Source organism: Triturus cristatus, chromosome 5_1 (genome assembly GCF_964204655.1).
Source record: "Triturus cristatus chromosome 5_1, aTriCri1.1, whole genome shotgun sequence".
Lineage (NCBI taxonomy): Eukaryota > Metazoa > Chordata > Amphibia > Caudata > Salamandridae > Triturus > Triturus cristatus.
This window is the reverse complement of record NC_140587.1, coordinates 93,085,752-93,157,840: the sequence shown is the minus strand read 5'-3', so window position 1 is coordinate 93,157,840 and position 72,089 is coordinate 93,085,752.

The following is a 72,089-nucleotide window of genomic DNA, read 5'->3' as shown; positions in this document are numbered from 1 at the left end:
TGAGACTGACCTCTGAAGGCATCAAATTAGACCTAAGAAGACAGAAGAGAAAAGGAGTGAAGTTGCACCATATGATGACAACACAAGAACTACAAAAAGGGGAAGAGCAAACGTTTCAATGTTCTCTTTAAGGATGTTAGTCCTTTCTAGTCCCATGCGCACACTACCCTCAAACTTGAGTGGGGGTTGTGGGGCCGTCAGCTGCCTTGGGTTTCCTGATGGACTCTGTGCAATGAAAAGGGATTACACTTAGTCCTGATCAACTGGCTTATTTTTTAAGTGACTCCAAAACTGAAATTCTGCCAAAAAATGAAGGAAATTCCGCTTCCCTAATGGAAGTATCAAGGATGCTGGAACTCTGGGCCTGGCCAGATCTAGGATAAAGCTCTGGCCTGTACTTTTGACACCACATTAAACCATATAACTGAGATTACACAAACTAGCAGCTATTACCTGGGGCCCTTCCTGTGCCAGCAACTTTGATGAGACCCATCTGGCAACAACAGCCAGAGCAATTGCAGAAGCAAACTTGAATTATTGCGCCAGTATGTTCACCATTAATCGGTTGCGTGAAGTCTGGAATCCCGCGGCGTATAAGTAACATATGTTATTGCACCGCTCCATGGTTGGAAACATTACTCCGGTTCCTACTGAATTCATCCGTAACTTTTAAATTGCTGCTACTCCCACAGAAAACAATACATAGAAGCAGAAATCTCTATCCGTTATAATCCACGCCACAGGCAGCGGGCAAACATTCACATCATTATAGTTAGTAATAAAAACATTATTAAAAAAATAAGTAATATTAGAAAGGAAATAAAGTCAAAAAGAATACATTTGTGTCCCTAATCAAGGAGAAATCCAAAATTAGAAATTGCCCCAAATTTAGACTGGAAATTTGATCCTATAGGGATATCCATAAAGCAACTCCTAACAATTTTAAAAAGCTAGTTATTATGGAACAAAACGTCTTTAATTTAAGAAAGTCGCCCTCTGTTTTTCTATGTTTTGAGTTATTCCTCCTTCACAAGCAGCTTTTAACATTTTTGTCGAGAAAATTCCAGATACAAGCTAAAACAAATAGAACACTCATTTATGAGTCAAGTCAGGTCAAGAAACACTTTATTCGATTAAATAAAAATCATGAAAGTATACTATACAGTTAAAAAGTTTAAAATTTCCAGAACATTTTATGCAGGTAAAAAAAATTTTGAATATTAAAATACATTAGCAATAAATCCACACAAGCTAGAATTTGATAACAAAATATAACAAGGTGCATAATCCCAGTATTTCATGTGTTATAGGCTGGTTAAATAAAATTATCTCATTTATGAAGAAGTCACGCCGTGCAGCGCAGCTAGTCACCTCTGCAGCTGGATGGTGTTAGTAACACAACAGTGCATTAAAAATAAGAATTCTGATTGACTTTCCTCGTATTCAGACAAAGAGATCTGAAATATGCATGCTTCTCAATTTAATTCATTTAACTTTTGGAAAAAAACATTTGGACCTACAAACATCACATGAATTGTCTTGCTTCTGTGAAGTTTGTTTTACTACTGCACTCTGACTTGACACATGGATAATATTGCCTCATCGTTATGCTTGGAATGCTTCATGGCTCCCTTTCTCTGGAGCTGCGGGGAGTCTTGGGCCTAAAGTTCTTCGACCAGGCTGGGGGCAAGGGGGAGAGGCAATGGGCTGCAGCAGCAGGTGGCAATAATAGGCTTTGTCCGAGTTCACAGTTATGCAACCCTCTCCTGGCTCCAGGGTGTCTTACTTTGTCTGGCAGGGGGCAGGGGCGTTAAATAGTTAAATGCTTTGTGCAAATAACCCTCATTGCATTACTTTTAAGAACCATTGCTAAACAATACAGGGCGGTATTCTATGGCCTCACATGGTGACAAGAGACCACCATGATTCTGTAAATGAGAAGCAAGAAACCTCGGGAAAGTAAGGCCCACATTTTGGAAGTGCTATGACACCATTCAACACGCTATGCAAATGTTTATCGCATAACTTAATATCAATAAGGTCACTCAAGCATAAAAAGTTTCAAACTGCCCATCTTCTTATACATTAAGTACATGGAAAAACTAGTAAAAAAATACCTTCCCTCTGGATAACCACATGTGATGTAGGTTGGGGTGTGGTGTCAGGGCAAGGAGAGCGCACACATGGCCAGACAGCCTTAAGGGGCCTAATGAAAGCTTCTAGCTAGTGCTTGCTGACATTATAAGATTGACACCCCCCATTAGAAATCTGAAGCTGGAAGGAAGGTACATGGTGGGGCGGGATTTAGTTTTTTAACCTTTAAGTGGGGTTGTTTTGATTTTATGTTGGGCACTTTTCTCCTGCGGGCGTTGCTAAGGGTTATTTCTAGATTTCTGAGCCTTTCTTGAACATCGACTTATATTTTATCAGAGACTTCAGGTTAGGGAGGTTGGGCAAAATGCGTCACAGATTGCTGCCCTTCTGTCCATTTAGCTATGTTTATGGTTTCATACCGATATGGCATTAGATTACCTTCTTGGTGCTTGAAAGCACCACTTTACCTCTGATCCATATATCTTCCGAAGTTCTTCAAGGGGGTTCTCACTAGGCCTGGGCAGTAAATTCCGTTCCGCTTGTGGAATTTGCGTAATTTCACGTTCCGCGGAGATCGCGGAATTGCCCAAAATTCTGCGTTCCGTGGCTTTGCGGAATTTTATTCTTGTACGTGTTCTCAAAATGCGTGTTCGCAAGATATTTCCCCCTGAGCACGCAATCGGCGTTCGCAAACAGGAAAAAAGCATCGCGAACAAGCAATTCCGCGTGTTCGCGGAATTTCTGCGTGCTCGCGGAGATTTTTTACTGTTTCGCATTAGCTACGCGAATTCCACCCACCCCCTAGTTCTCACCAGAGACTACTGGAAACATACCCGGATGCACAAGTAGCAGCCCCGCCTGTGCTGGAAGATCCAGCAGCTCCACGTGTGTCTCAGAGGCCGGGCAGGTGGGGTCGACAGAGGGAGCACAATTTTCTTTTGGGCGCGGGGAAGAGACAGTGTATTCCGTGTGCAATGTCACCATAACAACAAGTCCTCCAGAACGACCAGCAGGCTAAAATGCTTCGCAGTTAGAGCTGCAGTGCAATAGTTAGGTGCTGTACAAGAAGCTGTTTATTGGAGTGCCTCGTGATCCCTAAAGCGTGTCAAGGAGCTACATATGCCTGACCAATGCATTTTAAGTCAGTGTTGTAGACACCAGCATTAAAATGCGTTAGTCTAATCCCTGATGCGTGGCACCTGGTAGAGCCGAATTAAATGTCGCTCCCCCCGTTGCAAACAAGGCAGCCATCAGGGATCGCAGAACAAAAGAACAAAGATTCGAGTAGACGTCAGGATGCCAAAAGGGGAACCCTCAAGGCCGGCGGCCACGTGTTGCTGCGCATCTGTCAGGGAGGAGGGACAAAAACCGACGTCTGGCCCCTAGCCTTGGTATGTCTCCAAAGACAAAGGAACTATATTCACTGTGGTTGAAAAGAAGATAGCATTACCCGAAACATCTCGCACTTCAAAAGTGTCTCTGCGCATGCGGCGCAGCGGGCTGCCAGCCCCCCGACACGAAGAGACATTGCCTGTGCCTCCCTTTGACGAGGAAGTCAGTCCCACGAGTGGACTCGAGACGAGGATCCCACCTCAGTGGAAATATAGTTGTTTCATCTAAATGTTGGGAAGGATGTAGTGTCTGTTTGGCCAGGAGTTACAATCCCCCACACTACGGACAGAGTTGGTTTGCCCCAAGGGTGCCATCATGCAGATTTATAAATAAGGAGCGCACGCCTGCGCAGTGCAGTGCGTACCTGAGCGATGCCAGTCTGTTGAGCCCACCTCTACCTAGGACTAGGCTTCCACCCCACCGGCTTTCTACCGGCACCGCCAGTATTTTAATGTCGCGGCCTGGACACAAATAAAGCAAAATCACCTAACGCTGGTATTTTTAGCCGCTATCTGTACATACTTTGAACAGCAACTATGAACAGAAATCACTTTTAAATATGTTCTGGAGCTTCGTCAATCATCTCGGACTGAAAATTAAAGTAAACAAAGACAGGAAAGTCAGGTTACAAATGAATACATAAGCTTTTTATTACAGTCTGATTTAGTATCACCTCCAGGCCTTTGCAGACTTTTCAAAGAATACCAAATGGCAGATATTTTTCTCTTGCTAAGATGGCAGTCCTAATTAGGACCAGGGTAGGGCTAGGCCATTGGGTCAGTCCTCTACTCAACAAGTACACACTGCTATGATCTTCAAATAAACACTTTCTAGACCCTTCCCTCTTCTATCCCTCCACATACAACTAACAGACTCAGATGTCCACTGCTCGAATTAATTTAATATTTCCCTATACTAATTCACCACTAATACTTTTGGGGTTCTAGAATAGAGTGCTACTCGCCGCAAAGTGCTTTGACACCTCGTCTGGGTTAGGAAGCGCTATTTAAATGCAATTTGGCGCAGAGTACCCGCCATTGCATACGCAATTCACCCTCTGGGTGTTTCGGAGCAGAGGCCTAGAGGATCCACCAATCTGGCACCACCTAGTGGTGAAGCTGCGACACTGCACACCACTGAGGGCAACAGGGTGTGCAGAAGCTCATAATGTACTTTGCTGTGTGGAGACATTTTGGCACTGGGGAACATCCATGCATAACAGAGGATGGTGCAACAATTACTAAAAACTCTGAATATGAGAAAACAAAGATAATGGGAACTTGGAGAAGAAAGAATGGGGAGGAAAAAATATATACCCAGGAAGAACTAAAAGAACCTGAATTAATTGCTTTGCTCCAAAAATACAAAGCAGGGTTGACAAGGAGGTCAGTGTCTGTGTATGTTTAGAGAGTGCAATGAGTATTTTTAAAGAGGAGTGCAGACATCTTGCGATATTGAGAGTGAGAAATCTCACCAAAGACACGAAGCAGTACTGAAGAACACAACATGGCGGCAATGAGCAGTGAGATGACAATGGGCAAGGAGTGGTCCCCACCGAAGCAATAATGACAATGGGATGCAGGTAGCAGCTTGTGGACCTCAACCCGTCCCAGGCTGGATCATTGGTCCACCAGAGCACATCACTGCTGTTTCCAGTCCTCTACTGCCTTCTACCTTTTTTACAGCACCAGCGACAGCAGCTCCCAGACGGAAAGCCAGGATGACAGGCTTGGACAGGTGTGTCAAGGCCACCAGAGAAACAGATGGAGTCTTCAGAAGCTCCCTCTTAGTGCATTATGGCAGTAGTTGTTATTGAGGCACACTTGTCCTCCAATTAAACCCTGACTGCAAGCTTTTCATATTCAGACCAACACAGCAGAAGAGGGTGTTACATGGGTTGAACTGGTTCAATACACATAGTCAGACGGTTGTCAGTTTAATGAAAAATAGTTTTCGTTCAAACTCAAGCAGTCAGTATATGTAAGTGTTCTTTTTTGTGTGAAATTCTTTTTTTTGCAGGAAAAGAGCAATAATGCATGAACATTAATTCGCAACCATTGTAGCATCACAGCACAATCAGGAATCAGTGGAAGTACATTAAGTCCCGTTACTCTGCCCTTCCCTCCACCCTGTCCCTGCAGCAAGACATCAGGCCATATCGCCAATAGGTTGTACCAAGCGAAGAACATCAGATATGGTGGGAGCGGTCAGAGTGCAAATTCCACTTCGGAAGTCATTCCGCTTTCCCTATATTTTGGCCCATTCTTTTTGCCAGCCCCTTCCTTCATAAACTGCCCTCTCTTCCAATATGAACCAATTTATGTCTTGTCTCCAGTCACTCAGACGGGGCACCTGGGTGGCTCTCCATTTATGCGCATTATTGCGCTTCGCCATTTTCAACCCACTATCATGTAAATCTGATCCATGCGGGGGAGGTTCATGGCCTCCCAGACATTAAGTAGGCACCACTTTGCTGAGGCCTCCATATTGCCCCCGCACACCTCATTCAGGCATGCAACCACAGAGTTCCAATAGTGCTGAATGGCAAGGCAACCCCAGATCATGTGGAAAAACGTCCTCTCTTGCTTACAGACACATTGACACAGTGGGGTGACACACTACCCATCTTTGCCATGGTAGTACATGCCAAATAGCTCCGGTATAGGATTTTTAATTGTAAGAGACAAAACCTGGCTCTAACAGCCACTTCTCGTGGGGACGCCAGAGACTCCAACCATTCATCGTCTTCTATCCCCTTTAATCTCTGTTCCACTACTCTCGTAGCCTCACTAGGGTGTCAGGCAAATTGTTGACCAATTTACGGTATATGAGGGAACCTACTTTTTTGGTCATATGATCGTCAAGGAGCTGATCATCCAACGGAGAGGAGTCTGGGAGCTCCTCCCCCTTTGGCAACACCGTCTGGAGTGCGTGATGGATATGCAGGCACCTATATGTCTCTGTGGGTGCCATTTGATAGTCTTGTTGTAGCTCTGCAAATGGGATGACTCCCCGTCTCCACAGGTCACCCACTTTGGAGAGACCAATGAGGTCCCATTTGTCAAATCTCTGCTGCTTTCCCAGCATCCCTAGCTGCACATTGTGTCAGAGGGGAGTAGCCAATGTATGTTTACCTCGCCAGCCTAAAGCATAGAGTGCCATGTGCCAAAGAGTGAGTGTGACTGCTGTGGGGATCGGAAAGGACTTAGGGCGTGTAATACCATATATAGCCCTGAGGTATCCCCCTAGATGCATGGCCTGCCTGTCCAAACGATAAGCTGGTTCACCTTTTGGGGGATGGGCCCACTGACTAATTGCAATGAGCTGCGCTGCCCAGTAGTACTTTTGTATGTCGGTGAGGGCGATGCCATCATCGTACCATCCCCTTGTCAGATTTTTTAGGGCAATGCGTGCAGGTCCCCCGTCCCAAAGTAGCATGTGGATTTCCTTATCAACCGCCTGGAAGCAGGGTGTCGGGACCGGGTAAGGTGTGCTATGGAGTGCATACTAGAAAGCGGGGCAGTGCCACCATTTTAAATAGGGCTGCCTTCTCTAAAAGTGACAAAGACAGGGTCCTCCAATGTTGTATATCTCCTCGGACGTGTGCCAGAGGTTACGTGCAGAAAAAAACTCTGGATCCGCTGTAATGTAGGTCCCTAGGTAACGGAAACCCACATCCGTTATTTTGGCGGCGCAATCTCGGGGCAGACATGGGGCTTTGCCATGAAGGAGATAACTGTGAGATTTTTCCCAATTGATAGTATATCCCGAGTAGTAGTGGAACAGGGTAAGGATGTGCATTATTCTGTAAAGGGTAGAGACCGGGTCAGATATATACAGCAGGATGTCATCTCCGTAAAGGGAGATTCGGTCCTACCAGTCCTCCTTCCATTTTAGTCCTCGAATCGAGGGGGCCGTGCCTGATTCAAGCCGCTGAAAGCTCCAGAACTAGGGCAAATATGAGAGGGGAGAGTGGACAGCCCTGTCGTGTGCTGTACCATAGATGGAATATCAAAGATGCACCACCGTTGACTGTCACCTAAGTCAGAGTAGTAGTGTATAAAAGTAGTATCCATTCCAAAAAGCGCGGGCCGAAGCCCAGCTTGGTCAAGGCTTCCAACATGTATGGCCACTCAACTGTGTCGAAGGCCATACTCTGCATCAAGCTATGCAAGTATTCTTAACCAGTGTAATTTGTATCTTTATTTCTATTATCCACTCCACTGCCCAGTTCCTAGGAATAGGAAAGACAAGTATAAGTAAAATAAAACCTCTCCTAAAAATGCACTGGACAAAGCTTTCTACTCTTCTGTCCGTATGGTGTTCTTGTTTTTATGTTACGTATCCCCTGCTTGTTCTCACTGTCTCTACCTGGTGTTATGACCTTTTCTACCAGGCGTCTCCAACACCTCCATCACGAGCTACTAGTAGCTCGCAGACTGTGTGAGAATAGCTCGATGCCTGGAGTTTCAAACTACTCAACTTCATGCCTATCTGCTAATGCTGCACTTAAAAACACCATGAGACCAGACCAGGTCTGGGATGCCAGGCTCAGGAAGGAGCAGGATTCATCACACTCTCTTGGTAAACAAGCAAGTGTGCTGCTGCTTCCTCTCATGAAGCCTAAAAATAAATAAATGCCCAGTGGCCTGGCTATATGTTTTTTGCTCAGTAAGCACAGGATATAGGCTCCTTATCTAAATACTTCAGGAGCCCTGTACCGCTTTTTCTGCGCCCAAAATGATCCAAAAATGTGAACCCCCCCATTCTAAATTAAAATCCCAACATTAGAGACATACCCTGTCCGTCTCCACACACCTGTGATTGCCACGGGCCTTCCTTGGAGCCAAGTGGAACCTGAAGCATCAAGGATGGAGAGCTGGTTTCCAAAAGTATGGGGTCTCCAGCATGTCCTCCTTGCCTGGCGCAGTCTTGGTATGCTTGGCATCCTCTGCTGTCTGGTGCAGCTCACTTCCAGGGATCCGACGTCATCCCATGAAGTAGAACTAAAATCTGCAGCTCCTCAGCTTCTCTTAATATGTCCCTGGCAATGTTCTCCTGGGCAGCGTGTCCTCTGTGGTTCCTCTTCCGGATTCTGGACTTTCTGTTATGTAGTGAACCTGGGAAGCGAGTGACACAACCCTGGTAGTCCTTTTATACCTTCTTCTTTCTGTCTTCAAGTCTGTCTTCTCTTTCTTCATATACTATATCCTTTTTCTCTATCTTCCCTTCTCTTTCCTCCTTAGTCTGCCTTTCCCTTTCTTCTTTTCACTCTGGTAGCCCTTCTTCCTTGTCTTATCTACTTTTTTTTCCAAGGTGACTTCTTCTGTCCCAATGCTTCCTGGAGATGTCATGAGAGCATTGCATTATTACCCAATCAGTACCCATCGCAGAAAGAGAATACATTGACACCTTTTATGCTCACCTACAAACACCTACCAGCACATGCGCATATGGTAACCCTGTCAAAGAGGTGAGGGCACAAGGTTGTCATTCGTCAGTATTGCAATGCCTAATCCTCTAAGAGCCACACATAATGCTTGACACTATCCTCACCCCACAAAAATCGTGTGAACTTTCAAATGTAAGGGCAGAGCATATTGAGTGTTCCCAAACTGAGCCCAGAACCATCAAAGCAGAAAGCTTCTTAATACAGTAACAGTAACAACGAAAAGAGAAAAATATGTGGCTACTGAGGAGGAGGACGTCAAGCAACGAGAGTAATTCTGGCACAAGTCAAAGACTTCTCAAATTGCGGCTCACAAAATCATTTGCAAGAGTTTGCCTGGGTAAAACAAGGGACACAGCTGCACGGAGGAGAGGGATGCATGTTGAGAACCCCACAAATGCTCTTGCATGCACAGGATAAATGAGCATGCAGGTTTGATGGTTAAGCATCCATGGTAGACCCCAAAGAGGACAAAACATTCCTTATCTTATTTGTAGATAGATAATTTGAGAACAGACACCCTCAAACCAAATTACATAGTAACACCAGTTAAGGCAAATGAGTTCTTATAATAGGCAACAGCCAGCATTCAAGGAGACAAGTGGAAGGCCCTTTTCCAGCAAAGTTACTCTGTTGACACTCTGGAGAATCGGACATGAGCTAAGTATAACAGCAGAGGGTCTACTCCAGAGGGGAAACAATCTTGTTACCATTGAAGTGCTGTGGGCTAAAATTGTCTACCTGGAGCTCCAGGGTCACCAAAGGATTGCCGAAAGGAGAGCATGTTGTAGCGTCCTACCAGCCCAGGTACTAACCAATAATCATGCCACACACTGAGGGTATTTTTACAAGTCTTTATTCTGCTTTGTGTAAGACGGAACTCAACATTCTAGGCCTGCCTTCAACTCATCCCTGAAATGCTTACGTCACAGGCCAACGGTGGACAGTGGGAACCAATAGAGTTCCCACATTCTTTTATCTACAAAACAATACATCTCCTGCATTGTTACATATAAAGTTATAACTTTTTCAAAATGGATAAATAAATACAGGAATAACTACATGCATAAACACACAGGTAATTATAGATATGTAGACAATTATAATTCTTCAATGAATCGTCATGGCGCCTGAATCACACGTCCTGATCGGGTCACTGGAAACCAGAAACTGGAAGTCGAAGTGTCTGTGATGTGCACAGGTGAGGTGAAATCATCCGCAGACACAAAGTTATCAACAGTCTGTCTGGACCCAGTCTCTACAATGACATTGATGTTTGAAGAGTGATGGGCCACATGTAAAAAATGAGAGGAATCTCTCATAAGTGACTTACCCGGACGCTGGGCAGTTATCATGTGTCCTTTGGTGTTAGTGATGGTAAATGGTTTAGCCTCAAAAGGAGCATCAGACATTCTTTTTCTAGATTGTCTGACAAGCAGTCGATCTACTCTTGTAAAACTAGCATCTTTCACATGACGTCGTCTGTCAGCATATAGTCTCATTTTCTGTTTGTGACCAAAGTCCATAGTACGAATAACTTCCTCATTCTTGGATCTGAGATTGGTCTATTGGGGTTGCTTAGTCATCATGTCTCTTCCCAACTTATTTTTTTTACAAACTTTATTGACTTTTACAAATTCTATCAAAAAGTGAGTGAGAATAGATGCAGTTTCAGGATACATAGAAATTGATGGACTACGACACCAACGCGGGCGGAACGAGTATAAAATTAAATCCCCAGTTAAAAACTCTTCCACCGTCCTCCCACGAAATATAGCAGAGAATCAACATCTGTATAAGCTTAATAAGCCTGTTAAAACAATAAAAATCCCCAAATAACTCCCCCCCCCCCCCCGCCCACCAAACATGTCACATCGTCTTTGTCATTGCAAGCTATAATATAGCACATGTGCAGTTCAGATGCATAAATGTATCAAGGCTCACGTTAGAACATCTAGTCCCTAATGGAAGTGCTGTAATTGTGCATATCATACCTAGGCCCTTCAGAACTCCTTGAGCATAGGGGTAGGCAGTTTAATCAGCTGATACAGGAGTTGCAACCCTGGGCAATTCGTCCCCCCACCATCGTCTGGAATCTTTAAAAGCACCACTAACGTCTCCCATGCCTTTGCCGCTTCTAGCGCCCTTTCACCGCCCACTTTCTTTGCCAATTGCATTCTAACTGTTCCCTCACATTCCGCCCACTTAATAAGTTCCCTCTTCCATCCAGATACATCAGGACCTTTCCGCATCTTCCAATGCATAGTAATCTCTCGCTTAGCCAGCAGGAGACCCAGATCTAAACATTAGCTTGTTACCTTGTTTTTAGCTGTGTGGGGAAACCAATGTAGTAAGCAGGGACCGATAGCTGGTTCTAATTCTCTGTCAGTAATCTCAGTCAGTAAGGCCTTCACTGCAATCCAGTAGGTATCTAATTGCGGTCAATCCCAGAACATATGGCGGATCACGTCTCTTCCAAACTTGATAGTCGCAGGACTTTCCCCTGTCATTGAGTGAGGGGTCGAAAGGTAAGCTCGAAGAGCAGTGTTTAAAACAACTTTGAGGTCAATCTTCTTCAATGCAGCATGCTCAACAGCTTTCTTTAGAGTACTCATGAACCGTTCTACTAGGCCATTGGCCTGACGCCAACCAGGAGTGGTTTTTGATGCTTTATATTGAGGTGATTTAGAAAGACTTTGAATTCTCAACTATTAAAAGGCGGGCCGTTATCAGATTTAAGATTGCAGGCACACCCTATGTTTCAAAGATGCCATCTTTAAATAACCTTTTTCCTGTGCGGTGGACGATAGGTCTTCTACTAAAGGAAACTGTGAATAACCATTTGTGTACTTCACAGGATGAGACTGTCTTGAGTCACTGAAAGTTCATCTCTTAATTTTTGAACTTCAAATATTCACTGCCACTAATGAGAGGTCTAACGTGCTGGTTCCATGATTGATGAGTAATAATGTCTTTTAACTTTAACATCTCACTATCTTGGCTCATGGCATTGACAATTTGTTCTAAAGACATGGCATCTGGTGTGTTTGATTTCACAATAAAATTGATGTAGGCCTCCGCATTGCAATGGCACTCTTGAAAAATTATCAGCAAGATTCTGATCATTCCCTGGACGATGAAGAATTGTATAGTTGTATTCTTGTTACCTCTATCCCCAATATTCAATTTGAGGAGGCATTTTGGCAGTGGGATTGCCAAATATCACCAACAGTGCTTGATGACCACAGTACAAGAACACATGGAAATATTTGCAAGCCCAATTCACTGGCAAACTTTTTTTCCCAGGTTACGAGTAAGCACTTTTCGTTTGTGACAAGCTGTTACTGGCGTATGCTATGATACGTCTCCGAGCATATGGCTGTTCATTGTGCTGTGCAAAATTGTGCCTAACCTTACAGGGCTAGTGCCAACTACAAAGTCTTTATGAAGATTGGGATCAGATTAGGCCATTTAGTGACATTCTCGATAGCTTGCTTGATTTTTTGGAAGCTCTTCTCACAGTTACTTGACCATTGAAAAGACACATTCATTATCATCAGTTCTAATGGTACCCTGACCATAGCAAAGTCTCGTATGTATCTAGAACAGTAACTGGCCATTCCAAAAAATTATCGTAACATAGAAAATTCTTATGGGGGATTAGCAGTAGACAGTGCTTGCACTTCAGCTGGCTCAGGGTTCATACCACCACCAGAAAAGAGATGACCAAAGAATGTTAAGCTTTTCTTGTGGAATTCACATTTGTCAGCATTCAGAGTTAAGCCTGCATCATTCAGCAAACAACATTCTTGCATGAGAGCTTTGCCATTATCCAATCCAATCCAAACAAGCTTTATTCGACAATTTAGTCATAAAAGCATGACCAAAATGTCTCATTATACACACTGTCAGGCTGAATTATAAAACTTGCTTATGGAAATTACATCAGAACATCATAAAAACTGTGATTCAATAAAACTCTAAATACATTACTATATGCTTAAATAGCAGAAACATTTGTAAAAAAAATGTTATCAAAAGAATACAATAGAATATCCATAGAGCTTATATCTGGTAAAAAGGAGTATATTCATAAATCCCCATGTACATGTGCAAAACGTGCAATAGGGGGTACCCCCCATATTATCTAGATAGAAAATTAGATCTTATGGTCCATGACCACCCTAAGAATTTTGCTACTGCCACAGTAATGGGGGAAGTCGTATCAGTACGTAGAATTCCCTCGGCTTCTTCACTCCTTCTAGTGCCCAACCTTTTAGAAATGGGTACTAGCCATGCACGTCGTGGGGCATCATATGCTGGACAAGCGAACAGTAGGTGCGCCACCGACTCTACATGTATCTGGCATATTGGGCACTTGTTATCCCCTTGAGTCATCCATCTGGCAGTGAATGCTCTTAGAGGCAATGAGCCCACCCTAAGCTGAAAATAATGCTTTCTATCGTATGACTTAGATATTGTGTCCCAGTATTGTTCTAATCTCGGGATGTACTTTATTTCTAAAAAAGTTCCTGTAAGCGATGCTGACTCGCTGATTCACATGGTTTTGTGCATTATCATCTCCCAATAGATTTCTTTGAAAACTTTTTTTGAGGGGAAGCGAGCAGTGCCTGGGTCATCCCATAATGTTGTCAGGCCAATACTTCGTAGGGTGTCTCAAACCTCTCGTAGCCATTTAATTTGATGGAAGTTATCAGCCTTAATATTATCCATAAAGCCTGCAGCAAATGGCATAAATTCATGTGTTGTCCCTAATCTGTGCCAGTATAGTAATGGAAGTAATTTAGCAATGTCAGCCAAAGGCTTTCTCCCAAGATCGTAGCGTAGGGGACACATAGGGGTGCTTTGGGGGAGGTTGGTTTCCTTGCGTAGGAACCAATTTTCTACTATGGTCAGTTTTTTCAGGTTCTCACACCCCCATAGTTCTGCTCCATAGAGGGGGAGCTAACCACTTTCATGTTATATACCTGGAGCACCGGACTAATTGGTTTTGTGAGTGAGTTATTATACTCCAATAGGAGCGCTCCCGCCAATTTTCGGTGCTTTAGTGTCGCCAGGTCAATTTGTTGGTTCCATTTTAAATCACTCTGTATCTTAACCCCCAGATAAGTAAATTCCTTAACTTGCTCCAATGGACGATTGTTCACTAAAATACTACAGTTAAAAGTTTTATGTGGGTTAAAAGACATACATTTCGTTTTCCACACATTTATTTCCAGACCCCGCTCATTGCAAAAATCCTCAAAACTTATTAGGGACCACTGGAGGCCACTGGGGGTCTTTGAGATAATCAATTTGTCATCTGCGAACATTAAAATAGGGATTTTTTCACTTGCTAATGTTGGGGCATCAGTGGTAGTAGATTCCATACACTTCACTATTCCATTGATGAACAATAAGAATAGTGCAGGTGCCATTACGCAACCCTGGCGCACACCTCTCTCTACTGGAAAAGCACTAGTAACCATTCCCTGGGATCCCCAATGAATTTTGGCATAGTTATCCTTGTGCATTCTGATAATGAGTGTTAACAATTCAGGAGGCATCCCCAATTCCTGTAGGATCACCCATAATTTGGAACGGGCGACAAGATTGAATGCTGATTTTAAATCGATAAAGGCAGCATACAAGCTGCCTTTGCCCAGGACCACCGTCTTCCAGTACAATAAAATACAACAAAAGACCTGGTCTGTAGTGCTAGTATATGACTGAAAGCCAGCCTGCAGGGGGGATAGGATACTATACCCCTCTATCCACTCCTGGATCTTATTAAGGATTGCCTCCCCATTATCTTTTGAAAAGAATCTATTAAACTGATGGGCCTATAGTTACCTGGCTGTGATTCGTCCCCCTTTTTATAAACTGGATAATTTCTGCCCCTTTCCATGAATCAGGTACTGGCACGCCCTTGGCAACTGCATTAGCCAGCAACAGGATGTACCTACACCATCTTATTTTGTCATAGAGAAACATATCTGCAGGGACTCCGCCAGGGCCAGGTGCTCTACCCCCCGCTATAGATCTAAGTGCTATATTGACATCGTCACTACAAAAAGCCTCTCGTAGGCGCAGAACGTAGACACTTTTAAAGACCCTGATTTTAACGTGGTTGGAGCCGAAGGAAATTGCCGGCGGAACAAACCCTTGAAGGCTGCTCTTGACTACTCGCTGGGACTGCGAGGCCCAGGGTGCCTTGCCTCGCCATCATAGGACGCACCTGGTGCCTCTTCCCGGCCCCTCCTCCTCCCGCTATTTGACTTCCGCCCCTCCTCGCGTGAGCGGGACGCGAGCGGGGCGCAGACTGGGGCGAAGCCTGGGCAAAGGGTGGGCCGTCTGAGGCCGTCCGAGGACGATCGTGGACGGGACGGGCCACCCCCCTAACCTTCCTTCAATGGTGAGAGCATCTATCACACACTGATCTAAACTGTTTGAAACGTTCGCCTGTTGTGGACACTGACTTACTGTGGTATCTTTGTTGTTGTAGCTCTACCGCATTATAACATCATGTCACAAAGTGCTGATAAGTCGCGTACTCTAACCGTAAACACCTCTAAAGGCCCAGTATCTGGAACTATTGATCAATTCTTCAAGCGTGTGACTACTGTCTTGGAGAAGGAGATAGCGGATACGGAAAAACGACTATCTTTAGACCTCTTAACAGGCAAGCGTTCCTCACTGGGCACAATTGGTAAAATCCTATCTCCAGAGGTGGTGAATGTGGGTACCGGAATTTCTAGATCCTATTCAACGCCTGGAATAACAAAAAACACGTCTCATGTTAATTCCCCTGGCGAGGTCCCCCTGCCCGATGATAATATTACCACACTTACTTTATCGGGGCTCTCAGATTCACCCAATTTAGCTATCTCCTCCCCCCCAGTGGTAAATAGACAACCAACAAGAAAGAGACGAGGCATACTTACTAGACCACTCTTGACGAAAAAGAAAAAAGCTAAATCGCTCACACAAAAACAGAATCATGTAGGTTCCGTAGCAACAAACACTCCTCTTCCATGCACAAACACTCCAGGATTGTTATCCAGCCCGGATATCTTGAGCGACCTACTTGCTAAATTAGAGACAATGGTCAAATCCCTTCTACTTCCTCTTCTTGAAAGGTCCAGATTAATAACCCTCCACCTAGAGGATTTAAGTAAACAAGTGGGAATGAATAATCTACTTATATCTGAATTTACCAATACCCAGATTAAAAATAATATGAAGGAACACGTTCCTCCTCCCATGGTAGCGCGACCTCTTACGGATGATCACTTGACAAATTCGCGCACCATCTTGGGGGTAAACTCTGCGGATATACCATCTAATAATACCGCAGTTCAAGGTAGGACACAGCACGTAACAAATAGTAGAGACACGGAAGGGGTCAATAAGGTGGGTAATAGACAGAAATTTGCCACTCATCGGGACACCGAAGAACAATAAAGTAAAAATAGAACTCATTCTTCGGTAACACCTATCACGAAGAAAAAGGAGATAACAGATCAAGAGAAGCGTGATTGGTTAACCCAGCCACAATATATCCCAGTAAGCAGAAGGGTGGACCTACCCCCCGAATCAGCCCCATATACAGTTATTATGACAGGGGTCCCAGAATTAACATCAGGTGCAAGGGAGGACTTCCATGCGTTAAAAAACAAAACCATGCATTGGTTGAACCAAAATAGACCCCTCCCTGCACACATAAATGGGGAAATTCTTATGGTGAGACGTACATGTTGGGTAGGTACTAGACCGAAAGATAAGAAGGGGGACGTGATAATTATAAATTTTAGAGATCACAGAGCGGTCAGATGTATAGGTGATTGGTTCGAGGCTAGAGGGGAGGTCGCAATTGCTACACACCTGGTTGACTACTTCTACCCTAGAGAACTGATCGCTTACTCCACTCCAGATGTTAAACAAGATCTTCTTATGAATTGGGGCAAAATGGATCATCGTTTCTCTCTCCAAGCTGCACATAACCATGCTTTTTATCCGCAGCTGAATAGTAGACCTATGAGCAATAACTACCAACCATTTCAAGCTCTAAACCAGGCTCCAAGGAATAATAATTCTCAGATATATCAGAGATTTAATATTCCTACCTCTAATCCTTATGCCGCTTTGTGCGGTTTGGAAGATGTAGATTGACTTAACATCAATGAGACCCAAACTAGAAAATTCATTGCATCTCACCATTCGTCTTCCAACGATTCGGACCATGTATCTGAACCCGTGGAAACTAGTTCTAAAGAAACTAGGACCCCCCCTTCTGTACCAATCCCCCTACAGCATAGGGATTCTGATTCTTTTCCAACGAGGTCATATCAATTATCACCCGAACAGGCGGGGGTTACAGATCTAAGAGTGGTAGAAATTTCGCCTGTAGAGAAAGTACCTAATATTTGTAAAAGCTCAGACCCAAGAAACGCTTGCATCAATGTACAGTTTATGTCATGGAACATTGCGGGTTTACGAGACAAAGTATTGGATGGGACTCTCATGAAGTTTGTTGAAGATCACCATGTAATCTGTCTCCAAGAGACATGGTCTACCAACGAACAACATCTGTTGGGATACAAAACTTATTTTTCACCGGCTATTGCAGGCTTACATGGCAGGGCTAAGGGGGGTTTGACGATATTCATAAAAAATACCATACCTGGGTTAAAAGTCACTCCCCTGAGATTACACACTAACCATCAGATCCTAAAACTTTCGCTTGAGGGGAAGGGGGTTATTTTTTTAGTAAATTCCTATGACAACCTTCCAGAATCAGAGAGACCAGAACTACTTGAGGCCATCCGTAACAAACTTTCTACATTGATTAGTAGAATACAAGGGACAGATGTCCCTAGTATTGTGTGGGGCGGTGATTTTAATCATCACCCCTGTAACGTGTCAAACTGTTGCTCTTGTGGGGATGGGGAAGAAACTGATAATTACGAGACTCATTTCAGTCATACAAAGTTAGGAGAATTACTTAACGAAATGATGTCGGAACTAGGTCTAATGATCCTAAATAATTCTAATACTTTATCAGGACAATTGCAGGCTACATATCTGGGGAGAGGGTGGGAGACAACAATTGATTATATCTTGATCACAGCTACGCTGGGCAGTAGAGCACAGAATTTTAGATTAATAATTAATGCATTAAGTGACCATGCAGCGCTAGTTTTTAACCTAATCCTTGATGTGGGGAAATTTAAACCATACTCGCTGATGTCTGCTCTTGCCCAAAATAATATTTGCTTGGCAAAACAAAATGGTTATGCCATAAGTTGGGGCAAGATTGAACCAGAAACAATAACCAAGAAGGTGGTCCAAGCGGTTTACCCGGCGATTATGAAATGTCTAGACAGCAATACCAACCAAAAAGAACTGTTGATTAATTTTAGCTTAATTCTGAAGAAAGTAAATAATTTTTTAACTTGTACTAATAAAGGGAAAAAAGGTGATAAAAGAGGGTGGTTTAGTCACGAATGCACCGTAGCTCATAAACTTTTGAAAAAAGCACTGTCAAAATCTGTAAGAGACCAAGACGAAATTCGCCGGCTAAGGAGCTCTTACCGTCTAGCTTGCAGATTAAGGAAGCGGAAAATAAAAGAATCCCTATGGGATCAACTGCACGAGAGCTCTCAGTCTAAAAATGGAGAGCTGTTCTGGAGGATAGTGAAGACTCCCTTCCTGTCCGACTCCAGTGATCAGCCTTCAATCGAAGTAGCGATTGATGGCCCGACATGGGTAAACCATTTTGCTAAAGTGTTCAGTAAAACTCAAACAACCGATTTAGATGAGAAGAAGGAGGATAGTCCTCAAGACATCCTATTTCCGATCCCCCTAAGCTTTGAATTACACGAAATAATTAAGGCAGTGAAAGCCAGTAAAGGAGGAAAAGCCCCCGGTCCAGATGGTGTCCCAGTTGACTTTTTTAAATTTAAACTTGACCTATGGGCACCAATTTTAAAAAGGGTGTTTGATGCGACAATGAGGCATGGGCTATTTGAAACTTGGACTCAATCAATTATGATCCCGATTTTTAAGAAGGGAAATAGAGATGAGGTCTCCTGTTATCGGCCAATATCATTACTGGATTCCCTCGGTAAAGTGCTGGGTAGAGTGGTCTTACAGCGACTTCAAGACTGGGCAGAAGACCACAATATACTATCAAATATTCAGTTTGGCTTCCGAGAAGGATTCGGAACTATAGAACAGGCACTGAACTTAAGCCTATTGATGGGGAAATACGTAACAGCAAAAGAAGGCAGATTGTATATGGTATATGTCGATCTTTCCGCGGCCTTCGATTGCGTCTCCCACTCAAAGCTCTGGTCTGTCCTAACTGACATGGAAATAGATCCAGCCCTTGTAACCCTCCTTCGGGCATTATACTCTAATCCTTCGTCGAGGGTCCGTTTTGGTACACAGGGCGAAGTATCTGAGTCCTTTCGGGTGGAACGCGGTGTGAGGCAGGGGTGTGTCCTGGCCCCCTTCCTCTTCTCTCTGTATACCAACGGTCTGGAGGTTGCAATGTTGAGGGGGGCCCAGGACCTCCCTCGAGTAAAAGACCGCCTTATTCCAGCGCTTCTCTACGCGGATGACGCAGTAATTTTAGCGCGCACCCCGCGAGAGTTGCAGAAATCCCTTGATAGGTATGCTCAGTTTATGGATACTCTGGACCTAAAAATAAACATCAAAAAAACTTATGTAATGGTGGCGGGAAAGGACAGGAAAAGGGGAAAGTCCATATTCCTAAACAAAGAGATGTTGGAATCCACTAATCAATACTCATACCTTGGAGTATTGATTGATGAAAAACTTAATTGGAAAGCGGCCATTAATGCTAGAAAACATTATCTCATGCGTGCAATAATGGCACTTATAAAATTTTCCCAGAAATTAGGGAAAAGACCACCCGTAGAACTTCTTCGCATTTATGCAGCAAAATGCCACTCTATCGCACTCTATGGGGCAGGTTTGTGGGGCCATAAAAGCACGAACGTACTCCAAATCGCAGAGAATGTTTTCATGAGATTTCTCCTGATGACCCCCAAACGTGTGTCCACGTTTTCTTGTCATGCCGAACTTGGTATGGCCCACATTGAAGACTTGGCTAAAGTACAACCACTTCTATTGTGGCGCCGTATTTGGATGTCATCAAAAAATCTACTCACAAAGGAGATTATAGCAGATTGCATGACGCTGGAGCACGCAGGAAAAATAGAATGGCTACTGTACATAAAAAAGTTTTTTAATGACCTAGATCTGATTAAATATTATGTTAATCCCGAATTAATGTCCGAGATTTCGAAGAAAGATCTAAAAATAAGAGCCCTTTCTCATCTGGAAGAATTACGGATCACAAAAGAGTCAAGTAAAACATCGGTCCAACATTCTTTGATGGTTGAGACTTCTCTCACCATTGAACCATACCTGACCTATGTTGAGTCCCAATTTGAGCGCCTCTTGCTGACGCGATTCAGATTGAATGTCTTCCATAGGCTTGTAGCCTTTCCAAAACGTAACTCCTGGGAACGAACTTTAGTGATGTGCCCTTGCGATGAAATTTCAACACAAACAACTATGCACACTGTTTTGTTTTGTAAATTTTATGTTGTCCATCGCAATTTATGGTTGACCCCGTTGTTAAGAACGCTTGGTTTTAGAAGATGTCGTCCTGCTATGCTGCACCTACAATTTCTGAATACTACACTGATCACAAAAAGTGTAGCTATGTTTTTAAAGTGCATTTATAATCATAGATTTAATTTGGGTTGAAAGTATTTATGTTAACCTAAACAATTTCACATTTTGTGTATACTGAGGATGATATGTTTTTTGTAAAAGCTTTTATGGTTATAACTGTTTTTATATAACCGAATAAAGATTATTATTATTATATATTATTATTATTACAAAAAGCCTAGTCTAAGTACAGCAAATGAGCGGGTTCGGCTCGATTTGTCTCTAGGGGGCTGCAAGCATATTGGGCTTTGAAATGATTGACCCAATCTTCCTGCATTACATGATTTTGTGGTTGTTGTCATTCGAGGCACAAGCCTCCTTTAGGTCCTACCATCTTTTCTCATCCCAGTTTTTCTTGGCTTTTTTCTGAGTATTCTTATATGTCTGCCTAGATACCCGCACTGCGGTGGGCTCACCTACTTTAATAGCTTTCCCGAGTTATTCCCTTGCCTGTCTACATTCCTTGTTAAACCAGCCTTTCTAGTTTAAAGCTTTTTTGGGCTTACATTGTTTGATAAAGTAAGTGCGCAGAACGGCAAAGAATTTATTATGGGTCTGAGTGATAAGCTCTGGTACTTCAAAAACAGCTGTACCTAACTCTAGCTCGGCTACGGCACGATCAATTTCCTTAGAGATACTATCCAAGGATTCAGGCTTTTCTACTATCTTTACCCATTTTAGGCGCCTTAAGTCGTTAGTAGGGACAACATCACAGGAAAGCAATTCGCTCCCCCTTTGTATAGGTGCCCCTTGCCATAGAAATCCCATAGTCGCACACAAAGGATTGTGGTCGCTCTCTATCCGTTGTCTCACAGTCATGTCACCCAGGGTATGCCACAATTTTAGGCTATTTAATATATAGTCTATGCGACTGGCGCTGAGTCCATTATTAAATGTATTAGCCCTAAATCTATCTGATGTGGACCTTCAATTTATTGCCCGCAGGCCCCTTTCCAGGCAAATAGACTTAATCTGGATGGCCCATTCTGTCCATTTTTTATGGGTGCAAGCTCAAGCTTTGGCACTCCCCACTGTGCATCTTCCTCTTCTGAGACATGCCAATCCTCATTACCAAGGTGTTCAAAAGACGAGTTAAAATCGCCCGCAATTATAATGTTAGTATCTAATGAGAATAGGTCGAGGAGGTTGTTGAGAGCCGCTAAAACTTCCGACTTCCTCCTTCTAGTTCCCTTCACATAAATGTTATAGATATCTACGCTCCCTTGCGATCCCATTTTCAGTCTTATGGCCTGAATGTCATTATTCTCAGTTGAGAGCTCCTCAATAATAATGCCTAGTTCTTGGCAAACCCAAATTCTCAGCCCTCCTGAGGAGCGGCCTTTTGCCCCTCTCAGGGCTGGAATGTGAAAATTAACATTGCCTGCACAGTGGTGTGGTGGTACTACCTATGTTTCCTGAAAGAGGCAGATATCATAATCATTTATAAAGGAATACCACTCGGGGGATGATGTCTTAGAGCTCATCCCTGCTATGTTCCATGACAATATGGTTCCCCTTTGGGAAGTATGGCAGGTTGATAGTTGCTCATTTAGATTGTTGGGAGTTATACAGCTAGTCACACCCTGTGTCTCTGTCAAAAATGGAGACCCAGTTAGGGTCCCTGTAGGCCCACCAACAACTGGACTTGGGAGGATGGTGGTAATAGCAGCACTTCCCCTATTAGTTCTTGGGACTTCTCTTGAGCCCCGCTGTGTTGTGGTTGCTCATCTGAGTGAATCATTACTCTCCAGCCCTGAACATCCCAACTTTCTAATAGGCATATGTCCAACAAGCTGTCCCGTTTGGGTATTCAACAGCGATCGTTTAACCGTAATAGTTGACGAATCAGGGGAACCGGTTCGAAATTCGAGAGCAAAAAGATTTCCCACAAAATCCTGTCTTCTGAAGGTGAGCTCTATGGAGTCTGCTTGGTGTTGGGGGGAAATGAGCCTACGCGCCTTAACGATGTCCTTTCTGATCACTGAACGGCATCCTCTTACATGTCGTATCCAGTGGATAGCTTTATTGGTCAAGGAATCTGAGTTTTCCATGCCTTTACTGGTGTCATACTTAGGCACAATCACCATATAGATTCTATGAGTGTTAGTCACCTAGTCTACATTTCGTTACCCCGCCCAATTAGGGTGCTGCACTGTGAATGTTGAGACTGGGTAGCGTGGGAATGTCTATCCTGTATTGCCTGATCCCTTAGGGATTATGCTCTGTGGAGGTTAGAGTTGTCTGGGTTGGAATATGTCACACGCTTTGACATGGGTGATGACGATATGGGATTTTTGGACTGTTTAAAATTAGTCATCTCAGTGGGCGTTGAACTACCTTCATGGGCACCACCCGTAAAAAGGGGAGCTCTAATTCTCCCTAGATTAGTTGACTGCCTAGGTAAAGAAGGATTAATCGCCATTTTAATGGCGCATGTTTTGCATGAAGGCCCCCTTTGCGATAAGATCCACACCATAGTGGTGAGGTCCTCCATCATTGTTTTCATAGTCCCTATTTCAAGCCGAAGTGTGTGGACCATATTGATCACATCCTGGGTGTCTGTATTATGACTTATGTCTACCCTTGTAGCACTGGCTGTTGTTGACTTAGGTAGTTCGGGCCACTCTCCCCCTCAGTATTCGATAGGGCAGAAAACCTGTTTGTACATGTTATTATGGGGTCGATATGTTGGGCATTACTGTCAGCTAGCCCAGGACGGCTAGTAGGCGAATCGCCTGACCTCTCTAAGCCCTGATTTCTTTCAACATTAGTGTTAGTAGGCCCTTTTTTACGTGCTTTAAGAAACATGGCGGGAATGGCAGAATGGCGGTTTGAGCTTCCTTCCATGGTTTGTGTAGGTCTAGGGGGAGACTTATCCCTATCTAGTTGCCCGTTTGGCACAGCTACTAGTATCTCTTCACACTCACCAATGAGAGTATCAATGCGATCTAAGACACAATTACTACCAGCATGTTTAACCCCCTTCCTGGCCTTTTTCCCTTTGCTACTTCTGCACATACCACCACCACCTCCACCCCGCCCCCACGTCCTTCCATAGTCTTTCTTTTCCCCATACTTATAAACTATAGGACCAGCCCTAAGTATATCTCCACAAGCTCTCTCGTATATGCTACCACCAGACTTTTTATTTAGATGAAAATGTCAGTTAATATATAGAAAGACCTTCTAAATAGTGGAAGTGCAGGATGCTGTTGAGTTCAAGTTCCAACTTTTCTCTTCTGTCTCAGTCTTTGGTTTGAAATAGGGAAAAATAGGAGAGATATTAACGACAGTACCTCAGAGTCAGTAAGGGTCCATAGGACAGACAACATCCCGATGGCAGGTGAAAGAGGGGTGGCCCTGCCCTGCCTCTTCCTGTCAATGACGGGCCCGCGGGGGAAGAAGCAGCGCTTTATGCGCATGCTGACACCTAGCGCCTTCCCCTCGTTAGCAGCAGCAGGTAGCGGCACTGTGCACCCTGGACTTTGTAGTCCTTCACCAGGGATGCAACGATGGATACTGGGGTTGGGTGCAGGGAGAAACGAGCTGGCACAGTCCCTGGGACTACGGTCCTAACAGGGAGATTGAAAGATCACTGGATTATGGCCCCAAGCAAAGAAAACAGCGCTCCCGCGTCATTATCTTTCTGTGTAGCTCCGAAAACCAATGTCATCACCATAGTTAAATGCATTTCCTACAGGCTGTATGATACATCGAATGACGTCTTGGAAATGTTCTGCAGCAGAAGATACACTAAAACTCAATTGCTTATAGCGAAACAGACCAATATGCACAGAAAATGTTGTAATGTACCTGGATTATTCTTCAAGTTCCAATTAGTGATATCCTTTATTTAAGTCTAGTGGAGAGAAGAACTTTGCACCATTCAGTTGAGTTATATCAGCAATGTACAGACCTGGATGTCTCTCTTGCTCCTTTGCCCCATTGGCCTGCCGCATGTCAAAGCATAAGCGTACAGCTCCTTCATTGTATCTTTTAAGCACTACTACAATGGTAGAGACCCATGGTGTGGAACCAGTGGAGCGTTCAATGATGTTATGTTTAAGCAAGAAATTAAGTTCCTTTTCAGCAGCATTTTGTAAGTGAAATGCAATTTGTCTCTGAGCAACAGGACGAACATCCTCTTTTATATGTTACTTTACTTTCATTGTTTTGAGTTTTCTTAACCCATAAATAATGAAGGCAATTGACTTACAAATTCATGATGAGCATTCAGATTGTAGTTCACTGATATCAGCCCCATATTAGCAGTAGCGTTGAATCTCAGCAAAGGCACTTGAAGCTGTTCCTTGAAGTGCATGAATGTGCACTTGTACCACAGTTTTCTTATGTTTCATTGTGGCTACAAACAAACCATGACATTCCAAGGGTGTTGAGGAAGCCCATGTGTATACTTTAGTCTTTGACTTCGTAAGTTGTGGCAACGGAGATCATTCTTGATACTCCTCGTCAGACGTGATATTTATTGACGTACCACTGTCAATTATGAAAGGTATCGGACACCCAATTATCTTTAGAGTGTTATTCGGGCGATGTTTGATTGTTTTTGGTGCTTTTTCATGTAGATTTTTCTTCACTTTGAGTTTTTCCTCTCATTCAACTAGTCCCACATGTGCAGGCCTTTCTGAAGTAAACATCGACATTGTACAGTTGTCATTGTCACTTCTACTGGAAACTCATACTGAGGAACTCTTTGTCAATTTGCTTCAGTGCCTGTGACTACTTGGCCTTGTGGTCGCATGTCGAACGTCACTGAGGTAGTGTTCGTCGGCCATTTTGTCTTCAGGCTGCGACGCAGTTTTCTCTTCGCCAAGCAAGTTGTCACAAAATGGTTCATTTTACCAGAGGCGATGCATATCTGTCCAATGGCGGGACATTTATCTTCATGTGGAAACAACAGTACACATCTGTAACATGTTTTCTTTTTCTGTGGGGACATTGCCTTGAGTTCCTCCGCCTTGTACTTTGCTTACTTTTCATGCCCATGACTGACGCACTGTGGGCGGCTCTGGCCTCCATGTCAGTCACTTGACTAAAGGCACTCTCTTCAGTGCAAGCAGCCTTGAGGACTTGTTATAAGCTCAGAGTTTCCTTAAGCATTTGTCATCGAAAGGTATCTGACAGATATCCATTGATTACTCTGGAGCGGGTAGCTTCCTCATCATTAAATTCATTGAATTTACAGTGCTTCACCAGAACATTCAGTCTCTAATGTCCTTGACTGAATATATATCTTTCATAGTCTATATTTGGCACTGGATTAAACTTGACATTCAAGGCTGTTTTTATTTGGTCATACATCTCTTCACCTTCGTGTGGTACCTTTTTCATGGCTTCTTTCACTATTTCACCAGCCATGTTCCTCAGATACTTTATAATATTTTTATCATCTTTTTCATCTATTGCATCTATGAAATCTTCAAAACTCTCTACATGCAGTCCATCTATTGCCAATATATATTTTTTTGGCATTATCAAACGCAGCTGGCGGTTTTAAGGATGTAGTATCCGTATACCCATTTGTGAACAGTAGAGTAGTCTCTCAGGCGCTTCTTGTAGAAATTGATCAGACAGAGCTTCTCTAGCACCTTGTGGTGTGCTGGCTTCAGGGTCAGCCTTATTGACTTCTGTAGCTTGCATTTCACCTTGGCTCTCCATCGGAGCTCTCTACTTGATGGCAGTCTAGAGAGCTGTTTGGAGCCCCTATGCAGCTTCTTTGGTAGTTGTCGTGCAGCTGTCAAACACAACCCCAACTGTTCTTCCGGGGCTGCTTCGCAGCACGTTGTGGCACGATGATTTGTTAATGGTTTTGGTAAGTACATAATCCTTATATTCTACTAGTCCATGAAAGCAGATAACGTTATATTTGGTCAGCATTGTGCTTAAATGTTTCTTCACAAACACATGGTTAACCTCTGTTTCAAAGCACATGAATTTCAGTTTGACTTGTACTGAACTATGGCTGTGCGCTGCTTTTGTAACCTCGTTGCATACGCCTTAAATGTTCTTACTCCGTATAGTGTATAGCATTAATTTGCATACTGGCGCAGTACCTTTTATTTGCGACCGTTTTATTCAGTTCCTGGCCACCGACAAGTAGACTTTCAAATGTCGCTTTATCTTCAAGCATTTTACACAAGCTTGCATTGCGCTGAGACTCCACCGGTGCCAGCGTCGATTCTGCACTTCGACTGCAGCACACATGGCACGCACGGGCAGTTTGCTGGACCATGGCAAACTCTCTGGAAAAATACTTTTAGTGTTTGGGCTTCATATCCCCTATCTTTCCAGTTCTAGTGTCCTACCAGTCCAGGCACTCACCCATAATCACACCACACACAGAAAGTAGTTTTACATGTCTTTATCCCGTTACGTCTAAGCCAGAACTCAACATTCTAAGCCTGCCTTCAAATCATCCCTCCACCACTTACATCACAGGCCTATGGTGTAGAATGGGAACCAAAAGAGATCCAGCATTCTTTTATTTACAAGACACTACACAAGTTTGTGGGATAACGTGTCATTCTGGAAATAGACATGCTGGTGGAAGTCCTTGTCCACAACTGCCAATTGTGACAGTCCGCTGGAAGAGGACACTGATCAGCCCATGCCATATCTGAGGAGGAGTGCAATATAGTACGGCCATCCATCCGCTCAGACTTTTGCACGTTGTCCAGCTGACGATACCTGTGAGTAATGATGCATCAATACATGAAATACCCAGTTGGAGAGATTTATGATTAACATTATTCAACATCATGAGGCTTAAACTGCAGAACGTTCTGATGACGTATAGCTTATTGCATCTGATCAAGACGGACAATGGACCCTGTTTCAAAGGTATGACTTCTGTTCATGTCTGGACCAACTTAGCGTATATTATTAGAAAGAACACCTCAACGTCCTCAGGCGAATGAATGGTGACTTTGAACTTTTTGTGAGAACTTTTAAACAAATCTTGAAGACTAATGTGTAACAAGTTGGAGCCTCTGGATGGGCAATACACAGCTTCCTACATAGCAATATGCACCGTGAGTCTGATAGTCTGATCTTTGGCCGAGCAGTCAGAGACTGTATTCCAGTGATTCCTCACTGGTAACCACCCCTCCTAGACACTCAGGCCATTCAGCAATAGAGGCTGTAACCAGCCCATAATGCCAGCCTAAAGAGACATGCTACCAATCAAAATGATAGTGGGTTGTTGGACCCGGCCTCGTGGCATGGTCCCGAACCCTCCTACCAGACTAAACGGGGGCTACCCGAATCCTTCGGGGTCCCCCTGGATTGTACCCCGCTACCCTCCAGCCGTCGCGACGCGACCCGCCCCCAGCCTCGGTCCCCGCGAAGCCCTGACCTCAAGGCGCCAAGACCTGACCGGAGGGGGTCGAGTGGCCACTCCACAGATTCCGGAGGAGGAGAGTTTCGATGGGGCCTCCAGCCGTCCCCCGACGCCTGGTTGCGATCGCCCTCCGGCCTCCCTGGGCGCTGGCTCCACACCCCCGCTGGGTGTCTGGACGCTCTTCTCCCGGCCCCTCCGACTTCCCCAGGCGCGAGGGTCCGGACATCAAAGGGCTCCAGACCTATATCTGGGGCAGCCCAAAACCAGGACAGCAGTTGTATCCTGGAGTCAAGAGCCCTGCTGATCGGATCGCGGCTGACCCTACGGAGAGAGACTCATTGCCTTGAACTTGGAACTCGAGCCCTGCTGACTGCGTCGCGGCTCCCCCTTGCTCAGACGAAGACCCTCACGGAACCATCGGAGCCCTGCTGACCTCGTCGCGGCTCGACCTCGCAGAAGTAACCATCGGAGCCCTGCTGACCTCGTCGCGGCTCGACCTCGCAGAAGTAACCATCGGAGCCCTGCTGACCTCGTTGTGGCTCGACCTCACAGAAGTAACCATCGGAGCCCTGCTGACCTCGTCGCGGCTCGACCTCATCGAGGCAACCCTCCGAGCCCTGCGGACGACGTTCCGGCTCCCGGAACCCCCCCAGCTCGAGGATTGAGAGCTGAGCGCAGGGTGTTCCCGTACCAGGCTGGTACTGAGACTGTCCCGCTACCCCGTCCCTGAACGACCCCGAGACTCTTTGGGATCCCTCGATCCGCCTGTAAATATTGCCACAGAAACCTGCCTTTTACTACCGATAAAGACTTGTGAGAATTGATACCCTTGTTGTGTCCCTTTGTGATGGTGGGGGGTGCTTGGCTGGTACGATCATAGGGGAAGGACCTCGCCCAGGAGGCTTCTCAGCGGCGCTCGGCTACTTTCCTACGGAACGGTGGCTCTCGGGGTGGTCAGTCCGACACCCTCTGACTCCCCGGAGAGCGCCCTTCTAACATTGGTGGCCAGCGGTGCGATCCGAGCCCGACGCAAATCGTACAGCGAGTAACTCACCCACTACCTAGACACAGAGTGACCATGAGCAACCAAGAGACCACCCCAACCGCGGAGTTCCAACAAGAACGGTTGGAGGAATATACCCATAAGGAGCTAAAACAGTTTTGTAAAGACCGAAGAAAACCCGGTGCCAAACGTGCACCAGCAACCAACCGCAGCACCGGCAGATGGGAGGAGAATCAGCAGGGAGACCGGCCTCTCCCCGGAAGAGATACGAGAACGGGAGAGGGTCAGGACCCACGAGTTGGAGCTCGCCCGACTCCGCCTAGACGGCGAACTCCTACTAGCCGAAAAGAAATTGGCCCTAGACCAACTGCGGCTGCAAGAAGAAATAGAGGAGAAAAAGCGGCACCGAGAACTGGAAGAGAGGAGGCTAACCCTTGAGCATGAGCGGGGCCTTTAAGAACTTGAAATTAAATCCAAGAATGGGGAGACCGACACCCACCCGCCGGCCGAGGCGAAAGTACATATCCCCAAGGATGTCGTCAAAGAGTACTACAAGAACGACGACATCCAACAATGGTTCAAGGCCTACGAGGTCGCCATGACCGCCCATCGGGTACCCCGAAAAGATTGGGGTGCCGGCCTATGGGGACGGTTCCTCAGCGAAGGCAGAGACACCTTGCTACAGCTCCCAGACGCAGTGATGACATTGTATGACCATATGAAGGAGGCCCTGCTCACCCGCTATGGTCTCACCTCAGAGATGTACCACCAGCGCTTCCGGGACTGCAAGAAGCTCCCCGGTACCACCTGGGTGGAATACGTAGACTTTTTCAGCAGAGCCCTGGAAGGCTGGATCAAGGGCAGCAAGGTCACCTCCTACGAACAGCTGTTCGACCTCATTGTATGGGAACACCTCTCCAACAACTGCTTCATCGAGCTGAGACAGCACCTCCTCGATAGCAAGCTGACCGAGCCGCGGAAGCTCGCCGCCGAGGCCGATCGATGGGTGAACACCCGGGTCCCTCGGAACTCGATGGGGGAGTACCAACGGAACACCACGGGGCCCCCCGCTAGCGTGGCGGAGGAGGGGGATCGAACAGGAACAGAGACTTCCTAGCAGGGCCACCCCGGAGTCCTCCCCGGGGACCGCCCCAGAACCGCACGTCCCCGACCCTCGCCCGAAGAGGGGCCCCCCTAGCCCGACCAGGACCTCGACCGACGGTAACGTGCTACAACTGCCAACAGCCAGGGCACTATGCCAGTGACCCAACCTGCCCCGTGAACCGACGAGCTGGGACCACCGGGCCACCCCCCCGCCAGTTGGCGGCCGCTGCCCTGGGGGAAGAGGGAGAAGAGGAAGAGAACTACGACGCCGGGCCAACCGAGTGGGAACCCGCCGCCATGACCTTGGTATGCCTGGGCAGCCGGGACATGGTGCCCCGGGCTCCCATCCCGAGCAACACCAAGAAGTACCAACAGTGGGTCACCATTAATGGGCGCCGGGCCGAAGCCCTCCGCGACACTGGAGCCAGCGTGACAGCCGTCCGCTGCCACTTGGTGACCCCCAAACAGATCATGCCTAATGTACTGTGCCCCGTCCGGTCGGCAGACAACACCGAGAGCTTTTGCCAGATGGCCCGGATCCCCTTCGAGTGGGGGGGGGGGGTGTCGGGCATGCTGAAGGTGACCGTCCGCGATGGCGCCCCTGTAGACTGCCTCCTTGGGAACGACCTGGAAAGTTCCCCCTGGGCCCACGTCGAGCGCCGCGAGCATCTGGGGATGCTGGGACTGCCCGAGTGGGCCTGCGCAACCACCCGGTCCACGACCGCCCGGGCCATCCAACCGAGCGTAGCTGCTCCCCCCGAAGAGCCGGAGTGGCCCGAGCCACCACCTCCCTCCGTCGAAGAAGAAGCCAACGCCGAGTCCGGGCCGCCAGAACTCGCCCCGGACGAGGTCGCCGCGCTCGGTGACCTCCCCGAACTCGCCCAATGGCGCCAAGAAGGTGGCCCCACAAGGGAGCAGTTCCGCCAAGAACAGAAGACCTGCCCCTCCCTCGAAGGGACCCGACAGCAAGCAGCCGCCCAGGCCGCCGGAGATCAGACGGGGACCCACTGGGTCTATTGGGACAATGACCTCCTCTACAGCGAGCAGAAGACCGCAGAATTGGGGGCCAGCCGAGTGCTGGTGGTCCCCCTCCGATTCCGGGACTTCCTCCTCAATCTGGCGCATGATGTGCCCCTCGCCGGGCACCTGGGACAAGACAAAACATACAGCCGCCTGGTGACTCACTTCTACTGGCCCCGAATGCGGAAGGACGTGGACAATCATTGCCGAACCTGCCAAGCCAGCGGGAAGAGTGGGGGAAGAGTCAAAGCCCCTCTCCAGCCCTTTCCAATAGTAAACACCCCGTTCGAGGGAGTGGGGATCGACATCGTGGGGCCCCTGGACCCCCGAACCTCCCAAGGACATCGCTTCATCCTCGTCCTGGTCGATCATGCCACCCGATACCCCGAGGCCATCCCTCTCCGAACAGTGACGGCCCCCGTGGTGGGCCGGGCCTTGATGGGAATCTTCTCCAGAGTAGGTTTCCCCCGGGAGGTTGTGAGCGACCGGGGCACAAACTTTATCTCCAAGTATATGAGGTCCCTGTGGCAACAATGCGGGGTCACCTACAAGTTCACCACCCCGTACCACCCCCAGGGGAACGGACTAGTCGAACGATTTAATCGGACATTGAAGGGAATGATCAAAGGCCTGGAGGAGCCCCTGAGACGCAAATGGGCCGTCCTGCTGCCCTGCCTCCTGTTTGCCTATTGGGAGGTCGCGCAAAAGTCTCTGGGGTTCAGCCCCTTCGAACTCTTGTACGGACACCCTGTCCGAGGCCCCCTCAGCCTGGTCAAAGAAGGCTGGGAGACCACAGTCCAAGATGCTCCCCCCGACGTCTACCGGTACCTCCTGACCCTGCGAAACCAAACCCGGAAATTCAGGGAACTGGCCAAAGCCAACCTCGAGGCCAGCCAGGAGGAAATGAAACGCTGGTATGACCAGAACGCCTCCTCCATCGAGTTCGAACCAGGACAGCAGGTCTGGGTCATGTCGCCCGTCGACCCCTGTGCCCTCCAAGACAAGTGGACCGGGCCCTTCAAGGTGGTCGAGAAGAAGAGCCCCGTCACCTACCTGGTCGACCTGGACTCCCCCAGGAACCCCCTCCGGGTCCTCCACGCCAACAGGCTCAAACCCCACTTTGCCCGAACGGAACTTAGCCTGCTAATGGCTACAGACGATGGGGCCGAAGACGACTCCGAGCCCCTGCCCGACCTCCTAAAAACCTCAGAAAAGGACGGCTCCGTAGAGGGAGTCCTGCTCTCCGCCACCCTGACTCCAGAGCAGCGCCAAGATTGTCAAGGACTGCTGCATCACTTTGCTGCTCTCTTCTCCCTCACTCCCGGAGTCACCCGATGGTGCGTCCACGACGTCGACACCGGGGACAGCCCCCCCCGTGCGACACCGAGCCTACCGGGTCCCCGAACGGGTACGGGCCTGCATCCAAGCCGAGGTCGCCAAGATGTTGGCCCTGGGGGTCATCGAACCCTCCGACAGTCCCTGGGCCAGCCCTGTGGTCCTGGTGCCGAAAGTTGCCGCCACCGGCACCACCCCGGAGCTCCGGTTTTGTGTGGACTATCGGGGATTGAATGCCGTCACCAAAACCGATGCCCATCCCATTCCTCGGGCAGATGAACTGATCGACCGCCTAGGAGCAGCCTGCTACCTTAGCACCTTTGACCTCACCGCCGGATACTGGCAGATCGGGTTCACCCCAGGCGCCCAAGAGCGTTCCGCTTTCTCCACCCCCGATGGCCATTACCACTTGCGAGTAATGCCCTTCGGCATGAAAAATGCCCCGGCGACCTTCCAAAGACTGGTGAATAAGGTACTGGCCGGCCTAGAAGCGTTCAGCGCCGCCTACCTGGATGATATTGCGGTGTTCAGCAGCCACTGGGCCGAGCACCTAAGGCACCTCGGGGAGGTCCTGACCGCCCTCCAAAGGGCCGGACTCACCGTAAAAGCCAGTAAGTGTCAGATAGGCCAAGGATCCGTAACCTATCTGGGACATCAAGTGGGGAGCGGCCGTGTGGCTCCCCTCCAGCCAAAGATCGACGCCATCGTGGCCTGGGAGCCCCCAACCACCCAAACCGCTGTGAGGGCCTTCCTGGGACTCACGGGCTATTACAGGCGGTTCATTCAGAACTATGGAAGCATTGTGGGCCCCCTCACGGAGCTCACATCAAAGAAGCAACCCAAGAAGGTGCACTGGACGCCCCTCTGTCAGGTGGCCTTCGATACCCTCAAGACAGCGATGTGTACCGCCCCCGTGCTACAAGTCCCCGACTACAGCAAAGAGTTTGTGGTACAGACGGATGCCTCGGAGTACGGAGTCGGGGCTGTCTTGTCCCAAGTGAACTCTGATGGGATTGACCAGCCAGTGGCCTTCATCAGCCGGCGCCTGCTGCCCCGGGAGCAGAGATGGAGCACCATTGAACGGTAGGCCTTTGCCGTGGTGTGGGCCCTCAAGAAACTCCGGCCCTACCTCTTCGGCACCCACTTTCGGGTCCAAACCGACCACCGACCCTTGCGGTGGTCAATGCAGATGAGAGGCGAGAACCCGAAGTTGTTGCGATGGTCCATCTCTCTGCAGGGGATGGACTTCACTGTAGACCATCGGCCCGGCAACGACCACGCCAACGCCGACGGCCTGTCCCGCTTCTTCCACCTCGGCGAAGAGAACACCCAAGACGATGGGTGACTCTCCCTGCCTTCAGCTGGGGGGGGGGGGACGCCTGTTGGACCCGGCCTCGTGACGTGGTCCCGAACTCTCCTACCAGACTAAACGGGGGCTACCCGAATCCTTCGGGGTCCCCCTGGATTGTACCTCGCTACCCTCCAGCCGTCGCGTCGCGACCCGCCCCCGGCCTTGGTCCCCGCGAAGCCCTGACCTCAAGGCGCCAAGACCTGACCGGAGGGGGTCGAGTGGCCACTCCACAGATTCCGGAGGAGGAGAGTTTCGATTAGGCCTTCAGCCGTCCCCCGACGCCTGGTTGCGATCGCCCTCCGGCCTCCCTGGGCGCTGGCTCCACCCCCCCGCTGGGTGTCTGGACGCTCTTCTCCCGGCCCCTCCGACCTCCCCAGGCGCCAGAGTCCGGACATCAAAGGGCTCCAGACCTATATCTGGGGCAGCCCAAAACCAGGACAGCAGTTGTATCCTGGAGTCGAGAGCCCTGCTGATCGGATCGTGGCTGACCCTACGGAGAGAGACTCATTGCCTGGAACTTGGAACTCGAGCCCTGCTGACTGCGTCGCGGCTCCCCCTTGCTGAGACGAAGACCCTCACGGAACCATCGGAGCCCTGCTGACCTCGTCGCGGCTCGACCTCGCAGAAGTAACCATCGGAGCCCTGCTGACCTCGTCGCGGCTCGACCTCGCAGAAGTAACCATCGGAGCCCTGCTGACCTCGTTGCGGCTCGACCTCGCAGAAGTAACCATCGGAGCCCTGCTGACCTCGTCGCGGCTTGACCTCGCAGAAGTAACCATCGGAGCCCTGCTGACCTCGTCGCGGCTAGACCTCATCGAGGCAACCCTCCGAGCCCTGCGGACGACGTCCCAGCTCCCGGAACCCCCCCAGCTCGAGGATTGAGAGCTGAGCGCAGGGTGTTCCCGTACCAGGCTGGTACTGAGACTGTCCCGCTACCCCGTCCCTGAACGACCCCGAGACTCTTTGGGATCCCTCGATCCGCCTGTAAATATTGCCACAGAAACCTGCCTTTTACTACCGATAAAGACTTGTGAGAATTGATACCCTTGTTGTGTCCCTTTGTGATGGTGGGGGGTGCTTGGCTGGTACGATCAAAGGGGAAGGACCTCGCCCAGGAGGCTTCTCAGCGGCGCTCGGCTACTTTCCTACGGAACGGTGGCTCTCGGGGTGGTCAGTCCGACACCCTCTGACTCCCCGGAGAGCGCCCTTCTAATATGGGTCATAAGCGGCTGATATCCAAGCGAAAATGTCTGACACCCTTCAAGTGTGACCCTTGGACTGGGAAGGACATCAAAGGAACCATAATACCAGTCACTGGTGGATCCCAACAGATCTAAATGAGTCATTTTCCAAGAGATGTTTTGATTTCTTGTTGTTCATATCAAAGTTGGGAAGGGATTTTTTTTGACAAAGGCAACCAAATATATCTGAAGCCCGTCACCAATAAAAACCTAGCCTCTAGGGAAGACACCTACAAAAATCCTGTCACTGATAAAAAAATAATTACTCAGGATGACCTTGAACAAACAACTCTTCTTGAATTCTCCCCTGTCACACCTGCCCAGGTGATAAGCTGAATCACACTACGAAATCAGGGTCTCCATCAGACCCATATCCACCTTCGGAGAAAAAACTGATCCCAGGGCTAAAAGCTACTAACTTAATCAGCACCTTTAACTGTTTCTGGCTAGATATTTTCCATCACTTAGGAGAAAGGCCTCAATTCTTCCTCTTTTTTGAAGATCCTACCAACTATCGTCCCATTTCTCGCCTACCACTTCCTGCAAAAAATGCAGAGAAACTGATGAATCAACAACTGGTGCACTTCATCCAGGATAACCATCTTCTGCACCCAACAAAGTTTGGGTTCAGACCTGGACACAGCACAAAGTACTGCTCTGATCAAGGCTACTGAGCAAATAAGGACTACAGCCCTTATGCTCCTAGACCTGTCAGCGGCCTTTGATACGGTCGACCATACTGTCTTGATCGACCGTCTTGAGGCGTTAGGGAGTAAGAAGAAGGCACTTGCCCTTCTGAGCCAGTTCTTGGAAGGAAAAGAGCAAACTGTCACCCTGGACTCATACAGCTCTAAACCTTTTTCTCTTCCATGCGGGGTCCCACAAGCATCCTCGCTTATCCCTACATTGTTAAACCTTTACGTAACGGAGCTAGCACCGCTGATTCAATCCTTTAGATTCTCCCTTAACTCTATTGCCAACGACACGCACATTGTGCTGTCAGCATTCAATAATGTAAACATCATCGGTGTTAAGTTTAATGATTGCATGCGTGCTATCAGTGTTTGGATGAGTAATTATTGCCTAAAGCTTAACTTGAGAAAGACCGAGGTGATTCTTTTTGGGAATACTCCCCAGATTTGGGCTCCATCCTGTTGGCCACTGGAGATGGGACCACTCCCAATTCCAGTAAAAAAAGGCAAAGAACTTAGGAGTCGTGATTAATGGCCGGCTGGATTTTGGTAAACAAACCAATTCGGTGGTCTCATTGCCATTTAACACTTTGAGGGGGATTAAGAAAATTCTCCCATTCATCCCCTCATATGCTAAGAAAACCATAATTACAACCCTAGTTCTGTCAAAATTTGACTAATGCAATGGGTTGTATCTAAATTCGCAAGAACAATATCTGAATAAATTGCAAACTCTGCAAAATGCTCTTGGGTATTCCCAATTTTCAATTAGTTGTTCAGGCCATTAGAAGGTTTCACTGGCTGACAGTCAGTAACCACATAAAATTCAAGGCACTATGCATAGCGTACAAGGCTTTGCATGAGATCAGCCCTGAATTCTTGCGACAAGTGTTCAACAGGAGCAGCCTATGCAGGTATGAGCGGTGGGCGGTGTTGACAGATGATGTCGGGCGAAATAAAAGAAAAGAAAAAGAAAACCACTTTGTTGTATCCTCTTTTACTGTTGGTAGGTCCTTAGAACTGTGTATGTGCTTAAATTGACTATTGCAATGGGTTGTACATATATTTGCAAGAACAATATTTGAATAAATTGCAAGCTCTGCAAAATGCGGCAGCCAGGTTGCTTTTGGGTATTCTCAAATTTAAATTTGTTGTTCAGGCCACTAGAAGGCTACACTGGCTAACAGTCAGGAACTCTAAAGACAAGAAGAAGGGGAGACAGGGAGCGTTTAGAAAAAATAAATAAAAGGGTCCAGTACCAACGCTCCCAAGAGTCACTATGTATCACAAGGGGTAACAGTTCCCAAAAGAGTAGAGTAGGGCTATAGGGTGTCGCCGTCCCTGAACCCTATTTTTACTATTTTATTCCACTTCACACTGTCCTGATTAAGCGCACCGGGATCCACTAGAGACCAACACTGCGCGAAACATGTCGACCACACCTTCACCTTTACATACACGCATGGAATTTTAAAGGAAGCAGCAGAGCAATACTCTCCCCTCCATTATATTTGTTTTTTGGAGGTGCTTTATATCCAGCGTCGTACACATACACCACTCTTTACCTCCTGGACCCCTGAATAAAGTGTGTTCTCTAGGTACCAGTTAGGTCATTTTAAATCACTTTCACACTTTTTAAGGCCCACACACCCACATGCACAACTGCTGCGTCTCCTAAAAAGATCTCCAATAAAGAGCCCTCTTGCGGGGCCCGTGGAGGACTGTAACGCCATCCCCATGAGGAGCAACGCCCGATGATGAAGCATGACACTTGCAAGATAGCGTGACGGCACTATATCATAAAGGAGAAATTCCCCCAGCTTCATCTTATCTCCACCTGATCACTTAGAGACATTTCTTTTTTCACTTTCTCGCCTTTTCCCGCAACCAAAGTTTGGCTGCGGACTCTTCTCTTTTGGGTACTGTTACCCCTTGTAATACATAACAGTCAGGAACCACATAAAATTCATGGCGCTCTGCATAGCCTACAAGACTTTGCATGATATTGGCCCTGAATTCTTGAGACAAGTGCTCAACAGGAGCGTCCCATGCAGGTAAGAGCGGTGAGGCGGGGTCAACATATGACGGAGAGGGAAAATAAAAATTAAAAAAAAAGAAAACCACTTACCTTGCCCTCACCGCATCACTGAGGTGATGCAGAGAGCGGAAGTTGAGTGGTTTTCTTTTTTTTCCCCTTATTGTCATCTGTCGACACCCCACCCAGCCCCACCACTCTTACCTACACGGGCCACTCCTGGTGTTCAAATGTTACTAACCCAGCAGAAATCTATGATCAATGGGGACACAGAAAGCAGTGGTCTCTAGGTTCAAGAGGTTGAAATGACCAAAACTTGGACTCTGTTTCCACATGAAATATAAGGGCTGTTCTCTCCCTGCTTGCCTTCAGAAAGGAGCTGAAAATACGGCTTTTTAATAAATAATTTTAATTTAGGGCTTCATCCAGTTGTGCTCAAGCTGTTTACAAGTGCCAAGACACCTTAGGATATACGAGCGCTCTATAAATTGCTTTACGTAACGTAACATAACAGAACGTGTCACATACGTGCTACTCAGTATACATCAGTCAATTCAATTCAAAAACTTTATTCGATCAAAAATTAATGATCATAAAAGTACATACATACATAGGTATAAAAACATGTGGATTCATCAAATTTTAGATTAATCATATGTCATAAAAATGGTGCTTTTCCTCAAACATATCGATTTTAAAATATATACAGCAGTAAAATAGCAGATGTCCTGTGAATTAAGTCCAAATAAAAGCCCCATGGCTGAAACAATATTGAATACGTTGTATTTTTTAAAAAGTGGTTTCAGGTATATTTTTCGAAGATAGTGATAAAGAGGGCACAACAATAAAAAATGCTCCGTACTTTGTTTAGTAGTCCCGTCACACGGACAAGGGGCAGTTGTATAAATCTTCATAACAGGATACGCAACAAGCAAGTGAACAGTCCCCATCCGAAGTCTTGTCAACACAAATTGGTGAGAACGAATAGTAACCAGTTTAAGGTATCCTGGGGGCCCCATTTCTTCTTTATTATATTTGTCATAAAGGACATGTGAGGAGAACTGGACAGTAGCTGCATTACGCTTCATCATGCTAGCCCTCAAAAATTCATGTTTAATCTCAGTCTTCGTAATATCTAAAACACAAGAAGGGTTATCACAAACCCTAAGATTAAAAAGAACATCAAATGTTCGAATAATATAGTTAAGCCATGGGATGCGGGAACATTTATCCAAGTGAAGACAATCAGTGATTATCATTCTTGTAAAACCGGTCTGTTCCTTCGACCAAATAGATCTCCATACTAACAGAGGTCTTAGTCTGATCAAGTCAGATAGATGTTCTAGACCAGACTCTTGATGGATCAACTTTGTTGAAGAGGAAGATGGCAAACAAAGGAGTTTTTTGATGAATTTGTTCTCCTCTACCTGGAGCATGTTGTTATTACAATGGCCCCACACTCCTGAACCATATAGGGCAAGAGCAACACATTTATGGCGATATAAATACAACATGTCTAATATCCGTCTTGAGCCTAGTTTGGATGCAAACCTAAATAAGCCAAAAGAACACCTGGCCATTTTGGCTCTTACATTTATCATTTCGGAGGTCCACATCCCCCCTCTATCAAAAGTGATACCCAAATAACAAAATTTGTCCACCACTGTTATAGTTTGGTCCATTACTGTAAAAGGCCTTAGATTCTTAATTTTCTTCCCACAGGGCATTATAAAAGTTTTTGAATTATTAATTTTTAATTTTCTCCCCTTAATAAAATCTGAAAATTTATTCATTAGTTTTTGCAACCCTAAAGGGGTTTGTGAGAGCAGAACCGCGTCATCCACATAAAGCAAAATTGGGATGGACAAGCCACCAGCAGTCGGTGCATCTGCACTTGTGGACCGTAGTTCCGACTCTATTGCATTAATAAAAAGGGAGAAAAGGAGAGGTGCAAGGACGCATCCCTGCCTAATACCGGATCCAATTTTAACACTGGGTGTGCACTCCCCCAATTGCCCATATCGTATCTTAGCTGTCAGATTCCCATAAAGTTGGGCCAGGAAATAAATAATATCTTGAGGGGCACCCATGTCCAACAAGGTTGACCACAGAAGACCATGGTCAACCAAGTCGAAGGCACTGGACAGGTCGGCAAAACAAAGAAACAGCGAGCCTTGTTTGGCTCGTGTATATTTACATATAATAAGGTCTAGGTTAATGCACTGTTCTATAGTGCCCAACCCCTTGCGAAATCCATACTGTGAATCTGCAAGGATCCCTTTATCTTCTACCCATTCCTCCAGACGGCTCAATAATACTCTGCTCATAATTTTTAGGGAAGCAGTAAGGAGGGAGATCGGGCGATAGTTTTTTGCCTCACCCCTCTCCCCTTTTTTATATACCGGAATGATAATCGATTCCCCCCAGGTCTGTGGAGCCGCGGTCGTCGCAGCTGCATTAAAAACCTTTGTTAACAATGGGCTCCAAATGGAAATCACGGCTTTATAAAGGTCGACGGGTACCCCGTCCGGGCCCGGCGCCTTTCCCCCCTTACTAGCCCGAATGGCTGCATCTACCTCTAAAACTGTGATATTGAGAGGGAAGGGGATTAGAGCCATGATTTCATTTTCCCCCCCTACAGCTAGTCCTTCGGGGTTAAAAATACTATTAAAATGAGACACCCATTGTTCCTCAGATACCTGGGCTGACATTACCGGTGCTTCTACATTTTGAAGGAAGGGACTATTTACCGTGGACCAGAAAAGCTTGGTATCCTTAAGGTCCACTGCCTTAGTCAAGTTGTTCCAAGCCTCTTCCCTTAATTCCTGTTTCCTATCCCTCAGGTGATTTGTGTATTCCCTTCTGAGGGTATTAACTGCTTCCTTGTCTCTGGGTTTTACCTTGAGAGCAGCTTTGAGTCTTTGTAAGGATTTGGTACATTCTCTGTTAAACCAGCCCCCATTAATCCTAGAACTCTTTTTTTTCCTTCCAGTTAAAATTCCAGCAACATTTTTATTAATAATGTCAAAACTAGCTAGAATATCAACATTATTCTTTCCGGGTTCAAGACAGCATTCCACCTCATCTATACAAGCAGACACGATAGTACCAAGTAATTGTTCCTCATTTTGCCTACCCCATTTAATTCTAGGGCCATTAGGTCTATGTGGGACTAAATCTGTCACCACTCCATGTAACACCTTTTCTTTGTCCCCCCAGAGGGAAAGATACATTGTTAAACAATTATGATCACTCAGGGCCGGATCTACTATTACAGGTAAGGTACACAAAGCTGCAATACTGGTAGAGACAATGAGGTAATCGATAACCGTGGCACAGTTCCTACCAGTAAAGGTTGGTATCGAATTACCCTCGCTGTCTACCCTAGGTGTCATAATACATAAATCCATCTTAAGCAAAAAAGTGTTAAGGGAATCCCCATAAACCGAATGCATAAAGTGGGTCTGATCTTCCCCCACGTCGACCCCATGCCCACACACCCTATTGCCACCGAATGGGCACATGTAAATGTTAAAATCTCCACCCCATAAAATATCAAAATGCACATCACTGCACCCATATAATCTTTCCACCTCCGCTTCAAGTTCATCAACCATATCTGTATTTGAGTGGTTAAAGGCATTGTTGTAGTGATTTATAACTAAAACATTTCGCCCATTCCTATTTTGTAGCCACAACAACTGAGAGTGAAGACCAACTGTCCGGTAGATTTTTACTCGAACCGGTAGCCTCACAGAAAGCAGTATCACCATTCCTCCGCTGGCTCTCCCCATGTTGGATGGTTGGGCATGGCAATTATAGGCAACATACCCATCAAGATAGACATCTTCGGTCGCCCAAGTCTCCTGGAGACACAGGATATCAAATTGGGTTATGAATTCTGACCATCCTAGACATTCTAACTTGTTATTCCATCCAGCAATATTCCAGCTCGCCATCTTGTATCCCCGTTCCATTAAACTAACAACCTCAGTGGGTGGTGGGGATAAGATGTGGACATGGATTAATTCCCCTGACACGGGATCTACAGATAGTGAGGTCTGACTTGTGCTTCCATTGGCCGGGGTAGAAGCAACAAAATTACAGTGAGGCTGGGCGGAGTTACATGTGCTGCCCCCAGAACTACACGTAGCATTATATCCATTGGGTATATTAATATCTATTGAACCTTTTTCCCCCGTACCTCCATCCGTGTCTCCCCCTATATCACCACGGAATGCCGTCTCCCCCTTCCCTGTGGCTCGATGGCATCAATCGCAGTCTTCCAGACCACTAAACACCTCAAACCTATTGGTGGTATCTAGGGGTGTAAAGGGTTTGAGATGGTCCATTCTCCTATGTGTTAGGGGGTTGTATCTTGGGCCTATAGTATTCCACCCATACAAATCTGCAGCTAATGGTAATTGCCTATCGCTAAATATAGGACCATTATTGTAGACAGGTGGACAATATGGGTTTGGAAGCATTTGCCTCAATAATGGTGGGGGGGGAGCTCGCTGTGATTGATGATTTGGTGGGAACACCACTGAGCGAGGGTAAAAATATGTTAGGGGGCGGGGGGTAATAGATTTGCTACCGTAATCTGTCGGCCAATTAAGTATATAATGGACGGCATTCTGATCTCTAAAATTAATGACCACTATGTCTCCCTCAATATCTTTGGGTCTTCCCCCCAGCCAAGGAAGACGGCGGACATGTATAATTTCTCCATTAATATTATTTACAATAGGTCTGTGTAGACTTAACCAGTGTGATATTTTATTTTTCAACTGGGTAAAGCTCTCCCGTTTATCCTTCTCCAGCTCTGGTACCCCAGTAAGAACTACTACAAGGGGTACTGCTTCTGGTGGGAGTTCTGGAAGGGGACCCTTGTTATGATTGTCTCGGGCCGGTTGCTCGTTACCTCTCTCTCTATTGAAGTTCCCTAGGGCTTGACCAGAGTTATTCCGCTGTCCGTTGGACGTTTCAGCCTGTACTGATGTAAGTTTACTGTTAGGTCCAACAGGATTACTCCCTGATATACTTCCCCTCATACTAATTGAGGGTTGAGGCTGAATAGTAATCTGGTCAGGGGTAGGTAGCGTTATTGTAGCGGATGTACCTGATGAAGACGGTACCGTTGGGACTTGTATAGAGGGGTTAAACGACACTTTATTAGTAACAAGCTTTTTCTCCAGTTCTTGTTCTATCTTCCCAAGTCTGACTTCTAATTCGTTAAGTTTTTCTATAATAGCCAGGGAATAGGTCCTCAATATGGATTCTATGCTCTCAATCAAAACCCTGTCTGAGGGTTCCTGTAATTTCCCCACCGCTGGGGGGCTATCGGTGATGGAAATAACAGGGTCAGTAAGGGGAGTTACACATGAATACATGGGAGATAATGCTTTCCTTCCTTCGTCTGTTACTTTAACCAGTCCTCCACTAGTGGTACTAATACCCTTTTTCGTACCGAAGTCTACATGATTAAGTTTCCTCTTGGAAAGATTATTTTTACGCCGTTTAGCCGGAGGGGGGCCATGAATTTTAACTTTCGTAACTTTTTTAACTCTACTGTTTCCTTCTTTTATTTGTTTAGGGATTGGGGTAATTTGTGCTTTAGTTATAACAATGGATTTAGTGGTACTGGGAGTGGTGACTGTGGTTACCTGATCCCTAATAGTGACTAAGGGTTCGGATTCTCTCGTAGATGTGCCTTCTCTAAATATTAGAGGGATACTGTCCTGCGAGGTAGTGCAGAAATCACCCCTAGTGCTCATTAGCGCCGGTGACAGCGGCAATGGTCTATTCTTTAGACTATCAATCGACCGGCGTCGTTCAGCCCGAAGTTCATCAAGGGTAGGGGGATTTGGGGAATCTAGGAGGCTTTTCTTAAAATACTTATCCAATTTCCCGTCTACCAGACCCATCGACTTCGCAGGGCCAGGTAGCTCTGGGGTTAACATTTCAATGGACATAATGTTCATACCATAAACCCCACAGACACTTACACAATGGGTCTATGTTGCTCGGTATTCGGGCAGGGGTTCTGGCCCAGTCCAGTCTCTGATGGTCTATGAGGGTCTTAGAGGGTCCGCCCTTAGTCCGGGCTTTGTCCCGGGCGATGTCCCGCACACGCGTCCCGCTGCCGCGTAGTGGCCTCAGGTCTTATGCCAATTGTGAAAAGAGGGGGCGGAGACACGGGAAGAGGCGGCAGGTGTGCTGGATGCAACACGCACAGCCTGCTGGACCTCGCAGTCCCGTCCTCCTCCGCCGCACTCCCCGAATCTATTCGCAGAATCCACAAGTCCAGTGTAGCTAGTGCACAGCAGGGCTCCTCACGACTTCAGTCCAAAGGGCTTGAACAGGGCAAGGACTCCTCGGCGAGCGGCTCCCGCGAAGCGGGGGCCGCGAGCAGTTTTCACTGGTCAGCAGGGGGCGGAGACACGGGAAGAGGCGGCAGGTGTGCTGGATGCAACACGCACAGCCTGCTGGACCTCGCAGTCCCGTCCTCCTCCGCCGCACTCCCCGAATCTATTCGCAGAATCCACAAGTCCAGTGTAGCTAGTGCACAGCAGGGCTCCTCACGACTTCAGTCCAAAGGGCTTGAACAGGGCAAGGACTCCTCGGCGAGCGGCTCCCGCGAAGCGGGGGCCGCGAGCAGTTTTCACTGGTCAGCAGGGGGCGGAGACACGGGAAGAGGCGGCAGGTGTGCTGGATGCAACACGCACAGCCTGCTGGACCTCGCAGTCCCGTCCTCCTCCGCCGCACTCCCCGAATCTATTCGCAGAATCCACAAGTCCAGTGTAGCTAGTGCACAGCAGGGCTCCTCACGACTTCAGTCCAAAGGGCTTGAACAGGGCAAGGACTCCTCGGCGAGCGGCGCCCGCGAAGCGGGGGCCGCGAGCAGTTTTCACTGGTCAGCAGGGGGCGGAGACACGGGAAGAGGCGGCAGGTGTGCTGGATGCAACACGCACAGCCTGCTGGACCTCGCAGTCCCGTCCTCCTCCGCCGCACTCCCCGAATCTATTCGCAGAATCCACAAGTCCAGTGTAGCTAGTGCACAGCAGGGCTCCTCACGACTTCAGTCCAAAGGGCTTGAACAGGGCAAGGACTCCTCGGCGAGCGGCACCCCAGTCAACGTATCTGGACCAGTCTCTGTTTCCCTACAACCAGTGTATGGTGCCTGCCTATCGGTCATCAACCTAGCTGCCCTCTCTGGGGCTATCCACTGAAAGTCCCAATGGTATTTCAGTGATCTCACAATAGTATGTGACCCTTGAGGGCTGTAATGTCGGGCCCGGGGCCTGGAAATAATGACACTCAGTCCACGAAGTAGTTCTCCAAACGTTCCACCCATTTCTTCCAGCGTGCGGCTTGAGACGTCGGGGTGCCGGTGACTTCGAAAGGTTCGAGGGGAGGCACGGTGGCCATGGTCGCAGAAGGCGGCAGCGTCACCGACTCACCGCTGGGGCACACTGCACACCCAGGCGTCGTCCGCAGGCAGGTAGGTCGAGCGGAGGGCCGGGGGCCCGTCCAGGGGGGTACAGGGCCAGCCAGGGGCTTCCTTCGCCTCAAAACGGGCCTCACGCGAGATGCGTGGGGAACGGCAGGGCCGGGCCACGTGTTGCACGCGAGATGCGTGAGATTCGGCAGGCGGGTCCCAGCGTTCCGCGTGCGCAGGCCCCGTAGCAGAGGCAGGCAGCCGGAGGAGGAGGAACCAGTCGTCGCCGGCCTGGGAGGCAGTCAGGAGCGTCGGCACACAGGTGAGGGCCAGCCGGGGACCGCGCAGGGCTGCCAGGGGGGCCAGGGGCAGCGCAGGGGCCGGGCCAGAAAGCAGGTGGCAGGAACCGCTCCTTGGGCAAGAGCGAGGGTTCGGTTATTACTCGAGGGGGTGGCGAGACCACCTCGTCGCCAGTGTAATGTCGGGCCCGGGGCCTGGAAATAATGACACTCAGTACACACAGGTATGCCAGTGGTGGTCAGTGTAATGCCTGCCACGCCCAGAGCCCTGGGCTTTTTATTAGCACTTGTGCGTGCCGTCCTAGGGGACGTCGGGCGCGCCCAACTCCGGCTACGCAAGGGGGGGGGGGTGAGACCCTGACACACGCGCGCGGACCCTCGGGTCATGGTTCGGTCCGTCGCGCAACATTACAAGGGCTATGGGCAATACGTGAGTCCCATAGACCCCTGAGAGCTGACCTATCGATGCTTGAACCCAGAAGTAGAATACAATTCATACATTGAATGCCCAGGCCCATAAGACAGGAGTCTGATAGAACAAGACCTTTGTACAGTGAGAGGCAGGCTCAATGGAGGACCCTTTAGGAAGTGTGAAAGAGATTCAAGCATGAAGGGGCGATAAATCTTCTCTCCCACCTGACCAGTAGCGAGGCGAAAGGCAACACAACATGTCTTCCACCAAAAACATAGGAAAGTCTGCAGACCCCAGTACTGCTGCTGCGAACCCTACAGGACTGGAGTTTGGAAATCGTTTACAACTTACAGACCGACAGCATGTAGATACCTCGTGCCAAAAAAAAAAAAAGCCTTATCCGCAGAGATCCAAAGGCTGAAAGATTACCATGTCCGAGCAGACGACAGGACATACTGAGTAACTTAGTGCTACGTTCCTCTAGCACCTCATAGAACATCTGCGCTGTCCACGCGCGAGGCGCGCGCCGAGAGCGGCGCCCAGGGCTGGGAATTGCAGGCCCAGGCAGGTGGCCCGCGCGCTAGCCAGGCGTTCCCCTCGCTGCTCTCGTCGGCGGTCCGGCAAGGCTCTCGTACGTTTATTTATGAGCGCGCGTGCAGGCCGTCTCGAGGGCGGCGCTTCAGCACTCTGCGCTAGGACGCAACGCAGGGGCCTAATGAGCGCGCGCGTGAAAGCGTGCCGCAGGCTGCGTGCCCTGGGAGCAGTGCAGGGGTTAGGGATCAGCGCAAAAGTCTCAGTGACATGTCCATCATCATTACAAGTACAACATATTTTGGTGCAAGGATAGGGGTCAGGATTCTCAGATTCTGGCCTGTGTCCCAACATTCAGCAATGACAAGTTTTTCCCCAGAATGGAGAATAACCACATGCACCTGGTAACACCGGGTCTTTTTTAGAGTGTTTTTAACCAATTCGGAGCCAAATCTGCTGGCGCTCTGCCTGCTCAGAGCAGGCAGTTAAACGTTGTTGGACGACCTGTTAGGATTTAGAGGAAGGTGGTGGTAATGGGGGACCGGGAAGGGCCCTTACTTGACTTGGGGGTAGGGGCCCGGGAAGGGGGTGGGCGCTGCATGGCCCCACTATTTTGCTGTGGTGCCGGGCTGTGCTCCTGGCCGCAGCTCGTTTACTGTAGCGGTTTTATCAGAATGATCCGGTCTGTAGTTTGCATCCAGAAACAGCTCAGTGGTATCAGGGCCGGCTTTAGGGCAATGCAACTGGTTCAGCCACACTGGGCGCTAACCTGTTGAGAGGGGCGCTGTGACCTCAGGTAGGCACTGTGTTTAGCAATATCTTATGATAGGAGAGATGAGGGGCACTTTTGCTGGTGGTAGGGAGTGAATCCGAGGAGGCGGTCATGGGACGTGAGGGTGCCAAAAGTGATTGTTACACCGGGTGCCACCGACCCTAAATCCGTCCCTGAGTGGTATATTCCACCCTCCCTGCAATTTCCCTCCTCTGTGGCTCCTGCTGGCTCTCCATAGCTTAATTTGTACAACACATATAAGTTCAGAGATGCAACACTTTCTTAAGTGCCCACTGCTGACACTAAATGAAAGGGCTGCCAAGTGCCATGGCTGCCAAATCTTGACTCCGACCACAAGCCTCTTCCCTTCCCCACCTATATTTGCTGTCTTTGTATCTCACTCTTACAGGATCTCTTTCATCTCTGCTTTCTCTCTTTCATCTCTGCTTTCTCTCTTCCTCCTTCCCTGTTTTGCCTTTCTGTCTCCTCCTCGGGGAAGAATTCTGATGATGAAAAATCAGTCCTAGTCCCCAGCACCTGCAGCTATCTGCACAAATTAAGCTATGCAGCTCCAACACTATCATCTGTGCAGGACCAGTTTGGGGATCCAAAGCAGCGCCGGCAAACATGAGCAAACTCGTTCAATCTCTCCCTTTCCATCCAACCATTCCCTCTCCATCCTTTTCTCCTCTCTTCTTCTGCGTTCTCTCTACCTTCCTCCCTCCCTACCTTCCGGTGTGGCAAAATCGCCCCCAGTAACAAAAGCGCAGCAGCAGTGTTTCCACCAGTCCCACCACTTGGCCAGTTGGACGTAATTGCCAAGGCTGGGTTTGCGATCCCAGTCCGACCCTGGTCCTGCGCTTTCAAAACCAGTCACTAAGGGCCCCAGACAACTGGGGAAATGCCCAGGGGCGTGACTTGGTCAGAAACACTAGGAAGGGGGGGAGGGCAGGGGGTGAGCTTCAGATTTCCCATCAATCAGACTGGCATGTAATGTTTAATTACATTATAGGCAGGACCACTGGAATTATGCGACAGAAGAGGGTCAAATTATGTGGCAGCATTGGGTATATTATGCAGCAAGAAAAGGCAATTTATGTGGCATAACACGTCACTTTTGTGATAGTATTACTTGATTATTTAGTCATTTTTAAACTTGTTAACACATTTGAGGATTGGTTGCACTTCATTAGTACCAGTTCAACACCCAAATATAGTAACAAGGAACAGAAAGGTGACCAGTCAACCTTGAAGGGGCCGTCTGCAGCATTGTTAGTAACTATTGAACTGTTTTTTTTTGTTAAAATCTGCAGATTATGCAACAAATGATGGAATATGTGGTAAATGCAGCACATTTATAATAATGCAAACATCCCCACAGCCGTACAATCGCATAATTCCAGTGGGCCTGCTTGTAGAACAACCAAGGCACCTAAAAGGGGCTTGAAGGGTAGTGGAAAGGAAGAAGAATGCAGATTGGTAGGAGTACTGAGAGAAACACAATATTTTGTAAAAATTACCAAAATGTTTGAGGACTTTCAAAACAGAGGTGAGGGAGCGTGTGTGTGTTTTTGTCAATGTCTGTATGCAAAAATCCCAGCTGAAATCTGTCATGCGCCTCACCATACCTGACTGAAGGTACCTGTACCCAACTATTAATTAGAAAATACATTTATTATGGGGATTAACAGCCCAAACACCCACTTGAAGGTATACCCCTCTCATCTGTCTGTTGCCGCCACTAATCAAGCTATTGTTTTTGCCGCAGTTATTCTACTCTAGTTTGTTTTGTACCGTTTGTACTTAGGTTTGTACAGCTTTGGAGCAATAACTGTAAAAATTCAATAACGTCAACAAAGCTTGGGAAAAGTAAAACTGCAACTATTGGAATGTAAAAAAAGATGTCTTGGCTTGATGTTAAGACTTGAGTTGGGGCTGGTCGAGATGTCTGGAGGGGGCAGCGTGGGCAGTTAAACCCACAGTGCTTGGGGGAACCGTGGTGTGTAGGGTACAGAGGCCTGGATCAGGATAGAGGGTGGGAGGAGGTTCCAGTAGTGCTGACCTTCAAGATAGAAGGTGACTTCTGTATGTGGCCATTCAGTGCTTAATTTGTAAAATCATAAATGCCAGGTTTCTGACAGCAGGCCACTGCAGCTTGCACCATCCATTGCCCCTGCCAGCTCTGCCAATAGCAGTACCAACACAACTACTAACTATCAAACTCCTACAAGTGTGCCAATCTCACTTTTCCAGGCCCAAACAACTATGAGAATGGCTTGGGTGGCATTTAGTAGTCCTTTTTTACGTACCTCGAATTCATAAACAACTATTGTTGTGCCCGTCTCTAAATTTTACAAGCAGCACCACCATGTGGCAGACTGTCATAAGTGCCAGTGTTGACAATTACGTGCCGGTGCTGAGCACCAGAATCCACTGGCTTAAATTAGGCACTGTGGCCGTTTAACCCTGGGTGTCCCCCATGTGTAAGAGACTCAGCACATCTCTCTGGTCCCTTAAGTTATAAACGCTGCACTGAGGAATTGTTTCCTCCATAAAAAGAGGCCAGTGTGTGAGACCAGAAGAGGGAGAAGTTCAAAACTGATATTAGATCTTAAATGAAACTAGAGGCGATGCCTGTAAGAACCTTCAAGTGGGAAATTGTAGAAAAAAAACAGGAAATTAATTCATAAACACTTGCGGCAGAAACAGTGGACTAATAGCACTGGCTTTGATGGCAGGATAGCTCAGTGAGTTAAACTCTTGCTGTATCAGCTGCTGTGAACTTCAGGTCACCAATGTAAAACCTGGCGAGGTCAACAGCACCTCAAATCCTTTCCAAATTCAGTATTGTTTTGTTGGGCAGCAGAAGCGCATGTTATTAACAGCGCTTATTAACCACAGAATTGCGGTAAGAACCAATAAATCAATCAATATGTTTCTTGTAAAGCACGACTACTCACCCGTTAAACCCCTACAACCTAGAAAAATAATAAACAATATTCTACATGGTAAAGAGAGTATACTGTGAGGAATCAACCTATATTAAATAAAAATAACAATGATAAACAGCTTCTTTGGAAAGACGGTGTAGGAAAGTATGATCTACCACCACTTTTTTGTCTGGTGTCAGTGTGTTTTTGACCCAGTATGCTGGGATCCTGCTATCCCGGACCCCAGCAACTGTGATTTCTCCCCTAAATTAACATGGTAAGTACTTTGGTACCTCCACATTTGGCTACTGGTGTGCCCTTATAAGTCCCTAGTATATGGTACTAAGGTACCTAGGGCATAGGCACACAAGGGGTGAACAGTCAAAATATTGAATTTTAAATATCGATATGGCAAAATATCGAGTTTTAAATATCGAGTGGACATATTATCGACTTTCAAACATATAGTGGTGCAGAATATCGAAATGCAGGTAAGAAATATTGTTTTTCATAATATCGAAGTTAGTAATATCGACGGTCATAATATAGTTGTTAAAAATATCGATTTGTTTAGTGTTTTAAGTGTTAGATTATGTGTTTAAAGTGTGCATTATTTTTGTAATGTATGTTTGAATTTTTTTAAAGTAATGAATTTTATGTTAATTCATTTTTGCGTAATTTAATTCCATAGCGGGTTGGGGGTTTATAGGGAAATAGGGTGGGAAGTATTTAGTTTTAATATATTTTTAAAGAATTATTTAGAATTAATTAATTGTATGTTAATTAGTTTTTGCGTAATTTAATTCTGCAGCGGGTTGTGGGTTTATAGGGGAATAGGGTGGGAAGTAATTTAATTGAAATTAATTAATTAATTATTTTATTAATTATTTGTTTAGTATTTAATAAATTATATTGTTAATTAAGTTAATTAATTTCTTGTTAATTAAGTATACATTGATTAATAACAATTAATAATTAATTGGTAATTATGTTAATTGTGTTATTTTTGTATTAATGAGTAATTAGTTATATGTTAATTATTTTGTAAATATGTTGTGTACTTTTTTAGGAGTGGGTTGAGGGTTGATAGGAGGGTAGGAAGCAGTTTAGTTTTAATGTAATTTTTTTATATTATATTTATTAAAAGTTATTTTATAGTGTTAATTGTGTGAAATTAAGTAATTAATTATTTTATTAATTATTTGTTTAGTATTTAATAAATTATATTGTTAAGTAAGTTAATTAATTTCTTGTTAATTAAGTATAAATTGATTAATAACAAATAATAATTAATTGGTAATTATGTTAATTGTGTTATTTTTTTATTAATGAGTAATTAGTTATATGTTAATTATTAACAATTAATTTGTAAATATGTTGTGTACTTTTTTTAGGAGTGGGTTGAAGGTTGATAGGAGGGTAGGAAGCAATTTAGTTTTAATGTAATTTTTATATATTGTATTTATTAAAAGTTATTTTATAGTGTTAATTGTGTGAATTAATTTAGATTTGATGGTTATTAATTTTATTGTTAATTGTTATTAGTTAATTAATTAATTGTTGATTAAATATGTTAATTTATTAATATTTTACAATATTGTAGGTGATTGTTATAGGGGAAAATAGTGGGAGGTAAATTAATTTTGAAAAAATAATTACTTGTTAATTAATGTTAATTATATTGCAGGAGTGGGTGTACTATATTATTCCCCTACGCTATCCCCTGTTACACTTGGTGGAGTGGGAATATTAAATTATTCCCACCCGCTATCAAACACTTTCCCTACTGTTGCATTTGTTGGATCGGGAATAGTAATTTTTACCCTCCCACTATCCAACACATTCCCTACTGTTGTACTCACTGGAGTGGGAATAGTAATTTTTACCCACCCGCTAACCAACACTTTCCCTACTGTTGCACTCACTGGAGTTGGAATAGTAATTTTTACCCTCCCGCTATCCAACACTTTCCCTACTGTTGCACTCACTGAAGTGGGAAAAGTAAGTTTTACCCACCCGCTATCCAACACTTTCTCTACTGTTCCACTCGCTGGAGTGGGAATAGTAATTTTTATCCACCCGCTATCCAACACGTTCCCTACTGTACCACTCGCTGGAGTGGGAATAGTAATTTTATCCCCTACGCTATGCAACATTTTCAGTATTGTTATATTTAATTTAGTGTAAAATATATATTTTTTTTTAATATTTATTTTAATGTTTTAAGTTATTTTTTTTTGCTTGAATCTGTTTTTTTTAAATTTTCCTTTTGTGTTCCACAAGAATACAGCATCATGAAAAATAACATGCATCACAAACAGTTGACCTGGCAGTGAACCATCTTTCTACACAAGATAATCTGTATAGTAACTGGGCAGCCTATATCAAACATTCGTTTGGAGGCGCTGTGGACGCAACTGTAAATTGAGTCTTGGCAGATTGTACAAGTTCTGTAGGGGTAACAGCTTGCGTGTATTTGGCTTGGTTCCCTTGTTCCCTTTGTGCAGAGACTTGACGGATCAAACAGTTCGGGCAAGTGTACAGACGTTATGAACAGAAGAAAACAACTATTAAAAATCAAAAGCAAAAGCAAACAACAGCAGCATACATCAGTTCTCAGGCGTATGTGTTGTACCCTGTCTCTTCCCACCTCGCATCCCCCCTCCCCCCGTCCCTCCCCCTCAGGGTCTACACTTGCATCAATCCTTTGTGCCATAGCGCACCGTTGCTGTCAGGTGGCATGCGTACCCCTACTCATCACTGCGGCACTCGCCGTCAGGGCCCCCCTCCCCCTTGTCAGGGTGTCTCCTCCACTCCTTGGTTGTCCCCCTGGGTCCTCCCCCCGAGATCTATCAGGGCTTGGAGCATTTCCTCCCAGCGTCTGGCAATGGGCGTCTTCCGTAACCCCAGCGTCTCCTCCCGCCTAATGGCCATTCCTTCCGCCTGAGCCCACACTGTGAGTGAATGTCTCCATGCCCGTGTGTGTGGTGGGTCTTGGGCCTTCCATTTTTTGGTAAGAAGCCTCTTGGCCACCACCAGCCCGAGGTCTAGGGAGCGAGAGGATGCCATCGGGGTCTTGGATCTACTGAAATTATGCAATAAATAAACTGGCCATTCAAAGGGTATGACTCGGCCTGTACAGGTGTGCAGCACAGCGCCTACAGCTTGCCAATAATCGCTCAGCCTGTGACAACCCAAAATCATGTGTATCAGACCAGCCCCTGCCTCCATGCATCGGGGGCACAGCGCATCTGTGCGGTGAAAGTACCTGTTAGGTATGCCCTGTGGACAATAAATAGTTGTATTTGCCTGAAGCGCATGTTCCTAGGAATGCGTGTTGGGCTTTTTAGTATCTTTTCCCTTCCCTGTCCTCTATCGGCCGATCCAGATCTGCCTCCCACTTGCGGCGCAGCGGGTCTAGAGCTATCGCTGCGTGTACACGAAGAGACGCTGCAAACCAGCGGATCAGGTGCCTACCACGTCCCATAACATGGAGGTACTGGATGGTAAGGTGTTGAGTTGGTTCTTCTTGCAGTTCCCCCCATTTAGAGGACAATGTCGCGATGAGTGTGCGGTGTTGTAGAAATTGTCCCGGTGGGAGCCCCAATTCATCTACCAGAGATTCGTAGGGTATGAGCCTGCCGTCCCGGTACAGGTCTCCCAATGTGTGTACTTCAGCTTCATGCCAGTCAGCGAGCTCAAGTGTTGTAAGCACCCCGGGCCCGCTAGTGGTATGGCCGGCACGTAAGGGATCACCGTCTTGGTTAGATACAGGCAGCGGCGATAGCATCTATAAGCCACCGCCAGGAGGAGAGGGTTAGGCACCGGGGCCTTGGAGGCCGGGTGGAAAAGTCTGGTGATAGATGCGAGAGAGTGGGGGGTCTCTAGTTGCAGTTTCTTCACGTCCTCTATCAGTGAGCCAACGGGCTATCCACTGCAGTTGTGCAGCCAAGTAGTAGTGTTCGAAACAGGGCGCAGCTAGTCCTCCTTGATCAGTGGGCAGGTATAGCTTCGCCAGCGCTAGCCTGTGACGCGCATTGCCCCATAGGAAATGCCGTAGCAACTTAGTGAGTGTGGCGAAGATGGCCACTGGGATATATAGGGGTAGGTTAGCAAAGTAGTACAGTAGTCAAGGTAAGATCACCATCTGAGATAGGGCCACCCTGCCTGTGACTGTCAGGGGTAACGTGCTCCAAAAGTTCATTTGTGACTTAATGGCCGACACTGGCCATCCCAGGTTACTGTCGAATAGATCTGTCGGTTGACGATAGACCTGGATACCGAGGTAGCGGAAGGTGTCCGCATTCCACCGCACCCTCGTGCCCTCTAAAACATAGCCCGGATCTCGTGTGTCTCCTCCAAAAGGGTAGAGGCAGGACTTGTGGGCATTCACTCGGAGGCCCGAGAGAGTGGCAAAGTCATGCAACGTGCACTCCAGCTGGACCGGTATATCTCCCACGTCTCTCACAAAGACAAGGAGATCGTCTGCGTATAATGACACCTGGTTGGTCGCATCTCCCAGCGGTATGCCGTCCCCCAGCGTCGCACGTATGGCCGCTGCCAGAGGTTCAATGGCGAGGGCGAAGAGGAGCGGTGACAGCGGACACCCTAGTCTTGTGCCCCTACGGACAGGGATGGCGTCGGACATACATGGTCCCAGCCGCACTCTGACCGTGGGGTTTTGTATAGTAAGTTGACCATCTGGAGGAACCCCAAGCCCAGGTCATACCGTAAGAGCACCGCTGCTAGGTATGTCCACTCTAGGCAGTCGAAGGCCTTCTCAAGGTCGAGCACCAGGCATCCCGCCCTAGGCCAGTCCCTCACCCGGTCCGTGGCCACTCGAAAGAATCTTTGCAGATTCAGCGAAGTGCTATGCTTGGGCACGAATCCGTTCTGGCCAGCGTGAACCAGCTCGGGGACCACTGGCACCAACCGCTCCGTCAGCACTTTAGCGAGTATTTTATAGTCCACGTTCAGGAGTGCCAATGGTCTGTATGACCCTAAACTTTCCGGGTCTCTGCCTGGTTTCAACAGCGACACCAGGTAGGCCTCCCGCATCGATGGGGGGAGTGTGTGCTCCTCCAGAGCCGTGGAGTACAGGGCCTGTAAGTGTCGCATCAGAGGCTCCAGTTAGGCCTTGTAGTATTCGGCCGACAGTCCATCTGGGCCTGGTGTTTTCCCAGAAGCCATCGACCCTATGGCTTTGTTTATTTCCTCTAGGGTGAGGGGACCGTTAAGTGCCTCCTGGTGCTCCCCTGTAGCTATAGGCAATTGAAGAGGTTCGAGGAACCTCTCTAGGTCAGGGCTGGAGCAGTGTACCTTGGATTGATAGAGCTGGGAATAGTGATCTGACATTACTTTGTGTATTTCCCTCTGTGTAAACGCAAGGTTCCCCTCCGTTGTGCATATTGATCCTATTGGAGTGTGCCTATCTTCCTGTTTCAGCAGCCAGGCCAGCAGGCGCCGAGCCCTGTCCGCTGTGGCGTGGGTGCGGGCCATGTGAGCGGTGTAGTTGTGGCACCGTAGCTTTTCTATGAGTTCCGCATGTTGCGTCCTAAGGTTTCCTAGCTGGGCAGATTCTTCACCTCCACCCTCTCCCTCATGCTCATGCTCATATTGTAAGAGCCGTGTTTCAAGCTGGTTGAGTGATAGCGACAGTTGCCTGCGGATGTTCTTTGTGGCGCCTAGGCAGTGTCCCCTAACGGCGACTTTGTGAGCATCCCATTCCACTAGTCTGGAGCTCGCCGACTCCTCATTGATTTCAAAGTACTCAAGAACCATTCTTTCAAGAGAAGTGCAGAACTCTGGGTCTTCCAGTGCAGTTGGTTGGAGACGCCAAGTGGGCACGGGGGGCGGCTGGGCTCCCAATTCAACCAAAGTGTCATGGGAGTGTGGTCGGATGGCGTCCGTCCTAGGTATTCCGCTACCTCAACGAGCGAAAGCAATTATTGGACCCCTCTATCCGGCCGAGGCGCACATGCAAGTCGTGTACCGCCGAATAGTATGAGTATATACGGTCAGTAGGGTGAAGGGCTCGCCACAGGTCCAGTAACGCCCACTGCGTCAGCCAGTACAAAAGCGCCTGCGCATTCTAACCAACCGTCATCGCCCGGAGGGGTGGGAATGATCTATCCATGTGTACATCAAGTACCGAGTTATAGTCCCCGCCCAGCAGCCAGGGGAGTCCAACATATGGGGTCAGTGCAGCGGATAGCTGTGCCAGGAACGTGGGTTGGAACGTATTTGGGGCGTACATGGAACCGAGCAGTATCTGTTGGCCATTGAGTGTTCCCTTCACTAAAGTGAATCTTCCTTCGGGGTCTGCCACCGATTCTGTGCAAAGGAATGGCGTACCCGCTCTCACCCAAATTAATGTGCCTCTCGCATGTGCCGAGTATGTTATGCCATATATTTGTCCCCTCCAGCACTTACGCAGCCTGTCTAGCTCCTCTCTGGTCATGTGTGTTTCCTGCAGGAGGTTGATTGCGGCAGAGTGTCTCTGAAGGTGCGCAACAATGGAGTAGCGTCGAGTAGGCGTGTACATACCACGCATGTTCCATGTGACTATGTCAGCACGTGTTATTTGTGTTGGGGTTTAGGTGATGAGAACGCTAGGGGTCGGGGTCACCACAGAGTACGGAAGCCAGGGGCATGTGTGAACGTGCCGATGTGCTGCAATAAAATCAATAACAGTAAGAATACTGCAAACAACAACATAACATCTGGGACAGACATTGCGTGATGTCTGTCCAAACCTCATACAACAAATGAGTGATATAAACTAGGCCAACGTGTTGCCTATGGGGTGCGTGTACTAGTGTTGTTGTAGAATGGCCACCCCCTCAGTTCCAGTGTGTCTGCTGCGCCAGCTACCTTGTCCGGAATGTTATCGCATAGGTCCCGTACTTTGCTGATTTGGCCACTTGGGCCGGGCGGGAGCATGCTGACCCACAGTCTGTGTGCTACGGACTATAGCAGGCGCACTGTTACTGGCCCTGCACATTGCGTGGTACGTGACTTGGTTTATCTAGGGGACCCAGTGTTTCCCAGGCCAGCTAACGATGTCCTAGACGGCAACAAACATAGTTCTACTTGCTTGAGTTTCTCATGCCTTCAGTTTCCACATCAGCCACTCTTCATATGATACCGTCAGCAGTTTGTGGAGTTATCATTGGCAGGTTGAACTCTTCGGAGATCTCCGTGGATGGGGACGAGGAGCCGCTGGCCACCAGTGTTTCCCGAGTGGAGAAGCCTGGTCTGTCCGTGGATGGTGGAGTCCCCAGGTTCGTGACCGCTGTCAGCACCTCTTGCCATTCCTCCTCATTTTCTCTGGACTGGGCGCCGCAGCCGACGACTTCGCGTTTCTTGGGGGTCCGCGCTTTCGCCGCCTCCTGGGCCTGATACTCACGGATACGTCCCCATCCGGGGCCGGAGGCCTCGCTCCTGTCCACAATCCTGATTCCTCCTGCCAATCCCATGCATCTGCCGGGAAGTCAAAGACAGAGCAGAAGATGCGGAGGGACGCTCCCGACGCAACAACGTTCGTGTAGTGGGTCTGCTGGAGGGCGAAGAAGGGAGACACCCGGAGGCATTCATAGAAAAATGGTTGCGTGAGCTACTACCCCAGGGATCACTATCAGCGCAATTCGCGGTCGAGAGAGCCCACCGCATGCCTGCGCAGAGGCCTAAACCAGGAGTTAGACCACGCCCATTCATCTTCAAGATGCTCAATTACAAAGTGAACTGCATTTACCATAATGCTAAGGGGTGAACTGTGCTGGGAGGTGAAGTAGTGTGCTCCCATTCCCCTTCTGTTTAAAAAGGTTCCCTTGAGCCATTGGCTGACGAGCTTTCGGAGATTCACCTGAGCGCCAGAGAGAGGTACTCAGACCTGAAAAGGATTGTGGCAGCTTTCTCTGCAACCCCAGATGAATTTAATTTTTTATCTCTACTGATGAACAATAATATCCAGAAACACATGTGTCTAGAGAGTCACAGCACTAACCTGCATCAACCTTGGTGAAACACTTCAGCAAAATTACAAGTAGGCATTTAAAGTGAACTTCATTTACCATAATGCTAAGGGGTGAACTGTGCTGGGAGGGGAAGCAGTGTGCTCCCATTCCCCCTTCTGTTTAAAAAGAATTTCTAAACCCTTCCCTCTGACTCTTCCCCCTCCACCTGCCCTTTACTCATCCCAAACCCCCTCCTACAGCTATGAACTCCCCAAAAAACCTTTCTAGACACTTCTTTCTTCCATCCCTCCACTATTTATTTTACAATCCAAATAACAGACTAACATGTCCACTGCTCAAATCAAATTAATTTCATATTTTTCTACACCAATTCACCACTAATCCTTTCTGGGTTCCAGAGTAGCCAGCTACTCGCCGAAGAGTGCTACAACACCTCATCAGGGGAGCAAGTGCTATATTAATGCAAACCCTTCCTCCCTCCATCCTCCATGCCTCCAATATCCGTTCCAATCCAAATAACAGACTAACATGTCCACTACTCAAATTAATTTAATATTTACCTAGACTAATTCATTGCTAATTCTTTTCTGGTTCCGGAGTAGCGTGCTACTCACCAAAAAAACATTCAACACCTCAAGGGATAGCAAGCGCTATATAAATGCAAACCTTTTCCTCTTCCATCCCTCCACTATCCTTCTCAATCCAAATAACACACTAACATATCCACCGCTCAAATTAATCTCATATTTCACTATATTAATTCACCACTAATCCTTTTTGGGTTCCAGAGTAGCGTGCTACACGCCAAAAAAGAGATTTGACGCCTCATCATTCTCAGTTAAATTCCCACTTTTCTGAGTTCTACTATTTAGCATCAAGTTGGCTCAATGGGAACACCCCCAACACCCACCGACCACGCACGCAACCTAGGGGTCATCCTCAACTCCACCCTCTCCATGACGAAGCAGGTCAACGCCGTCCCCTCCTCCTGCTTCAACACCCTCCGCATGCTTCGCAGGATCTTCAAGTGGATCCCCACCGAAACAAGAAGGACAGTCACCCAGGCCCTCGTCAGCAGTAGACTGGACTATGGAAACGCACTCTACGCAGGAGCCCCGGCCAATCTCCTGAAACTGCTTCAACGCATCCAGAACGCCTCCGCACGCCTGATCCTCGACATCCCTCGCCGCAGCCACATCACACCCCACCTGAGAAACCTGCACTGGCTCCCTGTCAACAAGAGGATAACCTTCAAGCTCCTCACCCACGCACACAAGGCACTCCACAACACCGGACCAACGTACCTCAACAGCCGACTCAGCTTCTTCACCCCACCCGCCAGCTCCGCTCCGCGGACCACGCCCTCGCCACTGTCCCCCACATCCGAAGAGTGACCGCCGGCGGCAGATCATTCTCCCACCTCGCCGCCAAGACATGGAACACCCTCCCTATTCGCCTACGGCAGACCGAAGACCTTCTGACCTTCAGAAGACTCCTCAAGACCTGGCTCTTCGAACAGCAGCAGAACCCCCCCCCCCCCCCAGCGCCTTGAGACCCTTGCGGGTATGTAGTGCGCTTTACAAATGCCATGATTGATTGATTGATTGATCTCCCAATGCTCATGGGTCCGACAATGTGATTGCTCTCCGAGAAGCAGCTTCCCGCCCTTCTTTACCTGAACGACTGCTTACTGTTGGCACGTTTCTTAAATAAGGGAGTCCCCTTTCAGAAAACAGAATAAAAACTGTCTCACTTTACAGGAGATGCAGAGGAGATCTTCCTTCTGGATCCTAGGGAGGCAGATCACTGACTGCAATAGATAGATCTTCAGACTGGAAAGAACAAGAAGTGATCAGTCAGACATTCTAAAGGTGGATCCCAGGTCATAGATCTTCAGACTGGATGGAACAAGCAACAAACAGTCAGACCCTCTCAACCTGTAACCTGGGGACGTCTGGGTGAGTCCCAGGATAGACATTTCCGGCTGAAGGATCATTCAGGGATCAGTCTGATCCCCAGGGGAATGGATCCCAGGTTAAAGATGTTCAGGCTGGAATAAACAAGCAGCGATCAGTTGAACCCTCTGAGAAGTGGACACTAGATTATAAATCTTCAGACGGGAAGGAACAGGCAGCTGTCAGTCTGACACTCAAGGAGACAGATCCCTGGTTAGGGTGATTGGCTCTTCTCGTCAGCATGCATAGCTTCTTTGCGAGCATACACATCACCCGCATGCCTGTGAATCTGGCTGCTTAGTCGGTTTCATGTAGATCCACTTGTGCTGTCCATTGGCTGAAGAGGTTCAACGAATGGACAACGTGGCAGAGGATCATTTGAGCAGCGTGCTTTGAGCTTCCCAAGTATTTTGCTTTACCTGGAGTACGTTTCCATCAGTGAGCCTGAGGTTTGTGGTTTTGGTGGTTAATCTCTATGTGAGTTAGGGGGCTGTATTACCACCCCTGGGCTACATATCAGTAGTAGGTGGTAAAAGCTGTCTCCTATTTCTTGACTCCATCTGGGGTATGAGTTCTGCCCTTTGTTTCAGTCTCAAGCTTTATGCACGGAGGGAGGGGACGGGTCTTAGGTGGTGACTGTGGTAGCTCCTCGTTTGCCTGGCTCCCTCTGATTTCCTTTTCTCTTGATTCGGGGGTAGAGCGAGGGTGGATACTTCCGGCCTTACCCTCACCTCCTTGAGCATCTCACTCAACCCTTCCCTGGTCTCTGGTTCTTGGTGTGCGGGCAGAGGATATGTCTTCAGCAGCTGGGGCTACTTAGGGATCTCGCTGTTGTGGGCCAATGTCCTAGAAGGCCCCCGCTGCCATCACTGGACTTCCTTTCAGGATGGTGGTCTTTGTGGGACGCAGAGCCTGGTGACTATGAAGGGGCGTGCGCTCAGATCCTCCAGGATGGCTTTATTTGCATCAGGTGCTTGTGCTCTCAGACTACTGAGATTTTGAGACCGCTGTGGACAGCACCAACTTTCAACCCTTAGTCTCGTGCTGTTTCATAGTTTTTAGGTTGGGTTTCGCCAAGATCTTTTGAGTTTATTAACATTGTTGGTATGATAGACTAATAGGACCTTTCAGCCAGCCCTCTTCATCCATTGGTCTGCTGTCGTGCCATTAACATCTCCTTCCGCTCACTGCAGCATAAAGCATGGGGCAGAGGGTCAGCCCACTTCGCTCATTGGTTAACTTCACTGTGAATGACGCATTCTTCCCTTCCACAAGGAGAACGTCCACTCCCAAAGTAGTAGCCTTAAGTTCCAGGACATACTATGGCAATGTTTGCTTTCTCAAAACAAAAACAAATGTTTGCTTTAGTTATGTGTTTTAGAGTGATGAGAGCCCAGCAGCTCCACAAACAATAAGGTTTTTCACCATCCATGTCAAAACAAAATAAGCATTGCCAAAGCCAATGCTAGACCTATTTGCTTTGCTAATTTCTGTTTTATTGCAAGTCTCTCCTGCAGGCCTTGATGCGACAGTGGGACTTTAAACGACTCTGTACTTTGCATCTCTCTCTGAGGTGGTTCAAAAGTTCCCCGTAGTGAAAGACGTTGATTAGTTGTAATAACCTCAGCTACACAGCTCTCATGTTTCCCTGGTCCATACGACTGTAGCTCATGCAGTCCTGTTTTTTCCTTTGCACTCTTGAATTTGTAGTCCTTAATCAGAAGATTAAAACCTCAGAACTACAAGTCCCAGCATGCAAAGAATAAACCTGGTGGGATGAGACACTCATCCATGAACCTGGTAAACCTGGGCAACCCTGGCATGTTCGCCAGGTTCATGTGTGACGTGCTTCTCCAGTCCAGGCTTTATCTTTGAATATTGGGACTTGTAGTTTTGTTTATTCAATTACAAAAAAGACTAGAAATCCCAGATTTCAAGGAAGAAAACCTGGACTAGACCAGCACATCAAGCATGAACTGGTAAACTTGGTAGCTGTTTGGGAGTACCTTACCAGGCCGTGATGAGGGACTGTTCCACCGTTCTTGTGTGTTTGATGAACTGCTGGTTTGGAGGTGAGTCCCTCTTGCGCTTCAATGGTTCCCTGTTTCATCTTGTACACACGCCTCCTTCTTCCACACCTGAGGATTTGCTTCACCCTTTAGGCAGGCAGACAGCTTTGCTGGTTGTTTGTCTAGGGTGGCACTTTTCATAAAAATGCGTTTTGTTAATGACATTTGGGAAGTTGATGCAAGGTTTGAAGTGCCTACACGGGCACGAAGTCCATGGGTGGGGGCTGCTGTTTCCGCACCAGCGCCCTCACTCTCTATAGCTCAGGGAGTTTGGTTTTTGCTGATTGAGTGGTTGTTGGATATGGCATCAATCAGTCAATCAGACAGCATTTGTAAAGCGCGACACTGTCACCCCGAAGGGTATCTGGGCGCTGTGTCTCCATCGAAGAGCCAGGTCTTGACTCTCTTGCTGAAGTCTGCCAGAGAGGGCGCTGTACGGAGCTGGAGGGGTGGTCCTTCCTGGTCTTGGCCACAATGTAGAAGGCGTTATCGTTCAAACCCCAGGTTAATGCTACGGCTTCTACTTGTTTTGGGCTTTGAAAATCACTGAAAAAGTTCTTCAAATATCTCCCTCTGGTCACCCAGAAGGGGACTGTACATGCTCTGATCGCCTCCAGATTGGACTACGCTCCTCTTTTCTATCCGGGACCTTCTCAAGAACAGCGGATGCTGCAGCCCGCTTGTGCTAAATATTCTTAAAAGGCAATCTATCGGGTCAGGCTTAAATCACCCACACTGGCTGCCAATTATGTCTAGAATCAAGTTCAAAACACTCTTGGTCACACACAGAGCATTCCATCAGACCAGCCCACTGGTTCCAGTTCCGTGAACGGTAGAGTCCACTCTTACTCCCACGGAGGGTACTTCTGGCACCAGGGCGCTTCTTCGGAAGCAGCAGTTGCGCTTTACAAGGCTCACTTCCTTCATTCATTCATTCAAAGTGCTTAATATTTGAATAAAGCCATCAACAAAATAGGGGGCTTGGACCAGAGACACGGCTGCTTCTTGGGTAGGGGCCTAGCAGGCATCTTTGGTGGACCTCTGTAAGGCAGCCACATGGGCGGCGGGTGCCTTTCATTCAGTATTACAGATTGCAGTGCACAGGTTATATTTCGAGATTTAACAGTTATTTTCCCGTCCGCACAATTGACGCAGAGTGCCAGCAACGAAAAGAAACATTACACGATTTTGAATTTCAGGTTGTGCACCCGCTACAAGTTCAAAACTTGCAATAAAACAGTCAGCATCTTACAATATTTCAAGGGTAAGTGTTGATTACATTTTCATAACATGTATTTTATCTGTTCCTTCGAGTCCTTCTGGCAAATTGTTCCGCTTCCGTCGAGCAATACAAAATGGCGCCGGAACCAGCACGCCGCAGATCACACGGCGCGGGATGCCAGGGCGGGGGTAACTGCGCAAGGCCAGGCAGGAGGAAGGAGGACAGCTCCATTTGAGTGCGGTAAGGTAGCTCAGTGCGTTAATAACCTTGCCGCACATACTGCCCGAATGGCTTGGCTTAGCTTAGCTAGTCAAAGGCTCGCCTCTAATCCGTATGGTGAGATGCGAAGTTTAAAGGACACCCGGCGTTTCGTTTTACTGAGGTCGATCAATTGAGCACCAATATTTTAGATAATAGTAAACTGTTATTTTCAGCGCCGTTGAAACGACAGAATTGCGGTAAGAACCGCTGTACACAAATAAAGTATTACTGGCATTAGTGTATATCTGTGCATAAACTACAAAATCACTTGCTTGATACATGGTGGGCCTGACTCAGCCTTTCATTCGTTTCAGGCCAGTGACATGACTACCACGTCTGCTTGAAATGTCTTGTTCAAACGGTTGTGTAGTGCCTAGATACTTCAGTGGAAGTGACTCGTGCTATACAAGCACATGTGTTTACATGGTAGACGTTCGTAATGAACGGCCCCCATTGCGACTCTCAGCACTCGAACTTAGAGCACACTTGTGCTTGTGCTAAACGTTGGTAATCTTGCACTAATGATATTGTGATTCTATAAGAGGCGTGTCATCTAGGCGCTGGAAGAGGTAAGTAATTGTTTTATTAACGGCACAACAGGCTACAATAAATGACTGATGGTTGAAAAATGCTACACCAGTTCGCAAGTCTGGACTGGCGCCCCTTGGGTTCCACTGTATTGTAACTACATTCATATAGCGCCTAGTGTCCTGTGGCGAGGTGCTGTAGCGCATGCAGTAGATGGTCCCTGGCTTCTCAGCGCTCTTGCTCCCTGTGATTAAAGCCTTTCTCGCCGGGCCTCTGTCCCAGACAGTCATTATCCTTTCCATAAGAAGCGAGTTTCTGGTGTGACTTCCGAGCCCCCGGCTCCAGACCACAGCACACCTGCGCCCCTGCCCATCGGGGGCCTCTCACTCTCGCATCCGCGACAGGAGAGACGGCCGCCCCCTCTCGCTGTCCCGCAGGAGCCTCGTTATGTCGGAAAGAGAGGAAACCGCCGGCTCCTACCTCATCGGTCTGCAGGAAAGAGGAGACCTGGGGCCGCTTCCTCTTCCAAACCGCGGCGGTAAAGTGAGACCGGCCGCCTGCGAGGCCCGGAGAGGCCGGGGGAAGAGAGACAGCGGCCGGGAGATTGGAGAAGCCCTGCACCGCGCTGCGGGCCTAGGGGGCTACGTCCTCGTCCCCCACTCCCTCCCCCACCTCACCTCATCCTCTCCCTCCTCCCGCCCTCCTGGTCCCGGGGCTTTATCCCCAAACCCTCTTTTTATTGAAGTCTGAGCCACCACTAGTGTCGACTCCGGGGCTAGGGGTCTGCATCTCCATCATGAACCTCCTGCTACACACTGGGCCTAGGGGTCTACAGCGCCCACCCCTCCTACCACACACCGGGCCTAGGCGTCTACAGCTCCCACCCCTCCTACCACACACCGGGCCTAGGCGTCTACAGCTCCCACCCCTCCTACTAAACTCCGAGCCTAGGGGTCTACAGCTCCCACCCCTCCTACCACACACCGGGTCAGGCGTCTACAGCTCCCACCCCTCCTACTAAACACCGAGCCTTGGGGTCTACAGCACCCGCCCTTCCTACTTCACACCGGGCGGCGTAGGGGTCTACAGCTCCCACCCCTCCTACTAAACACGAAGCCTAGGGGTCTACAGCTCCCACCCTTCCTACTTCACACCGGGCCCAGGGGTCTACAACTCCCACCCTTCCTACTGCACACCGGGCCCAGGGGTCTACAACTCCCACCCTTCCTACTGCACACCGGGCCTAGGGGTCTACAGCTCCCACCCCTCCTACCGCACACCGGGCCCAGGGGTCTACAGCTCCCACCCCTCCTACCACACACCAGGCTTAGGGGACTACAGCGTCCAGTCCCTCCTACCGCACACCAGGCCTAGGGGACTACAGCTCCAACCCACTCCTACAGCACACTAGGCCTAGGGGACTACAGCGTCCAGTCCCTCCTACCGCACACTAGGCCTAGGGGACTACAGCGTCCAGTCCCTCCTACCGCACACCAGGCCTAGGGGACTACAGCTCCAACCCACTCCTACAGCACACTAGGCCTAGGGGACTACAGCGTCCAGTCCCTCCTACCGCACACCAGGTCTAGGGGACTACAGCTCCAACCCACTCCTACAGCACACTAGGCCTAGGGGACTACAGCGTCCAGTCCCTCCTACCGCACACCAGGCCTAGGGGACTACAGCTCCAACCCACTCCTACAGCACACCAGGCCTAGGGGACTACAGCTCCAACCCCCTCCTACAGCACACCAGGCCTAGGGGACTACAGTGTCCAGTCCCTCCTACCGCACACCAGGCCTAGGGGACGACAGCTCCAACCCACTCCTACAGTACACTAGGCCTAGGGGACTACAGCGTCCAGTCCCTCCTACCGCACACCAGGTCTAGGGGACTACAGCTCCAACCCACTCCTACAGCACACTAGACCTAGGGGACTACAGCGTCCAGTCCCTCCTACCAACCCCCTCCTACAGCACACCAAGCCTAGGGGACTACAGTGTCCAGTCCCTCCTACCGCACACCAGGCCTAGGGGACGACAGCTCCAACCCACTCCTACAGCACACTAGGCCTAGGGGACTACAGTGTCCAGTCCCTCCTACCGCACACCAGGCCTAGGGGACGACAGCTCCAACCCACTCCTACAGCACACTAGGCCTAGGGGACTACAGCGTCCAGTCCCTCCTACCGCACACCAGGCCTAGGGGACTACAGCTCCAACCCACTCCTACAGCACACTAGGCCTAGGGGACTACAGCGTCCAGTCCCTCCTACCGCACACCAGGCCTAGGGGACTACAGCTCCAACCCACTCCTACAGCACACTAGGCCTAGGGGACTACAGCGTCCAGTCCCTCCTACCGCACACCAGGCCTAGGGGACGACAGCTCCAACCCACTCCTACAGCACACTAGGCCTAGGGGACTACAGCGTCCAGTCCCTCCTACCACACACCAGGCCTAGGGGACTACAGTGTCCAGTCCCTCCTACCGCACACCAGGCCTAGGGGACGACAGCTCCAACCCACTCCTACAGCACACTAGGCCTAGGGGACTACAGCGTCCAGTCCCTCCTACCGCACACCAGGCCTAGGGGACTACAGCTCCAACCCACTCCTACAGCACACTAGGCCTAGGGGACTACAGCGTCCAGTCCCTCCTACCAACCCCCTCCTACAGCACACCAAGCCTAGGGGACTACAGTGTCCAGTCCCTCCTACCGCACACCAGGTCTAGGGGACTACAGCTCCAACCCACTCCTACCGCACACCAGGCTTAGGGGACTACAGCTCCAACCCACTCCTACCGCACACCAGGCTTAGGGGACTACAGCGTCCAGTCCCTCCTACCGCACACCAGGCCTAGGGGACTACAGCTCCAACCCACTCCTACCGCACACCAGGTTTAGGGGACTACAGCGTCCAGTCCCTCCTACCGCACACCAGGCCTAGGGGACTACAGCTCCAACCCACTCCTACAGCACACTAGGCCTAGGGGACTACAGCGTCCAGTCCCTCCTACCGCACACCAGGCCTAGGGGACGACAGCTCCAACCCACTCCTACAGCACACTAGGCCTAGGGGACTACAGCGTCCAGTCCCTCCTACCAACCCCCTCCTACAGCACACCAAGCCTAGGGGACTACAGTGTCCAGTCCCTCCTACCGCACACCAGGTCTAGGGGACGACAGCTCCAACCCCCCCTACCGCACTCTATCATCTTCCTACAGCACTTTGCTCAAGATTGGGGCTAAAGCCTCACACTCCTACCGCACTCTGAGGACAGAGACACCATGGGTGAGGTCTACACAACCTAACTGCACTCCGGGCAAGTCCAAGGCCTACAAGCCTACTGCCTTGCGGGCAGTGGAGCACTGCATGTGGGCCCAGGCTGACACACTTGGCAACATCTGGGACAAATAGAGCCATCATGTCTCACTCATTCTGAGTGAGATTCACACATTGTCACATAATCACACATTGTCTCCCAACGCACCCCTTCAACCATCAGAAACAGAGGTTCATCCCAGGGATTACTGGGGTCTAAAACTTTTGAACATTGTGGAACCTCAACTCAGAGCCGAACCCAATAATCTCTAATTTTGAAACCTGATAAAAAAGAATTTTCAAGAAAACCTTTGACTAAGATAGTTTAAGTTCATGAAAACCAACTCTCCTGTCTAGACCCTGAAGAGCTGATTAATGTGATATCATACTGTACGTGTTTTATGCTGTCATTTCCTGCATGCCCTAATGTGCCACACTTACTGTAAAATGCCACCCCGGGCGTTACAGAAGGCCCATGAGCCGGGCATGCTGCCCTCCCTTCACCACTTCAAAATCCCCTCCTCCTTGGAGATGACTTTGCACAGTCACTTCACCAGTGCTCAGACAGGAGAGGAGGGAGAAAGCAAAGGGGAGAAGGCGAAGTAGAGAAACGATAAAAGGAGACAGGAAGAAAAGGTTTGAGATGTGAAAAGGCAAATAATGGCGGAAAAATAAAAATGCGCAGGAAAAGAACCGTGTTTGAAAGGGACTGAAAGGAGAAAACAACACAACTAGAGGGAAAACAAAAAATTGGGAGATGAAATGGTGTGGATAACTACACGTGCAGAGCAGAAATGAATGTTGCTATCGTACGGTTTATACTTTGCCAGTAAAAACTGTGCATTTGTTGGACAACATAAAGGTCAGGATTATGCGAGACCGATTCCACGCCCACAGTCGGTAAATCTTGGCGTAAGTCCTGCTAGCTCACAGTGTGCCATCTGTCACCCAAACCTGACCGGGTAACAAGTGGAATGTGCAACCTCAGAACATGACAACTGTCAGGTCCCCATCCAAAATCCTCAGGATTGTGCTGATGCTCAATGGGGTCCACCTCTCGACTGCCCCGGGTCCGGAATAGTATACACACGGACTAGTGAGATAGTCAAGTGAGGGAAGGAAAGGATGGGAACAGCTCGGAGGGAGATCTGAGGATGATACAATGAGAACACAATAAACACACCGTTCCATTACATTGTACCACATACAATTCGTAGATCTCGAATTAGAAACAATAAAACTAGCGGTAACACACTACCTGTAAGGAAAAACAAAAGGAGCAGGAGAGACAAGAGGGTGTTTTGCAGACTTCCAACACGAAAGCTATATGATGAGATAATAACAGAGAGGTTATATATGCAGACAGAACACACTGGCTAATGTGAAAACGTGTGAGACTTGTTACACCTACCCTTACTTAAGTGTTGTCTAGATTGGTATGCTAAGGCAGTTATCCTGCTGGACACCCCCCCTTTTTCTCTCCCAAGATTCAAAAGAAGTGAAAAGACCATATATGTATATAATGCTAGAGTACAATAATTCTTGTACCATATTCACAACGAAGAGGCTTGGTAATGTTCAGGACTCCACAACACAAAGCAAAATAGGGAATAGGATGATAGGACAAATAACTTATAGCACAGTCCGGGTTCCCCTTGATCAAAGCACAACTTCCTGATTAAACTATTACTGCACAATGTCGTCAGGCAAGCGGGACAATACCTTCTCCTGAAGCCTCAGGAGCCATATGAAATGCAGTCAAAACCGAATGAGAACCCACTTACTGATTTTGTGCATCTGTACATGTATGTCGAGAATGTTCAATAAAAAAAGATTTATTAAAGAAAAAAAAACGGAATGAGCAAATCCAAAAAGGTTCCTCTTGATAACCCAGTCAAAGAAACATGTATCGCATTATGCAAACGCGATAGTGTATGTATTCAACAAAATTACCTGAACCAATGCCTTCTTACAAAATGGCTGTGCCCTGCATGAGACCGCGGAATTACTCCGGTCTCGCCAACAGGGAACACCGGAAGAGGCGAACACCACGGAGCAACCCTGATATCTCCTCTGCAAGAGACTGCCAAACTGTGCGATCTCGCCAACGGAGGAAATGGGATGGAGGGCGCACCAAACGTACGGGAAAACAAAGGCAGGAGATATTCGGCCAAAAATCAGTGGTGCTTCAAGCACCCTTACCGCCTCTGTAACAGGAAAGGTGGGCCAAAATCTGTAACGCGAGTTTCACCAAAAAATCGGCAGCGCCCCGGAATCCCATAGTGCGTTATAACTGGCTCCTTCTGTGACGTATCGATCACGTGGGGCGTCACCTTTGGAAGGAATGCCGGGAAACATAGTTTTAACTGCTATATTCCTGAATAGCAACGCAGCTCGTCGGTCAGTGTGCGCTAGGCTGATGCGCCCTGACAACACCCCTGGCTCCCCAAGGAAAATGAGGAAACAGATCTAGAAACTTTTCGTTTGGTTACTCATGCATACCCAAAGAAGTACACAAGAAATACCCAGCAAAACGTTTCAATATTTATTGAAGCATTCTGATTCTTGTATTAAATACATGCGCTGCAATAATTAATCGAAGGAAAAGGTATACCGTGATCAGCATTACGAGGTCAGTGTATGAATAAATAAATAAATAAATAAGGGAAGAAGATAAACAGTTCAACCATTGTGCTGTAACAGAGAATACATGCTTGCATACAAGCAGAGTATTATATTGTACTCCTACCTTGCCCTACCTATCCTTGTGTACCTAGTGTGGGTGAATCTGCCAGCATCCCTGTAGGGTGATCTAACTCGCCGTTACCTGTAGGCAAGGGTCGTCATGGTGCATGTCTTGGTGGAGAGCCGGGCACCATCCCTCACAAGAGGTAAGCATGAATCAGCTGGTATTGAATTCTGGCATGGGGCACCTGTCAGTGCCAGCGAAAGGCCCCTTTAACTAAATAGGGAGTGATGCTGTTTATATAATAAACATCACCCACGCTGCCATGCCGAAGTCCCAGTCAGGCCGCTGTTGTTGATTCTATTGTGATAGCTCTGCCGCTGAGCGGACAATAATAAATGGCATCCTGCTCAGTGAACTTAGCCCTTGTACAGAATGTTCACGGTGTTTGATAATATGCCTACAAAGCGGATAACAAAAGCCATTTCAGAGAATATTATCCTGCACAGGCATGCAATGAAATGTGTGTCAAATGTCAATATTCAGTGATCAAGAAAAGATGTCAAGTTTAAACATGAACATACAAAATGGTGATGTTCTCGCTTGATCCGAATGTGACCGCATGACAGTGCAAACTGAAAACAAAGAAAATATAAAAACATAAGACTAAAGGAACAACTGGATTCAACAGGAGCCTGAAGTTGGAAAAGTAAAAGAATGAAGATAAGTAGAATTAACAGGCTCTGTATAATGCAGTTTAAAACGTGAGAGATACCTCGTGGGATTAATGTGCCTGCCGCACAGTTCTATTTGTAATCTGCTGGTCACGGGTTGTGTCCTATGTGAAACAGCTCAGTGAGCTAATTTACCAACATCAGAGAACCATCTGCTTGCTGCAGGTCGCAAGCTCTAATCATAATCAGAAAACTGAAGCAGTCCACTTACCTCAGAGATCTGTGTGTACTCTGCAGGTCACATATTCATATTGCAGACAGTTCAGTAGGTTATTGCGCCCAATGCAAATATTTGTGTGCAACGCAGTAGCAGGACCATTGAAATTATGCAGCAAAAGGGAACCAATTTATGCTGCAGGGTTAATTAAATTATGCAGGAAGAAATAGAAGACAATGCACTGTCAAATTCCGCAGCAGTGTTACTTCAGTATGTTGACACTCATACACTCCTTATTAATGTATTTGCAACACTTCCACCTCATTAATATAGGTTTAACAAATTAATATTGCAATCAGCCAATAAAAGGTGAGCAATTAACCTTTTCAAAGGGGTTGCCACTGGGTCCTCCTCTCCTGAGACTTTTTTTTATATTAACATTTGATCTGCTTGAGCTAGAAACTAAATATTTGTGTTGAAATCTATAAATTGTGCTGTGGATGGTAGAGTTCTAAATGCAATTACAGTACAATTATGTGGCAAATGTGCTAAATCCACAATAATGTGGAAAATGCTGCAACCGCAGAGTCGCATTATTCTAGTGACCCTGTGTATTTGAAACAGCTTCCAAATGTGGATTCTGATGTAGATCATGCAAAATATTAGGGTTGGGGCTCCCCTTTTGAGCAACTTTTTCAATTCACCCTAAATTTCAACCTGCCTCTTTGCAGAAGGAAGCCTGGTCACCAAGTACAATGCACACATTCACAGGACCTGGGTGGTATTACCAGCACCTTTGTGTTCATATCTGCAAATGTGCAGTGACGCAATTACAGCACATTTTTTCCTTCCATGCCATTATTGGTATGTTCCAAATGAGCAGGATAGTTTGCCAGATTAATGGATTGGTGGAACTACTGCAGAGATCAGTGTGTAACATTCATCG